We start from the raw sequence: 72,089 nt of genomic DNA, 5'->3' as shown, positions 1-72,089 counted from the left end.
CAGGCTTCCTCATGGTCCGGAGTTTGACAGCCGCGAGCTGTCAGTGGTGGCGCCTGCGCTGTGCGGGGAACTTTGACAGCTGTCAAAGTTCCCGCGTGTTTTCCTGTCAGCTGGCTTTATGTTTATACACTTTGATGATGCAGTATTATTTGTATTGTTAACATATATACACATTAATTAAAGGATTGTTTACATATATAACACAGTGCACGCGCACCTCTCCGAACGGGTGGAGAGCTGCGCGCGCACCTCTCCAAATGGAAAGTTTCAGCGACCCGTTACTAAACTTTACATATTGCAGAGCACACATAACTTGCCAGTTTCTAAGGAAACTGGGCAATTTTTCCACTCAAAATGTGGTGCTGAACTAAGTGATGGCAACGGAAATGCTATGGACTTGCACTTCTGTATTTCATTGTGTTTAAGAGGCCGGAGAAGAAAGGCTGGTTTGCTTTTTAACAAGCGCCAAGCAGTTCCTGATGAGACTCGGCTCTCAGAGGCTCCAGAAAAAACAAACCCGTCGGCTGTTTAGCTGGGAAAATTAAGTCCCGGGAGTTCTTTTTATAGCCACAAAGCAGCAGGAAAGTTCAGAGTAGGCGTGGTTGGGCCTCTCAGCGCTACCCTTCACATAGTTGCGCACAGAGGTCCCCTTTTTCTGCTTGGTAGAATGCAAGGCTTCAGTGACCGAGGCCGCGATCGCGATCACGGCGGGTAAGGAAAAGGGAATCGGGCTTCTTTAAAGGGTTTGTCGTATCTCTGCCACCCCCCTCCACCCAGTCTCACCCCTTGTGTTCTTTCTGCAGAAATACTGGGGCAGCCAGCGCTGCCTGAGGGCTGATCGTGCTAAATTTCTGCCTTTCTCGTAGTTATTAAAGCATCGAATGGCACCAAGAAGAGGGGTGGGTTTCTGCCATTTTGTCAAAATGGGAAAACATCGAAGTTGAGGAGCAAGTTCCTTGGAACTCTCCGGGACCTATTAAATTAAATCAGCACAATACTAGGCTGTGTGGAGAGCTGATGTAATGGAGGAGGGCTGCCAGGTTGTAAGGTTTGGGCTTTTATGTCGTGGGGAAAAGAGCACTTTAACAACAGGATCTTTTCTCATAAAGAAAAAAACAAAAGGCTCACGCTCTGTGTTGCTTTTCTTTCTCCCTGTATTTCTAAGATTACGGAAGCTTTGCCAGAAAATTTTATGCGGGTGGTTGAAAGATGGCGTCACAATAAGGAGGTGACTGTTTGACTGGGTGCCAGATTAATGTCGGCTCTGCAAACGGGCCGTTGCCGCCGCGCAACCGGTTCCATCACACACAAAAAAAGTGGCAAACACGTGCGCGTGTCTGCGCACACGCAAGAAACAAAACATTTTTTGCGCATGCGCATGCATGGACGCACACACGCGGCTCCCACTTTTTTTTATGTGTGATGGAACCGGTTCCCAGTGGCTCTTTTGCTTTTTTAGGTTGCCGACCCCTGCCATAGGTGTATATTACAGGCCACCCAATCAAGCAGAAGAAATACATGAACTTTTACTAACCAGTTAACAAATGCATGTAAGAAACACACCGAGGTAATATTGGAGGACTTTAACGACCCTGACATCAACTGGGATAAAAACTCTGGACCAGATGGGAGACTAACCTAACTGACAACTTTGTTACCCAAAAAAATAGAGAAAGGAGCTAGAGGGAGAACTATATTGGACCTAATTCTTACTAAAAGAGAAGAAATGATAGAGGATAGTTGAAGTTGCAAGAAGTTTGGGGGAGGGTGACCATGTGATATTAGAATTCAACATAATGCAGACACGAGCAATACAACATAATAAAACCAGTGTCTTAGACTTTAAAAGAGCTGATTTCAACAAACTTGGAGAGAACTTGGGAAGGATTCCATGAATGAAAATATTAAAGGGGAAAACAATTCAAATTTGGGAAACTCTGAAAAATACGATTATAAAAGCCCAGTCCAGCACAATATCACTAAAAAAGAAAAATAAGAAATTCTAGAAGAAATCAGCATAGTTGCACAAAAAACTCTGAGAAACTGTGTCGAAGGAAAAGTCTTCATCATGGTTCAGTCCAAGCCAGGGATAAACAACATGGCGACGGCTTTAGAAAGAAGGTTGCAGTTTATTGAAGAGGAGAGCCAGACAGAAAGATGGCTCTGGAAGAAAAAGAGTGAGCACATGTAAGAAGTGGGTTTTTATACCCTCTGGGGCTTTTGTTTGGAGTTGTTTCCTGTTCCTGTTTGAGACTTTGTATTTCTTGTGTCATGTATTCTGACCTGAGTCTGGGCATCTGTGAGTTAATCCTATTATGTCCTGTTTTAGAGTTTGGGTGGGGTATGTGGATTTTAGGTGTCTTTATCTTCTTAACCTTCTAGCTCCAACCTTCCTGGATTATTTACATCTGCATTTCTATAGAACTGGTTTCTGCTTGGGGAGGGAGACTTGGGGCTATAAAGAAAAACTGGGCATGCTTTTCTGCCTCTTTAAGATCCTTTGAGGAAATATATTTTTCTGCCCTTTTAATATTTACTTCTCTGGATGGGGCTGACTTCCCACAGTACTTAAGCTGACCAACTTTTTTACAATGAGAAAGAGGACACAAATAAATTGAAGAAGAAAAACATTGTAAATAAAAGAAACATTTTATTCATTGCAACAATAATACAGAATACACTATAATATGATAAATGCATAATAAAAAACATTTGTAACAATAACATTTATATTGTGATTATGCTTACATGCCTATTAATTATTATTTAAATGAGTACTTTTCCATTGAATCAATATTTTTTATCAATGTATCATCTTTTAACAATATATTGGAAATATCTGAACAAGAAATAACCTTCATATTGAATTTTACGGCAAGTGCTGCAGAGAGAGAATCAACATTCAATCTCGATTTCTCACTTTTCCAAAAATCATTAGCAATTGAAAAAACCCTTTCAACTGCTGCATTAGTTCCAGGGCAGCACAACATAAATTGAACAAGAATAAATAAATTTTCACATGGAATATGTTCATTTTTGAAATGGCTGAATATTTCCACCCATCTTTTATCAATTTCAATGTGTTTGAAATTGTCCCTTCCTTCCTTCCCTCCCTCTCTCCCACTGTCCCTACCTTTCTTCTTTCCTTCCTTCCCTCCCTCTTTGTCCCTTCCTTTTGCAAGCAGGAAATCTTGCACAGGAATTGCAGGTGGGGATCTCTCTCTCTCTCTCTCCTCTCTCTCTCTCTCTCTCTCTCTCTCTCTCTCTCTCTCTCTCTCTCTCTCTCTCTCTCTCTTTCCCTGGCTTGCCCCGCATCTGGGGTTTCCTTCCTGGCAGTCTGGGTCCTGTGAGAGGGCAAGTGGGGAAAGCGGCGGCAACGGTTGTGTCAAGCCCCATGGGGGGTTTTTCCAGTCTCACTTTTCCCCTTTGCAAAATGGGCTTCAATTTTACTTGCTTTTCATGCTGTGAAAGGGTGAGTTGTGCAAAGCGCGGCAGCGCAAAAAGCGAGTAAACCCCCTGTTTTTGGGGGTGGGGAGGAATGGGATCAGCATTTCTGAGCTCGACTTCTGAGCGTGGCTCAGCTGATCCCAGGCTCCTGCCCAACAAACTTGCTTGCGGAAAAGAGGCTGCTTGCTAAGTGAGCTGTGCAGCGCTCAGAAATCCTGCCCATTCACGCTCAGAAACGCTGATCCCGGGCTCATGCCCAGCTCACTTAGCAAGCAGCCTATTTTCCGCAAGCAAGTGAGCTGGGCAGCAGCCCGGGATCAGCTCAGCCACACTCAGAAGTCGTGCTCAGAAATGCTGATCCCGGGCCCCTGCCCAGTTCACTTGCTTGCAGAAAATAGGCTGCTTGCTAAGTGAGGCCCCAGGATCAGCGGGCTACCCAGCGCTGATCCTGGGGCTTCACTTAGCAAGCAGTATGTTTTCCACAAGCAAGCTGGGCAGGAGCTGTTTGCTTGCTAGTCCTTCCCCCCCAAACACACCACTTGCTCACTCATCCTTCCTCGCTCGCTGCTCCACTCGCTGTTCCTCTGAAAACAGGCTGGTCTGCTCCTTTTATACTTTTTCTTCTCTCCACCCTCCGCCTTTTCTCTTCCGGGTGCACCGGAAGCTCCAATTAGCATGTCACCACAGATCCTGGGGATTCTGGGAAGCTCTGCAGCTCCAGATGATCTCCAGGTCTGTGTGACTCCATTTTGTCTTGTTCCCCACTGTAATTAGCTAGGTTGGGCTCACCTACCACCAGCCAGGGGCTTGCGTACCACTGGTGGTACGCGTACCACCGGTTGAAAAGTCCTGTATTAGTCTTCAGATATTGAAAAGGAGGACATGTAGGAGGACACTTTTAAAGAGAGGACAGAACTTACAAAAGGAGGACTGCCCTCCCTAAAGGAGGACGATTGGTCACCTTACACAGTACAGATACAGATTACATGAAACTTAACTCATTAGCAGTAAATGTGAGAGGGATCTTGGATCCTAGTGGACAGTCACTTAAATATGAGCCAGCAGTATGCTGCAGCCACCAAAAAAGCCTATGCAATCCTAGGTGGCATTAACAGAGGGATAGAATCAAGATCACATGAAGTATTAGTAGCTGTTTATAAGGCCTTGATAAGACCGTACGTGGAATACTGCATCCAGTTTTGGTCACCATAATATAAAAAAATATGCCGAGACTCTGGAAAGGGTATAGAGAAGAGCAACAAAAATGATTTGGGGGCTGGGGGATAAAACATATAAAGAACGGTTGTTGTAATTGGGTATGTCTAATCTACTGAAAAGAAGGCCTAGGAATGACATGAGAGCAGTGTTCCAATATCTGAGGGCCTGCCACAAAGAAGAGAGGGTCAACCTATTTTCAATAACACCAGACAGCAAGACCAGAAGCAATGACTGGAAACTAATCAAGAAGAGAAGCCACCTTCAACTAAGGAGAAATTTCCTGATAACAATAAACCATTGGACTGCTTGCATTCAGAAGTTGTGGGTGCTCCATCACTGGAGGTTTTTAAAAAGAGACCGAGCAGTCATTTGTCTGAAATGGTATAGCAGGGGGTTGGACTAGAAGACCTCCAACTCTTTTATTCTATGTTCTACTTCCAAAGTCCCTTACAATTCTGTTATTCCATCTGTTCTGGGAATGCAGACTGCACCTGTGCAATGCCACTAAGCATATAAAATGGGCAGAGCATGCCACAAGCTTCTTCTTTCATCATTTGCCCCACCTGTTATCTCCCCTCTGCAGAATGTCAGCTATTATAACAATAATGTAATTAATGTGACGCTTGTTCAGTGAAGCTAGAAAATGATATAAGTCATTATAGTTGTTCACCATCCAGATAATATGGTGAATATAGGCTATATTCCTTTACATTCTATGCTAGTGTATTGCCTTGTATTTCAGGGGTGACTTTAGCTTAAAGCCATTTTAATTACTCTTCATTCCAAAATCCTTCTGAATTCTTAATAACTGTATATATTTTACATATTAATATATAAAGAACTACTTTAGTATTGTTAGTAAAAATTAGTAAGTGTATATTTGTTTATTGTACAGTATCATTTGTGCTTGATTTTTCATTGAATTGACATAATATGCTAATAGCTGCTACAAATGGTTTTGTTTTATTAGGTCATTATAGAACACAGGTGAAAAACCTATGGCTCTCTAGATTAGGGGTCTCCTGTTCCTGATACCGGTCTGTGGCCTGTTAGGAAATGAGCAGCCTAGCTGGAGGTGAGCCATGGTTGAGCCATTCCCCTGACCTGGATCAGTGGGAAATACTATCTCCTGCGAATATTTGGTGCCTGGTGCCAAAAAGGTTAGGGACTGCTGCTCTAGACATTACAAGGCCTCCCTGCCTCATTATTTCCAATCAATTTGCCAAAAAACACCAAAAGATTATGGCAATCACTATTTATTTATATATTTATTTACATACCCCTATCTCAAAGTAGCAACTGTGGGCAACATTAAAACACCGTAGCATCTAAGCTTATTATGACTTGAATGGGAGATCATGTGCCATTGGCTAGGTAGAGAGGTTGAAAAAACATCCAGTGTTACAGGAGTGTTCATCAACAACAACAACAACAACAATAAATTGGAAGGGACCTTGGAGGTCATCTAGTCCAACCCCTTGCTCAGGCAGGAAACCCTATACCATTTCACACAAATGGCTGTCCAATCTCTTCTTAAAAACTTCCAGTGTTGAAGCATTCACAGCTTCTGGAGGCAGGTTGTTCCATTGATTAATTGTTCTAACTGTCTTCTCCTTAGGTTGCTTCTCTCTTTGGTTAGTTTCCATACATTGCTGCTTGTCCTGCCTTCAGGTGCTTTGGCTAATAGCTTCACTCCCTCTTCTATGTGGCAGCCCCTGAGATATTGGAACATTGCTCTCATGTCACCCCTAGTCCTTCTCTTCATTAAACTAGACATACCCAATTCCAGCAACCGTTCCTTATATGTTTTAGCTTCCAGATCTCTAATCATCTTTGTTGTTCTTCTCTGTACTCTTTCTGGAGTCTCAACATCTTTTTTACATCATGGTGACCAAAACTGGATGCAGTATTCCAAGTGTGGCCTTACCAAGGCATTGTAAAATTGGTATTAATACTTCACGTGATCTTGATTCTATCTCTCTGTTAATGCAGCCTAGCACTGTGTTGGCTTTTTTGGCAGCTGCAGTATACTGCTGGCTCATATTTACGTGACTGTCCACTAGGACTCCAAGATCCCTCTCACAGTTACTACTATTCAGCAAGGTACCACCTATACTATACCTGTGCATTTGGTTTTTCTTCCCTAAACGTAGAACCTTACTTTTTTCACCAATGAATTTCATTTTGTTAGATAGTGCCCCGTGTTCAAGTCTGTCAAGATCCTTCTGTATCTTAAGCTATCTTCTGGAGTGTTGGCTACTCTTGCCAGCTTGGTGTCATCTGCAGATCTGAGGAGTTCCTCATCTGTCCCCTCATCCAAAGAATTGATGAAGATGTTGAAGAGCACTGGGCCCAGAACAGAGCCCTGGGGCACCCCACTACTCACTTCCCTCCATGTAGATGCAGTTCTATTGAGGACCACACTGGAAGAGATCCTTCCTTTTCCCAACAGTTAGAGTGCTACAGTTACCCACCCCAGTTGCACAGAATGGGGGTCAATGCAATAAGCTACTGATATTAAAATAATATCAATACCAAATATATTTGGGCAAGTGTTTATGATTGTTTGAGGAAAAGTCTAAAAAATGTGCTGAGGTTAGGCTTATGTGGACATGCTCATAAGCCTTTTAAAGACCAATGCCAGATTTATCCATAAGGTGAGCAAGCTGCAGCTTTGGGTCTCATAATCTGCAGGGTTCGCAAAATTTCAGAATATCAGTTTTCACATTATGCAATTTTATTATTTATATTAATAAAAACAATCCTGATTACTTATTTTGTCAGAATTGTGTTTGTGTGTATTATATTTAAGAATTGTTTCCAGGGTATACTACATTATAATTTATGAGAGAAATCAAACTAGCCAAAATCAGTATCTTTTGGGGCCTCTAAGCTTTAGGGTTTCTTCAAGTCTATATCATCCACTAAACGGAATCCACCAAAGTAACTACTGCAAAGTTCGGCAGCCTTGGATATCTTCCAAGGGACGTACTGATATGGCTCTGAGTCACCCCCTTCTTCAGAGGGAAAATAAAAGCAGGATATCTGTCTCCTCTTCCCCCCCCCCATGTATTAGAGGAAAGAAAGATTGTAAAGCACACGGGGGGGGGGCGAAGCACTTCAATTCAAGGGATCGTCTTTCTTCTTCCTCTCTATCCTAAAATCCCATGTTATTTACTTCACAGCACTTTCTTCTAACCTGCCAAATACTGGTAGTGCTTACAATTAATCCCCCAATCATGGAATGTTTTTGATGTGAAGGGGATTTTTAGAAATATAATGATTCCTTACATTTTTACATGCGGGTGTAAGAGTTCTTTTACAGATGTACAACTTGTACAGGCACCAGATTTATTGACAATTTGTATTGCTATACAATGAGATACAGGCAAGGATTACTGAAATCTGGAAATTCTATCCTTTGGTAAGGAAAGTTTCCATTATTTTATTGGGAGTTTCCCTTTAAATGTTCGAGTGCAGGATCCAAACAAAAAAAGAAAGAGGGGGGTCCCAACAACACCATTTCATGCTCATATTGTTTAGTAGTGGTTCTTTAATAAAGGAGAACACCCTTCTCTGGGAATCTGCTTCTGCTGCTTACTCAACCTCCTTCTGTTTCCTCAACTGAGGAATAACTTTTGTTAATTAATTCATACACACATTTGTTTTGCACAATACTGCAATCACAAAATAGCTCTTTTGTATGTTTCTAGGAGACAGGAGAAAGTTGCTGGTCATGGACTACATATATCAGTGAAACTGAACTAGGCAGAGCATCAGGACCCTGAGCTCAGACTGGTGTATTTCAATGCCAGATCCGTGGTGAACAAGGCTCCCCTCGTCCGGGAATTGATCGAGGAGGAACACACGGATCTGGCATGCATTACGGAGACCTGGTTGGGCCCAGAGGGCGGTGTCCCTCTGGTTGAACTTTGCCCTCCGGGTTTCTGTGTGCTACACCAGTCTCGGGCTCAGGGCAGGGGCAGTGGGGTGGCGGTGGTTATACGGGAGACCTTATGTCCGCAGGAGACCACCGTTGTCCAGATAGGCGGGAGTGAGTCCCTTCTCATGAGATGTGGCCCTCGGGCTCAGCTGGGTCTGTTACTAACATACCTGGTGCCCAGCTGTGTGGCAATGGCCCTGCCTGAGCTGCTCAACACCCTCTCAGGGTTGACGGTGGAGTTTCCCAGACTTATAGTTCTGGGCGACTTCAACCTGCCTTCCCTGGGAGAGTCGTCAGAGTTAGCTCGGGAGTTCATGGCTTCCATGACGGCCATGGACCTGACCCAAGTAATTCAGGGCCCGACTCATGGGGCGGGTCACACCCTTGACCTGATTTTTCTATCTGGACAATGGTTGGATGATTTGGGAGGGGGCTCACCATCTGTTGTCCCCGTCATGGTGCGATCATTATTTCCTGCGGCTGGTCTTCCATTGTGCCACCCCCCGCTGCCAGGCTGTGGAACCGACCAGATGGTTCCATCCCAGGCGCCTAATGGACCCAGAACGGTTCCAGACGGCGCTTGGGTCCTTACCTATCTCCCTCACTCACAGCCCGGTTGATGCCTTGGTTGATGCTTGGGAAAGGGCAGCTGCCGAGGCACTCGACCGTGTTGTACCCTTGCGACCCCAGACTCGGCACAGATCCCATTGGGCTCCATGGTTTACTGTGGAGCTCCGGGAGATAAAGCGTCGGAGACGGGGTCTAGAGAGCGGTTGGAGGTCCACCCGGTCTGAATCTGACCGATTGCAACTAAGAGCCTTCACAAGGTCTTACCTCGCTGTGATGAGGACGGTGAAGTCTAATTACTTCTCTGCCCTCATCGCGTCCGCAGATAATCGCCCAGCCGCCCTGTTTAGGGTGACTCGCTCTCTCCTTAATTGGCAGGTGAGGGAGGAACCCTTACAGGGTCGGGCTGAGGAGTTTAGTCATCATCTGGTGGACAAAATCGCTCAGATCCGGACCGGTTTGGACTCTGACTGGGCAGAGTCTGGCATGGAGGAATCAAGCGGTCTTGATCATGTTATCTGGACTGAGTTCGACCCTGTTTCTCCCGATGATGTGGACAGGATTATGAGGAGACTGAGCTCCACCACTTGTTTACTGGACCCGTGCCCCTCCTGGCTATTTTATGCGCCTCGGAAGGAGACACGAGGCTGGTTCCAGGCAGTAATAACTGCTTCCTTGAAGGAGGGTATCTTCCCCGCTGCCTTGAAGGAGGTGGTGGTGAGGCCCCTCCTCAAGAAGCCTGCCCTGGACCTGGCTGTTTTAAATAACTATCGCTTTTTGGCGAAGGTTGTTGAGAGTGTGGTGGCACATCAGCTTCCTCTGTTCCTGGAGGAAACTGATTATCTGGACCCATACCAATCGGGTTTCAGGCCGAGTTACAGCACGGAGACGGCATTGGTCGCACTGGTGAATGATCTCTAGTGGGCTCGGGACAGGGGATGTTCCTCTGTCCTAGTCCTTTTAGATCTCACAGCGGCTTTCGATACCATCGACCATGGTATCCTACTGCGGTGTCTCAGTGGGTTGGGAGTGGGAGGCACCGTTTTACGGTGGTTCTCCTCCTACCTCCTGGGCCGCTTGCAGTCAGTGTTGACGGGAGGGCAGAGGTCCGCCCCGAGGTCTCTCGTTTGTGGAGTCCCTCAGGGGTCGGTCCTCTCTCCCCTCCTGTTCAACATCTACATGAAACCGCTGGGCGAGCTCATTCATGGTTTCGGGGTGGGGTATCATCAGTACACTGATGATACCCAACTTTTTCTTTCCACACTGAACCAACCCAGTGATGCACTCAACGTGATGTCCCATTGCCTAGAAGCGGTCCGGGTTTGGATGGGGAGAAACAGGCTTCGACTCAATCCTGCCAAGACTGAGTGGCTGTGCATATTGGCATCTCGGATAAACCAGGTTGTTCCACCACTAATGATGGGGGGTGAGGTGTTACCCCCCATCGATAGGGCTCGCAACTTGGGTGTCCTCTTGGATTCACAGCTCAATTTTGAAGATCATATAGGAGCCGTGACCACGGGGGCTTTTGCCCAGCTTCGTCTGGTGCGCCAGTTGCGGCCCTATCTGGACCAAGATGCCCTACGCACAGTCACCCATGTGCTTGTGACCTCCCGGCTAGACTACTGCAACGCTCTCTACATGGGGCTGCCCTTGAGGACCACTTGGAGGCTTCAGCTGGTGCAGAATGCAGCTGCGCGAGTTGTTATGGGAGTTTCCCAATACTCCCATGTAACACCTCTTCTCCGTGAGCTGCATTGGCTTCTGGTTGCCCTCCGGGTGAGATTCAAGGTGCTGGTAATGACCTATAAAGCTCTAAATGGCTTGGGTCCGGATTATCTAAGGGAACACCTTAGAACTTCCCATCGTCCTGTGCGCTCCCACAGGGAGGGCCTTCTTAGGGTACCGCCGGATAAGGAATGCCGACGGGTTATCCCCAGGGGAAGGGCGTTCTCTGTGGGCATTCCGGCCCTTTGAAACCAGCTTCCCACGGAGCTTAGGACCGCCCCCGACCTTCACTCATTTCGTAGGGACTTGAAAACTTGGTTTTTTGAGTTGTCTGGCCCAGACTGAGGGGTTTTAATTTTTAATTAATGGGGTTTTAGTTAAGTTCAGGGATTAATTTAATCTTAGTTTTAATCGTTTTTAATTGTATATAATGTATTTTAACTTTTAATTTTCCCTGTAAACTGCCCTGAGTCCTACGGGAATAGGGCGGTATATAAATTTAAATATAAATAAATAAATAAATCATATACATTCATACTCCTCTTGTGAAAAAAGAGAGAGTGCAACTTAGCAGTCATTCCACAAAATGCAGTTTGAAAAAAGTCCAAAAGGTAGGGTTATATTTGAGTCCAGTGGGGCCCCAGAGTTCCCCAGAGTGGTGGCCCCAACCTTTTAGGCACCAGAGACTAGTTCTGTAGTTTCATGTGCTACCTTGATCCCGTGCATGCACAGGTGAAACTTTGCTTGCTTGTGCAGACCGTTTCCTAATGTGCCATAGGTTTGTGGCCCAGGGGTTGGGGACCAGTCACTTATCTGAAATGGTGTAGGGTCTCCTGACTGACCTCCAGGGTCCCTTCCAGCTCATTTCTGATTGATTGAAACACACATGGGATTCTGCTGGTGATTTGGTGTAGTTCCTGGAACTCTTCCTGCACTTTTTGGCACTGCCACATGGCACCAAGCATTTTGAAAGTCCTTTTGAACTATTAATTGTAGAAACAAATTACAGAGAAAAGCACTAAAGATTAACAATATAAAATTCATCCATAAATCATGTTCATACAATTTTTAAGAATTAAGATTTTTGTGTTAAAAAGTGTTAAATCAGGGGTGTCAAACTCAATTTCATTGAGGGCCGCATCAGCATTGCGGTTGCCCTCCGGGGGCCGGGTGGGTATGGCCAGGGTGGGCATGGCCTACTGGGTGGACGTGGCTAGAGTGCATATGGCCTGCTGGCTGGGCCTGGCCAGCTCTACATCGTTCGCATCAAGGGTGCCTATGGGGGCCTGGGCAGGAGTGGGACAGATCTGAGGGTCTCTGGCAGGAGGAAGGTCTCTGGGCCAGGGCCAAGGCAGTGGGGGCCGTTCCCTCACTGTTTCCAGGATGGCTTCGCGGGCCGCATGAAATTACTTCGCGGGCCGGATCTGGCCCCCGGGCCTTGTGTTTGACATGTCTGTGTTAAATGGTATTTTTCCATATTTTCCAGAATTGTTGATAATTATATACAGTATTCTAAGTGCTTTATCATAAGTTTAAAGAAAAAAGATTGGGCTGTGTAAAACAAAATACATATGAGAATATCCTGCTCTCTGTCATATACCTTAGTCAAGAAGCAAGAAATACTTTGGCCATTGGTCCTGGTTTTCTCTTGTTCAAAAAATAGTAATAACAAAAGAGTTGTTATACAATGCAAATATTAGAACTCAGAAATAGTGGCATAAAGAGGAGAGAGGACACTGAATCAGTTTTAATTCTACTTCCCCTATATCTAGTGTAAGAAACAGCTTCTCTAGTGACTTGGAGAAATAAAGGGGGAAGAAGAGTAATTCTATATATTGAGATCTTGATCCAGTTAATCTCTTCAACCCTCTTGCAGTCTGCTTTTTGTGAACACACACACAGAGATAGTAGATCATGTGGCACATTTAGTTTTTAATTCTGGTCCAAAAAGTCAACAATCACAAAGAATACAGGGAATCCAGAGTGTTCGATATAATAGAGCAGGGGTCTTTAAACTTGCCCCTTTTATGACTTGTGGACTTCAACTCCCAGAATTCCTCAGCCAGGCACGGTGGCTGAGGAATTCTGGGAGTTGAAGTCCACAAGTCATAAAAGGGGCAAGTTTAAAGACCCCTGTAATAGAGCCATACAGAAATAGACATATGAGCATATTAGAAACATTGTGGTAAAGTTCTTTCTGCATTAATTACTCTGCCAACGCTGGTATTAGATGACACAAGAATGGGGAAGGATCATAAAGTACTGAGGAAATAGAAAAGGAAAGGCTGTACCAAGATGTCATTGCTCTACATAAAAGAAGCCAATAGAACATTTCCAAAAAGAACTCCACAGCATTAGGGATGAAGTAATTTAGTTCTGAGAACATCTTGCTGATTCCCTGTTCAAAAGTCAAAGGTTGGCCCTGACGTGAAAAAATGGAATGAATGAGGTAGAGAAATAAATGTAGGTTTTTACAATGTACAACACCAACCAATGTTATGCTGAGTCCTTCAGGAGAAGGGCGGTATACAAATCAAATCAAATCAAATAAATAAATAAATAAATAAATAAATAAATAATGCTGGTCTGTGACCTTAATAAAAATTGATTGATTGATAAATGCATGTTAAGGATCTGACAAAAGAATAAATTTCTAAATAGAATAAATGATTGGGACATGGAAAAGATTATCACAGATATCACTAAAGTGAGGTAATCTTTAACTTTAGCCTTAATGCAGGCATGTCAAACTCGCGACATCACGTACGACATTTTGCGACTTTTTCCCCATTGCCGGCAATGGAGTGGGCATGGTTTTGGCGTGACACATCTGGCCCGTGGGCCGGCAGTTTGACATGCCTGCCTTAATGGAACTGTTTAATGGAACTGTATAAAGTTGTAGGCAATATGAAAGTTTGCTTATTATTATGTGAGTTTTTGGTTTGCATAATAAAGGAGATCACCTTATTATCATTTTCTCTTCAACTAAGATTACCATTTTTCATTTTTGTGTTTATTGAAGAATTCAATGCTTTTTTCCCCCTTTTTAGCATTCTTCCTGCATGTGCAGGACCCGTGGGGTTTTTTTGTTTTGTTTTGATTTTTGTTTTGTTTTTTGGCTCAACCTGTGTTGATCCATTGGTTGTGACAGGAATTAACAGACCAGCTTGTTCACCCCTGCCTGATTTTTTGGGCTCAGAGTGACTGGGTCAAAGTCCCCCAGCAGCTTTCATGGCTAAGACAGGATTAGAACTCACAGTCTCCTGGTTTGTAGCCAGGTACCTTAACTACTAGACCGGCATTTGAAATCCACCTATCTTAAAGCTGCCAAGGTTGAAACACCCTGCACTAGACAAACTGGCTCTCTTCTATTCAACTGCTCAAAAACAAATTCCTAAACTGGAGGAAGATGATTTCATGACTCCTGAAATAGACTTTGAAGATAATTCCCTTCTGCCATTTATAGATTTACAAAATTTGGGGTTTACAGGGTTTTTTTTAATAGCAATTTTATTAAAGAATACAATTATATTGATTAAATTAGTCTAATGAACTACAATCAGTCACTGGTTTTGTTAATGAAAAGAATGGAAAAGGTGGATACTTATCTGAGAAATAGCTGGATTTTCATTTTCAAAACTCAGAGTTCACTGACCACTTGGGATAGTCCTAAGTACAGAATCTGAACCTATCTGGCTTCTAGCATAATACTAGATTCAAATGTAATTAACTAACACTTATCTCACATTCTATTTTAAAACTGTTTTCTAAATAATTATTGCATTCAGATGGGATAGAGGACATTTGCATATATACATGTAGACCTTGACTTACAACTATTCATTTAGTGACCATTCAAAGCTACAATGTACTTTGTAACATAAATGACATGTTTTTCAGTGCCACTGTAATTTTGAATGGACATTAAATGGATGGTTCTAGGTTGAGGACTAACCACATCAGTAAAGATAGTCTAACATATCTGACTAATAAACAGCAAGAAACAAAATATTAAGAATATTGTCACAAAAGTATATATTTTAATTTATTTTATTGGGGCTGTTAATTTAATTCTTTTTAACTTTTGTATTGTTGTATTGTATTGTTGTTAGCCGCCCTGAGTCCTTCGGGAGATAGGGCGGCATATAAGTCCCAAAAATAAATAAATATTTTGACTCAGTTAAAAGAACAAATCAATTACTCCAAAGTATTATGGAGGAAGGAGGAAGACTTTTAAGTATATTTGATGCTGAAAAATAATCAAGAAGCTGATTATAATATTTGATGATAAAAGGAATGAATGATTCCTGAAAGATCAGGAGTCTGCAGCGGAATGTTTGTGTTTAGATAGAATTTTGACTATACACCTGGATTGCTTCTTTTAGGAAGAGTATTTTGGTAATTGCATCAAGAAGACTGAAAACAAAGTTTGAGATTTAACTGATAATTTTAAAATTCATATAACATATATCTAAAACTCTGAAAAGAAATCGTCGAATGTAAAACTTTTAATCTCTTAACATACATGCATTTATAAAATTAAATAATAAATTAGTCAAAATAACCACACACAACATCTGATTTTTTTTAATGGTAGCAAAAAATGACAAATCACTTGTGTAACCATTCTCCTGAAATTATTGCTGGAAAACATTATGTTGAAAACACACTTTTTATACAGAAAAATACTGTAGGTGAAGAATTAAATTGGCATCTGCAAAGCAAAATCTTACTTTTTTAACCTTTTACAGTCTTCTGAGAATGGCGAGGAATGACCTAATAGGGGTTTTAATCAAAATGCAAACAAAATACAACCCAAAGCCCATAATCTAGCAGATTTGAGATAAATGGACAAGTCTGCTTACGATCAAGTAACTAGCTAGAGAAGGAAAAGTAAAAAGTTGTAAAGCTGGACAAAGGGGAGCATGAGCCTTCAGTGATCTTCATTATAACTTGGGCTTTCTTTAATAATTGATTCATAATTGGAACCAGATGTAAACAGTACTAATAAGCTTCCACAAGCTTCAAAAGGCATCTGAGTAATAATTGTAAATGTAAACCAATTCTATAAATACCTTAATTTTACTGATGGAACAAGTTTAATAAAAATATGAATAGTGGGTGCCACCTACTGGATACCATATGCTTGCTTGTATGAGCAAATTGATCCTGCAGATTTATAAGGATACTGATTCTCTGGCAATTAAACAGCAGCTTTGAATAATTTTACTAATAAATATGGCATTGTTACAAACAAAACAACACTTATATACATGGATAAAACCTATAAACATGGAGCACACAGAAATCAAATCAACATTATTATTAATAAAGGTGGTTTTCTCAATGACCCTAATTGGGACTGAAATTTCAGCCACTAAATAAAGCAGTCATTAGGCAAAACATCACATAACTACACCAATTAGCAACAGTGGTTCTGTTAGTCCTGGTCATGTTTATTAGTTAGGACTGCACAGTTGTTACACTAGGACTTCCTGCTTCTCCTGCTACATTTACCTCCAATTTTTCCCACTACCTATTCCCCCTCCCACCCTTTCCACCACCTATTCTTGCAGCCCCTCACCATCCCTTGCTGAACTTTGTTGTCTTTTTTGTCCCACTGTTGACAAGGTGCACCAAGTTGAGATAACTGCTGGCTGCAAGCCCTTCACAAGGCTTCCTGGAGAGTCCCCCAAAGCTTCACAAGGCCTCCACATGGTGTCATGAAGCTTTGGGAAGGCTGCATGAGGGGTTTACAAAAGTCCAGCAACTCCATCAGCTGGATGTGCCTTAGCAACAGTGGGAGGAAAAAGATGACAAAGGTCAGCTGGGGATGGCTGAGTACAGCAGGGGTAGGAGGTGGACTGCAGAGTTACCAAAAGGGCAAAGATGGAGGGTGATAGGCAGGTTAGGGGAATTAAAGTCCATGCTACAGATGTAAATGCAAGTGTGGGGGCTAAGGCCTGATTTTTGATCATATGACCTTGGAACATTGCAATTATCATAATTTTGAGGGCCAGCTGTAACTACCATACATTTGGTGACATCATAACTTCGAAGCAAAGGCATCTCCACAAGAATGTAACTCACGTGTAACAAAAAAGATAAAGTGACTAAATGAATGGATAAGGGAAATGCTGTAGACATAGTATACTTGAACTTCAATAAGGCATCTGACAAAGTAGATCACAACCTACTTCTTGATAAGATAGAACAATGTGGGATACACAGTACCACCACCAGATGGAGTCACAATTGGTTGATCAACTGCACCCAGCATGTAGTTCTGGTTAGACTGGCAGGACCTTGTGATACCCCACTGCATGCTTTCCTCCATGTAGATGTAATTCCATTGAGAACATCTCTGATATTTGACTACCAAAGAAATCCTACCTTTTAAATAACCATTAGTGGTGTACATAGTTTGGTAAGCACTAAGTTTTGTAGCAATTAGCAGTTTATGTGGAAGTTTCTAAACAGAAGAGCCATATCTATTTTTTCAATAATGTTATTCTTAAAGTTAATTTGGGTTCCTGTCATTACATAAATAATAACAAACTTTGCAACTATAGGATGTTAATTTTTAAAATATGTGCTACGGTTAGTAGATAAACCTCTTTGTAATTCTGTTGCCAGCATGATATAAGGCTTATATCAAATCTTTTAAAAAAATTTTTAAAACAAAAGCAGATTTTCTATTTTCAGATAGATCAACTTCTTGGTGCGAAAACTTGTTTGGGATACATCATGGGAGACTGGGAAATAATCTCAGAAAATGAGGTTGAACACTTTTTAAATGAATAAATGATTATATAGGATCTAAAAAGAAAGTATGTCCAAATTTTAGCTGGGAAAACCCCCCATGATCGACATAATTTTTGAACTTGCCAGTAGCATGTAAAACAATGCCTAAGAACTTAAAGGGCCAAATGTGTTCTACAACTAATTGTTTCAGCATTACACGTGACCTTAGGTCCCTTGGCAACCTTAGTTTCACAGTACTTGATTTTGAGTATGTTTTGAAGTAGTATTTAGTAAGTATAGAGTACATACTCCTCAAGCAAATCTAAATAAGTAAGAGAAATAATGTACCATCAATATAGAGGACTAAAATATCTATTGCCCAATCTTGGAGAATGAGTGGCTAAATTATTCAATTTATTCAAATTATTCAATTAACAGATAAACAGAATTTCCATTGCGTAATTGTTAAGTCGCGGGATCGCAGGAATGACAAGACAGCCAAGGCGTGTGTGTAGCAGACCTTTATTTAGCTGGGTGGTTTCCACTTAGGAAGGGTTGTACCTGGCGTGTTTTTATACCTTCCCAGGTGAATGCCAGCCAATGGATTCAAACCTGGGTTTCCCGCCACTGCAGGTAACCAATCTCTTTAAACCCGCTGGTATGGTTATAGCCCGGAGCTGTCAGCCCTGTTTGAACCAGGCTTTCCCACCAATTGCGATTATAGCCTGGAGCTGTCCAGCTCCGCGCCTCCTTCTGTGCTGTCAGCTCGTGTATGTTAGCTGCATACACTACAGTAATGAAACTTACAGCAGAGTATATAGATTAGTAAAAGTAGCCACATATCTACAGAGGAGTTCTTCAATTTCTCCCATGATACAGGTATATCTGCTAGGTAAAAGATATATCTGAGATCAATAAAAACAACAGAAATGCTGAATATGCTTTGAAGGTATATTTCTGTCATCCCTATAATGTAGATCATCTAAGAAAGAGATATCAAGTGGGCCTAAAACTTTTTATTAGAACTCATATATAGAGAGAGGAAGTCTAATAATAGACTCATAGCTGCTGTAAAGATTGGAAGCTGCTTCTTTAGATCTTTTTTTCTTTTTGCTATTCTTTTCCTTTGTACTTTTAGTTATTTTTTAAAAAATAGATTTTTTTCTTTTTCAATGATTTTAGTTTGTATTAGTCTTATTTTTGCATTTAAAATTTTCAATCAAATTATACAGTGAGAGAGATTTCAAAACCTTGGTTATATTAAGCCTGAGTTATAAGCAGATCTTTTTCATAGTTTTAAATTACAGGAAAGTTTTGAAAATACTCAAGATTTGCATAGGACAACAGTAATAGACTTCAAAAATTTCAAGTAACTGGTTTTAGAGATTTCTCTTAGAAATTTTTATTTCTAAGAGAAAAAAGACTAGGGAAGGGTGGTCAGTGAAGACATGTTGCATAGGGAACACATCAGATAATGGGGGAGGAGCCCACAACAGAGTAATGAACAGAATAAGATACTTAGAAAGAAGCTGAAGAAGCCTCTTAGATGAGAAGCGAAATGTCTTCAAGGAAAAACAAAAGGTGCCATTCAAAAAAGCATCTCTGGGACTTAGAAATGATCCACCATAACTAATCAGGTGATTAAAAGGTAGTAGATTTGTTTTTCAGACTTACAAGATTTTACTAATGTAGCCTAATAATAAATTAGAATTAGCTTGTTTACTTAGAAGGCTGATACAACTCTGAACTGATAGATAACCTACATGAAGATTGATGTAGATGTAAAACAGGTGTGAGAGGATCAACCCTAGCATCCCTCAGATGCAGTCTCTCTCCTATCAACCCTGGCTGAAACCAATCACTGAGGAAGTGATAACTATAACAACATTTCAAGTCTCACAACAAATGCAGAAGGATATTATGGCTAACAAAACTGAAAGCTGCTGAGTACACAAGATGCACAAGGATAGACGCACCACTCCCTTCCTGATTCCACTACAGATCACCAACAGATGTATTATATCCTGGCCTAAAACCTGGTTGGAATTTATCCAAATTATCCATTTCCTTTAAGACTTTGCAACCTAATTACCTTCTTTCCCCACAAGCTACAGCAATGAAGCAGGCCTAACATAAATTACACTGAACCTAAATTAAATCTGTAATTTGTCCATGTAAATGACATGGATATAAGTTGTATTAGTTTAAATGCATCAACTTTGAGAAGAGTACACAGTACATAGACTGGATCCTGACAGAGAAAGAATTCTTATTCCTGAATATGGGATCAAAACAGAGCTAACTTATTTTGCAACTCTGAAGTTTCACTTTCTCAGTTATACAAAATTCTTTCATCAGACTCTTGACCAAATTATGGTCTGATCCAGAGAACAGCTAGTAAATCCTCTCCATATTATATGGTACCTTTGAACAGAAAAGATTGTACTTAGACAATTCCGCTATATCTATCTTTTTTCAACTTGTGTTTCATATTCTTAAATGCATCAAAGGAATGAATTTTCCAAAGTCACATTCTTATTCTAAGTGTTGGATTTATATGCATCCATGTAGATATTGTTTTATTTTCTGTATCATTCAAAATGAAATTTAAAATTTGACCTCAAAAACACAGAGGAAGGATGAAGGAATTGGAGGGAGAAGACTAATGAGTATACTTCGTTTAACAACTTACAACCATTTATTAAGCATTAAGGAAGTTGTTTTCTTCAAATACTTTTAAAAATATTCATTGAAATGATTCCTTGCTATAGCACTTTAAATCAATTTTTCTTGTGCTCATTTCTTTTCAGTGTTTTTACAGGCACAATGAGAAATAACTAATTTCACCCAATAGCACTGAGTAAAGGGGTATTTTCTGGCAAAAGGTAGTGACAAAAGAATATTTATCTCACTGTTCATTTGAAAAACAAATTTCTACAGGGGCTTCAATAAGATGAATAAAATCCTGACCTCATTGTAACTGGGACATTATTTCCCTTATTCCCCCATCTGAGTCATAGGGTCATCTAATGCTTTGCTCTGGTTGTCTCCCATTTTAGGGTGTGGTGGATAGATGCTCAGAAGAGGGCCTTCTCTGTGGTGGTCTCTAGCTCTGGAATACCTTGATGGTCAAGTGCATATACTACACTGCTTACCATGTTGTCGTTTCTGGCAATGGGTGAAGGCCTCTTTCCTAATTGTTTAACTCTGTAATCAGTAATTAATATATATATTTATATGTATGTATGGTCCAGTTATATATTTATGTACGTATATAGCATGTGTATATGTGTGTTATGTATGTGTTTGGGTAGATATACACTTTCTCTTGAGAGTAGACAACAGAATTTCATTTTTAATGTGGGCCATGTGCTTACAGTAAAAAAATGACAATGGAAGTTATCTTGTCTTGTCTTATCATCTTACCTTAGCTTACCTTATATATCTTAGCGTGTCCTGTCTTCTCTTCTCTTCTCATCTTCTCAACTTATCTTATCTTTTCTTATCATCATATCTTATTATATATAAAAATCACTACATCTCTACAGAAATCCATGAAACCAAGGATAAAAACCTCCTAGAGTCCATATGGGTCAATATAAAAGGAACAAAGAATGACATTGCTATAGGCATATACTATAGGACACCCAACCAAGCAGAAGAAATAGATGATCTTTTTGCTAAGCAATTAACAAATGTATGTACAAAATATACCATAGTAGTAATGGGAGTCTTTAACTACCCTGATATCAACTGGGAGACAAATTCTGCAACAAGTGGGAGATCAAAAACATTCTTAACCACCTAGCTGACAACTTTGTCTTCCAAAAGGTGGAGGACGGAACCAGAGGAAAAGTTATACTAGAGTTAGTTCTTACTAATACAGAAGAAGTGACAGAGGGAGTTGAAATTGCCAGAAGTTTGGGCAAGAGTGATCAGTCATATGTAGCCTTGGTGGAGCAGTGGGCTGATGCCTCCTTAAGTAACACCAGCTGCCTGCAATTAGTGCAGGTTCGAGTCCCACCAGGCTCAAGGTTGACTCAGCCTTCCATCCTTCCGAGGTAGGTAAAATGAGGACCCAGATTGTTGGGGGCAATTAAGCTGACTTTGTAATAATGCCGCTTGGGGGTGTGTGTGAAAGCCCTAATAAGCAGGCATATACATAGAATGAAGGCTACTGCTAAGCTTGTAAGCCGCCCTGAGTCTTCGGAGAAGGGCGGGATATAAATGGAATTAAAATAAAAAAAATAAAAAAATAAATATTGGAATTCAATACAATGCAAACACAAATAATTGAACATAATCCAGCCTGCACTGTTCCATCCTCAGTGGCCTATTTGTTAGACTGTGTTTTGTTCCTAGTTTCATTCCCAGAGGCATGGTGGCTCAGTGGCTTAAAGGCACTGGAAAAGATCTTTGCTCCCACGGTTCAAGTTTCAACACCGCGTGATGAGCTCCCATCACTTACCTCAGTTTCTGCCAACTAACTACATGCCCGTAAATAAGTAGATACCACTTTGGTATGCTGGACCTGCCTAAATGTGATGCCCAAATGCAAGGTGACATTGATGGAGGGAAAAAAAGCCCAGATAATGCTGCAAAACATTAGTTGCCCCTTATAGTGCACTTCTGCACAGTGCGCAAGTGTGAACCAAATGGAGTAGCAGTCTAAGGCAGCCAAATAACTACTCTGCGTTAACCCTTTTGTCTCCTGGCTAATGTACCATCGCCATGCGCTAAATAAATGTTTAATTCCATTAATAATTCTACGTTGCCCATTTTGGGATCCCTCTACCCTCATCTTCATCACTTCTGTTCGCTATCAATGAAAACAACTTTTTATTAAATAGTTGCACCTTAATTATAGTTGTAAATGGAATTAAACTACTTCAAATCTTCCAGAAAATAAGGCCAATAAGGCTAAAGTGGCTAGATTGGTGAATTAGTTGCAACCTTGAATTGATAGTAATGTCTTGTTCTCAATAAAAGTGCATAGAATAATGCTTTTAATACTGCCCATGTTCTTGTTGCATGGTCTCTGTGTATCTAAATAAAATAAAATAAAATTATTGCTGATAGGTCTTAAAAGATCAACTGACCCCTAAAGGCAAATTTATAATGACTTTAAGTTCTTGTATATTTCTCTTCTGGATAGTTATTAATGCAGATTAATAAAATAATGCTACTGCATAACAGTTACTTGAAAACCTTTAGGTTCTCCAGTTCTTAGATTTTCATTCATGTCTAGCCAGCCAGTGATGATACACTTGGAGTCCATCAACCATAGTATGATACAGATTCCAAACATTTTACAAAATACACAGTGAAAGCGTACTTTCAATAGTAACCAATTAAGCTATATTCTCCAATGAAGATTTGAGTGACGTGAAAGTGAGAGAGATTATACACAGTTCCAAACCCTTTTGTTTTTATTGCAGATAGACATGGCTGTAGCAGAAGAGACAAGAAATGCTGTACAAGCAGAAGAGATGGAAGCTAAAGTTCAAACTGCTCAAGCTATTGTTGATGCACAGAAGTACCTAGCAGAAGACCTCTCTGCTTTGGATGCTGCCCTGGCAAGCTGGAGGAATCTCAACAAAAATAATATAACTGAAGCAATAAGCAGAAAAGAAAGAGGATAGATTAGCACAAATTTGGTACAAGCATTTTTGAGGCATCTGTGATGTGGTCATAAGGGGGTCTGCAAAGGCTTGAAGAAATGCTATGATTTCAATCTTAAATTTTGGGGGTCCGTGGCCATGGTCCATGGAGCTACCTGATCAACACTTGGTTTCCGTCTCCTCTGGACAAGGTACTAATTCCTTCCCAGCCTTTTGAATATAGTGGCCCAGGAACTGAGTTAGTAGCTAAGATAAGTCAATCATCCCCACCCCCGAACAAAGCTAGATTTTGTACCAATTCTGAGTCAGTCTGGTATAGTCATTTGGTTCTTGAATTAGGAATGGAAAGGCCTAATTTCTGTCATGGAAGTTCACAGGTTGATTTTGGATCAATCAGCCTCTCTCTCAGCCCAATCTACTTCACAGGATTGTGGTTGAGAAAAAAATAGTTTTGTGCTGGGTTTAGCACAATAAGCCCATACCAAATATACATGCTAAATAGTATTCTAACCAAAGATTAAATGTTTATTTGCCTCTTGAATCATACATCCCATGGCATAGCAAGTAGGAATTAGATTACAAATGCTCTTCAATAGAAATCTCTGTGGGGCAATTGGATCTCTAGCCGAAGTTTATTTCATTGTCATGTTTTCTAGTCACAATCTTCTTCTGGGCTTGTATAAGATTAGAGTTTCATTTAATATTGCACACATAGACTCACAATTGAAAATGACATTCAGAACTGGCTCATGTACTAGTTTTCTCTATTAATATTGCTATTTATAGTATTACTTGTAAGATTCAGCAAGTCAGTTGTCAACCTCTGCTCTATTTTCATGAACCAGCCATCTGAACAGATTTGTTTTTGGTCTCTAAGTGGATCAGGGTGTCCCTTGCAATTAAATAAACTTCAGCTAGTGTGATGTTAAGTTGCTCCAGAGGTTCTGACATTTCCTGCAACGAAGAATAGTCAAAACAAGCATCTGAAAAGCAGCATGTGATTTGTTAAATTTGCATGGAAGGGGGCTTGCTACCCAAATTTCATTTAGAATCCCAAAGGGAGAAAAGTTAATTATGACAGGATAGACTGATGGTCTGAGTATTCTAGGATGTGTGCACATATATAACAGTAATATAGTAGAAGAACAGAATGTGACATATAAAGGACAAAGACCATTGCATACCTGAGCATGAAGCATTAACTGCTTGGAGTCATCATACATCAAAGAGTACATTGCCTTGTTCTTAAACTCTGGTTTAAGATACTGGGGATTTTGACTTTTACTGATTAGATTCATTTGTTGTTATAGAAATGGCTAGTTTATACTATTACAGAAAAGTGAAAAGTTGAGGTTAGATGTTAATGCTTTATTCTACTGCAACAGAGGACGTCAATGCCTTTTCTTTTCTTTTTCCCTTCTCCCCCCTCACTTTTCCCCCCATCTTCCTCCCCACTGTATCCTATTTACTTTTGTATTTTTGTATTTTATTCTATATTTAACACAGGTAATCCCCCAGGTACAAACATTTATTTAGTGAATATTCACAAAAATGAATTAATTTGGAAAGGGTACTTACGTTGCAAATTCAAAACTGCAAGCAAAAAGAGGTCTGTGTAGCTATGTGACTTAAATTTATTCCCTGCTGCAGCCGCGGCCATTTTGAACTCTGTGACTTGCCTGGGCATTCAGCTTACAAAGAAGGCAGGGCTTTTTGTTGTTGTTCCTGGTCACATGGCCAAACCAGAGCCCAGCCAGCGCTGAATTTTTTGTTAGTGCTGGTGGAGAATCTGCTACTGCTTGGGCTTCAGGACTAAGTACTTACTTACTATTGTATTTTTAAGTACAGTACTTGTAGAAATGCTAGCCAGCCTCCTCACAAAGCATTCTATAATGTTCTTGCTTTTATTTTGGAGATTAGCATTGTAATGTATTGGGCTTATTTTACTAAACTGTATCACGTGGGTTTGATTGCTGGAAGGTTGCTTAAGCAGGGAAGCTGGCTAATGGCTCACAGCTCCTCAGACAATCTGTCTCCAGCGCTGCCATTGGCTGCTTCTAGGGCGGCAATAGGTTTCTTTAAACCATTGGCCACCACCTAGGGGCCAGGGTATAAATAGTTGCATTCGCAGCCCTGTTCCCCAGTTCGGTTCCTGCAAGCAAATAAAGAATGTTTCTGACTGAACTCACTCGCCTCATCTCTTTGATCAAGCACAGAACTAAATACACAACAAGTATATATTACTGTAGTTTGTAGGTTTTAAATTTAAATTACTTCCAGAAGTTGTGGGTGCCCCATTACTGAAAGCTTTTAAGAAGAGACTGGATAGGCGTTTATCAGAAATATAGTACTCTCTTGTGAGAGCAGTGGGTTAGGTTAGATCAGGGGTGTGAAACTGCTGGCCCACAGGCTGGACATGTCACGACAAAACCACGCCCACCCCAGTGCCGGCAATGAGGAATACGTTCTGATATGTCGCACAATATCACGTGATATCACGAGTATGACATGTCTGGACTAGATGATCTCAAAATCCCTTCCATCTCTGCTACTGTTGCAAGGCAACAGTTCTGTAAACCCTCCCCTGAGTGCCTGGCTGGAGAGTTAAGCTAATTAGTGACAACTGCAAAAAATCTTTACAAAAGGAGATGCAACCTGCTTGCAAGCATTTAGTTCCTGAGCAGAAGCAAACAGCTGATCAGCAGCAGGCAGCAGTGGGAAGACTTCTCAGTTCAGGCAGAAATAGTAAGTCATATCTTAGTTCATTTAACAATCCATTTGATTTAATTAATGAATTTGATTTTAAAAATTTGTAAAATTGAATCTGATTCATTTCACAATTTTTTTGACTTACGAACCTAATGGGCAGGCTCCATTAGGTTTGTACCTTGAGGACTACCTTTAAAATGTTATAAACCGTTAAAAAAAAGGCAAAATGTACCAGTTTTAATTTTTTCAGTGGTGGTTCCTTTGTTGAATCACTTTCCCTTTGCACTGACAAATGTATGATGAATTTATCCTTATCCAGTGGTGAGATTCAAATATGTGAACAACCAGTTCTCTGTGTGGATGCCGCTTCCGGAAGTCCATTCTGGGCTTTCATTCTTACCTACCAGTTCTGCTGAAGTGGTACGAACTGGCTGAATCCCACCACTGTCCATAATATGCACCACAACCTTGGTGGTCAGCTAGCTGGTCAGCCCTTCTTTCTCTCTCCCTCTCCTCTCTTTTTGTACTCCCTCCCTGCTGGGCTGTCTCAGCCAACACCACTGTCTCAACAATATAGTGATTCTAATAGGAATTAGGGGGAACTGGCCCTAATAGTTGACTCATTTTAAATGGAAGAAAACATAAATCTCCAATTAAACATGCTTACTGTACCTGAATATCCATCCATTGCTGATGCTAGTGTTTCTTTCACACTTCAGTAGACAGAAAAATCAACTCGCTGAATAGTTTTGTGTACAATATCATTGTCATTTACCACAGTCCTCAGTTCAATGAGCAATCCCATCTTCTGTGCAAGGCACATTGCCCTAAGCCATTATGTAAGGTCTGCACAGAATAATATGCAAAACTATCAAGTTTGTGACACCAAATTAAGAGAAGTAGTACTTCAGTTTATTAAGTACTGGTCAGTTGAAAAATTTGCATGGCTGCAATAATACAATATATGATTGTTGGGAGGTCCTTGAAATGTGTTCAGATTATAACTTTCAACCCAACATTGAATGGGAATTCTGAGAGTTCCAATCCCACTTAATAAACAACACAGTACTATAGGATGTTTTCAGCTAATTTATGGAGGGAGCCACGTATTTCTAACTTTCTGTACGCAATTTTTTCTTCACCACACTCTTTCAATAACCCTACTTTCAGAAGAAATATACATATGAAGCAGGACAAAATGACATTTTTGTATGTATGTACCAACCTTAACTGAATTGTGTTAAAGATACATATTACTGCAACAGTTTTATTAATAATTGTGAAGATGCATTGTGTAAACATATCTAAATCAATATGATAAAATGTATGAAATTTTTCCAACTACATTTGTTCTTTGGACAGTCAAAATTCAGGATCAAATACTTTTTCCCTTGACATATCACAATCTTTCTCTTAGCATGAGAAATGCTGATGGTGCAGTAGCTGCAGGAATAGGAGGATACATGTTCGATCAGCAAAGGAGCTTATTATTGCTTCTTCTGAAAGAGGCCAACTGAAACCTCATTGGTAGGCTCAGGCATGATCTGGATCTTTTGGTTCTTCAGAGCTGCCTCTCTCATGTTGTAATACATAAATTCATTCTGCTGGAACATGCGCAGCTCCATCTCAGACTGAATACGCATGGCCTAAATGAATGTAAAGAAACTGCAAGTTACAGGAAATTTTCGATGTATCATCCTAACTGTAATCCTTACTTTCAAATCCTTACTTCTCCGCTATTTACAAGCGGTGAGGCGCTCCGACCCTCTTTCTTCGACCCAAGGTTCTGGGAGAGGGGATGTGCAGCCACCTGAGCTCCGGCTGGTGTACCTGAATGCCAGGTCCGTTGCTAACAAGGCTCCTCTCGTCCGGGATCTGGTCGAGGGTGAGCATGCGGACCTGGCCTGCATCACGGAAACCTGGTTGGGCCCAGAGGGCGGTATCCCCCTGGTTGATCTTTGCCCACCAGGCTTCCGGGTGCTACACCGGCCTTGGACTCAGGGTAGGGGTGGGGGAGTGGCTGTGGTTATGAGGGAGACCTTATGTCCACAGGAGGCCACCGTTCCTCAGATAGTCGGGTGTGAATCTCTCTTATTGAGGTTTGGTCCTAGGGCGCAGTTGGGCTTGCTGCTGGTGTACCACCAGGCTTCCGGGTGCTACACCGGCCTCGGACTCAGGGTAGGGGTGGGGGAGTGGCTGTGGTTATGAGGGAGACCTTATGTCCGCAGGAGGCCACCGTTCCTCAGATAGTCGGGTGTGAATCTCTCTTATTGAGGTTTGGTCCTAGGGCGCAGTTGGGCTTGCTGCTGGTGTACCTTTCACCTAGTCGCGCAGCAGCAGCCCTGCCTGAGCTTCTCGATATCCTCTCAGGGCTGGTGATTGAGTTTCCCAAACTTATGGTTTTGGGAGACTTCAATCTACCATCCCTGGGAGGAGCATCTGAGTTAGCTCGGGAGTTCATGGCTTCCATGACGGCCATGGACCTGACGCAAGTAATTCATGGACCGACTCATGAGGGAGGCCACACCCTTGACTTGGTTTTCTTATCTGGTCGGTGGTTAGATGATCTTGGTGGGGGCTCCCCAATTGTTATGCCCCTGTCATGGACCGATCATCATCTCCTGCGGCTGGTCTTCCGTTTTGCCACTCCCCACCATGGGGTTGTTGAGCCAACCAGATGGTTCCGCCCCAGGCGCTTAATGGACCCTGAGAGGTTCCAGGCAGCACTGGGGTCCCCACCTGCCTCCTCAGCTCACAGCTCGGCAGATGCCTTAGTGGAAGCCTGGGAAAGGACGGCCACGGAGGCACTTGACCGAGTTGTACCCTTGCGGCCCCTGACCCGGCGCAGATCCCAATGGGCTCCATGGTTCTCCGCGGAGCTCCGGGAGATGAAGCGTCGGAGACGGGGCCTAGAGAGCGTTTGGAGGTCCAGCCGATCTGAATCCGACCGATTGCGACTAAGAACCCATATTAGGTCTTATCTCGCAGCGATGAGGGTGGCGAGGTCTAACTACTTTGCTGCCCTCATCGTGTCCGCAGATAACCGCCCGGCCGCCCTGTTTAGGGTGACCCGCTCCCTCCTTAATCAGGAGGTGAGTGAGGAACCCTTGCAGGGGCGTGCCGAGGAATTTAGTCAACATCTGTTAGACAAAATCACTTGGATTCGGACCGGTCTGGACTCCGACTGGGCAGTATCGGACGATCAGGACACGAGCGGTCTTGTCAATGCTACCTGGGAGGAGTTCGATCCTGTAACTCCGGAGGAAGTGGACAGGATTATGGGGAGGCTGAGCTCCACCACATGTTTATTGGACCCGTGCCCTTCCTGGCTGGTTTATGCAGCCCGGGAGGAGACACGAGGCTGGTTCCAGGCGGTTATATCTGCCTCTTTGAGTGAGGGTAGTTTTCCCGCCGCCTTGAAAGAGGCGGTGGTAAGACCTCTCCTCAAGAATCCTGCCTTGGACCCGGCTGTGTTGAATAACTTTCATCCGGTCTCCAACCTTCGCTTTCTTGCGAAGGTTGTTGAGAGTGTGGTGGCGCATCAGCTCCCTCTGGTCCTGGATGAAGCGGATTATCTAGACCCGTACCAATCTGGCTTCAGGCCCGGGTACAGCACGGAGACGGCATTGGTCGCGCTGGTGAATGATCTCTGGAGGGCTCGGGACAAGGGATATTCCTCTGTCCTAGTCCTATTAGACCTCTCAGCGGCTTTCGATACCATTGACCATGGTATCCTGCTGCGGCGTCTCAGGGGATTGGGAGTGGGAGGCACGGTTCTTCAGTGGTTCTCCTCCTATCTCCTGGGACGCTTGCAGTCGGTGTTGGCAGGGGGGCAGAGGTCGACCGCGAGGCCTCTCATTTGTGGAGTCCCTCAGGGGTCGGTCCTCTCGCCTCTCCTGTTCAACATCTACATGAAACCGCTGGGTGAGATCATTCGTGGTTTTGGAGTTGGGTATCATCAGTATCATCAGTATGCTGATGATACCCAACTTTTCATTTCGACCCCAAACCACCCCAGTGATGCCCTCGACGTGATGTCCCGGTGCCTGGAGGCGGTCCGGGTCTGGATGGGGAGGAACAAGCTTCGACTCAACCCTGACAAGACTGAGTGGCTGTGCGTACCGGCATCTCGGGATATTCAGGATATCCCACCCCTCACTATGGGGGGTGAGTTATTACCTCCTGTAGATAGGGCTCGCAACTTGGGAGTCCTCCTAGATTCACAGCTCTCCCTAGAAGACCATATAGTAGCTGTGACTAGGGGGGCCTTCGCCCAGGTTCGCCTGGTGCGCCAGTTGCGGCCCTATCTAGACCGGGATGCCTTACGTACGGTCACTCATGCGCTCGTGACCTCTCGTCTTGATTACTGCAATGCTCTCTACATGGGGCTACCCTTGAAGACCACTCGGAGGCTCCAACTGGTACAGAATGCAGCCGCGAGAGTTGTATTGGGAGTTTCCCGATACTCCCATGTCACACCTTTGCTCCGCGAGCTGCATTGGCTACCAGTTGTCTTCCGGGTGAGGTTCAAGGTGTTAGTAATGACCTACAAAGCCCTTCATGGCATGGGTCTGGAATACCTTGGGGAGCACCTGCAGCCGGCGTCAACTTCCCTCCGCCCAGTACGCTCCCACAGAGAGGGCCTCCTCAGGGTGCCACCGGTCAAAGAATGCCGACTGGTGGCCCCCAGGGGGAGGGCGTTCTCTGTGGGTGCACCGGATTTATGGAACCATCTTCCGGTCGAGCTCCGGATGGCGCCCGATCTCCGCTCCTTCCGGCGCGATCTTAAAACCCATCTCTTTAAACAAGCTGGCCTGGCCTGATGGGATGGGGTGGGATTTTTATAAATGAACTTCTATTTTTAATCTGTATTAATTTATTATGGGCATTGTTTAATCACGTTTTAATAATTTTTAATTTTTTTATCTAGTTTTTATGTATTGCCCTGTTCACCGCCCTGAGTCCTCCGGGAGAAGGGTGGTATATAAATTAAATTAATAAATAATAAATAAAATAAATAATAATAAAGTTAAGTCTATCACAGGCAGCTATTCTTATCACAGTACTCTGTGCAAATCAATAAACATTCCCCACATTCTTCTAATGCTATTAATTATGTTTTTATATCATTTCAATAAATGCTAGTCATGTAGAACAGCAGGAAATTATAGATAATTCTTGACATAGACAAATTGCTACATAGATTTGCTTCCAACAAAATCAACAGTAAGTATCAAAAATAAAAAAATATTAATTACGTGATAATCTCTGAATCTAAAAGATATTTCGTCACACTTGAAAAACTTACTTCCAGATCTTTGGTAATTGGATGAGTGGGTCCGTGTGTCACCAAAAGAATAGCATAAGCTTTGCAAAGCATCCCATGGCCTGCTTCAATAAGCCCAGCATGCCAGTGGGTGACCCCAGCTCTCATGAGGGCCATCCCAAGCTGGGCATTTTTGGGATGGTAAAGTTTTCTGAGGGCAAAAGAGAAGAAGCACGTTGTACTACATGGTGCAAGATTTTTTGGGGGGGAAAAAAAGAACCACTATTTTAAAGCTTCTCATAGAATAAAAGATAAAGCAAAAAAGGGAGGGAGGGAGGGAGGGAGGGAGGGAGGAAGGAAGGAAGGAAGGAAGGAAGGAAGGAAGGAAGGAAGGAAGGAAGGAAGGAAGGAAGGAAGGAAGAAAAGAAAGAGGGAAAGAAGGAAAGTTAAGAAATACAATAACTTCCAACCATCTTTTCAACCAAGAGTTCCAATCTTATAATCCCTCTTAGATAATATTCAAGTCCCTTCAGCCATTCATGTAATAATCTATAAGTGCAAGTTTTAAGTAAGTGTGTCTGCATCTCCAAGGAGCAGGTTAAAGAGTGAGGAAGCAGTAAAAAAAAGGGAGGCTTTTGCTGAGTGAATTTTACTGTTTTAAAAATGATATTATGAATAGCTAGTAATATACAGAACACAAATATGCAAAGAAAGGGGACGTTAGTCACATACAGGTAACCATCCACCATCTGTTTTGAATAACCAGAAGCCTCATTGAAGAGCTGGAGGTAAGAGAGAACTTCAGACAAGATGCTAAGAATTCGCAGCAGATAAATATTGGTTTCTCCCAGCACTGGTTCCTGCTTTGCTAGACACTCTCGGCACAATTTCACCACCTGTCATCACAAAGAACAAAATAATCAAAAAGAGGAACTGAATAGAACAAAGAGGTCTGCCTCTGGAAGGCATAGCTCTAATGACAGGTTGGTCTCGAGTGTGGATACGAGTTGTTTCTGAACCAGTTTCCCACCCCCCAACCCCCTTAATTTCAATGCTGGAATAAATGTAAAGAAATGGTTCCATGCTGGTGAAATAATAATGCAATAGCACTGGATACAGTTCTATATTTTTATAAATTCTAAGTGTGGCTCCAAGTTATCTAAAGCCTTTGAAACTGAGTTCTTCAAGGTGTGGGATGTTCAAGTTGCATTGATATTGAGATTGTTATCTTTTATTTGTGTAAGAACAGTTAAACTATTATTAAGATAGTTGGATTGCTTGGGTGTTGATATAGGCTTTTCTTTTTTTCTTTTTCTGGTTTTGTTTTTACTATTTCTAATCTTATTAATTACCTAACACCAGGGGTGTCAAACTCAATATCATTGAGGGCCGCATCAGCATTGCGGTTGCCCTCAGGGGGCCGGGTGGGTATGGCCTGGGTGGCTTGGCCTACTGTTTGGGTGTGGCTAGACTGCGTATGGCCTACTGGGTGGGCGTGGCCAGCTCTACATGGTTCGCATCAAGGGTGCCTTTGGGGGCCTGGGCAGGAGTGGGACAGATCTGAGGGTCTCTGGCAGGAGGAGGGTCTCTGGGCCAGGGCCAAGGCTGTGGGGGCCGTTCCCTCACTGTTTCCAGGATGGCTTCGTGGGCCGCATGAAACCACTTCGCGGGCCGGATCCGGCCCCCGGGCCTTGTGTTTGACATGTCTGCCTAACACCAACTAAAACTGAAGCCAATGTTTTCTCCAACTATAAAACTGTAATACAGCAGATTTGTCCCAGGAATTTTAGTCTCTTTATGAGATGGTGGACATGAGCATCAGAACTGCCTCTTTCATTACTTCATCTGCTTTACTTTCTCATTTTGAAGGAACAGGTACCGTAGTTGCCTCAACTGTCTTTGCAGGCCTGTGCATTCTGGACCTCTCTGGTAGTAAGGGCACCATCTCTTGGATTCCCCCAATTGTGCATCAAACTGGAAGGACTAGAAAGAAGCTATTATAGTCAAATTCTTTCACACCACCAGTGAGTTTTTTATGCATATGAACACTTAACTAAAATACCCCTGTAATTATTAAATTCAGTTAAATTGAATTAGATCTGGTTGAAATGTTCTCTCAATATTATGTCAGTTTCAAAATACCCTCTGTTTTTCTGTGGGCTTGAAGCAGGTAAAACTCTGCAAGCAGAAATTTATCAGTCTTCATCTTTGCAGTCAATATTGGAGAAGGTAGAAAATTAGATTATACAGGAAAGATAATTCCATATAAAATCCCACAAGATTTATTTTAGGACTTATTTAAATAAATGTTCTAAATTATAAACTTCATGAACAATTCCTTAAAATACAGTAAAATAAATCTAATGGATTTTAAGTCAATCCATTATTTATACTCTCATCACTTTCAAAATAATATGAAATAAGGCTTCAGCTTGCAATATTTTGCTATTTTGTTTACAGTGAGGAATACAATAAGATGATAATCTGTGTTAATGGTATTATGTGTGTTTTCTTTAATATTTTGTGCTGAATATTTTGTAGTATTTTTGGCTGATCTTTGGCGGTAATAAATTGAAACACTTGTATAAATGTGCATATATTTTCATAGATTTAAAACCAATAATGGGACAGAACCAGAACAAAACTGCATGCTTTATAGCTTAGATCATCTGGTGGTTAATCCCATGAACAAAAGTCATATTCATTTTGTCTAGATTAGCACCATCCTTTCAACCAGCATTTCCACAAAAGGCAGCTCCAATTTTTTAATCTCCCACAGAAGCATCTGAAATGTAATAGTTGAAGACTAAACCAATATACATTTTGGTTTTGAGACAAGCAGTTTTAATTGATCCTCTGCACAAATTAATTTAAGAGGATGGTGTTGAGATTGAACAAAAGGGGAAATTCATTCATATATTTATACAGTATATCTGTCTATCTCTGTCTCTGTCTCTATCTCTATCTACAGTAATTACAATACAATACAAAGAGGCAGCTATTCATGAAGGATGATCATGGTTGCTAAAATCCAAATGCATCAATACAAACCAAAACTAATGGCACCAAAAAAAACCACCCAGATAATGCTGGCCTATCATAATGGCTTCTATGAGAGTGACATCCTAACCCTAGATTGGTAGGGGTGGGGAATAGCAGAAAAGGCTATCTCTCATACTCCATATAATGCATTTTTCTCAAAAGTGGGGTGCCACCACACACACAATCTTGTTGGAATTGAGCTGGCAAATTTTTGGCAGGGAGAGGATACACCTTTAAGCAGGATAGGATCCCTAGAAGTAACAAGACTGAGCTTTTTGTACCATTTTAACTATTATGGAAAGGTCATTTTCCTAAGCACTTTCATTTCCTTATTTTCAAAAAATGGCAGACAGTTGCCATTATTAGGCTGTTTATTGCTGAATTTTGAGGTTCACAGAAAAGGGGTTCAGATGGCCCACACTGGAGTCCTAGGGAGATGGAAAAAGATTGCCCTGTACCACTTAAATTACTGTGAAGGTTGTCACTGCAGAAAACCCAGTGTCCCAATAACTTACTTCATGGTATACTCCATCAGAACGAGCTTTATCAACTTTTTTCATGGTTTCCTTGGTGAACTGAATGACCTCTTTCACCACTTCTTGGGATGGCTGTGAGAAATAAGGGAAAATTATTCGTCTGTGCTTCTTCATTTTTCCTGTCATCACATAACAAACCAAATCTTTTTATTATCAAGATCATGTCTTGGAACAAACTTTGCAAGAGTCACCTTAGCTCTTTTTTTTCTATTGGGAGAAATTCAAAGAATGGTAATGAAGACAAACAGGGCACTAAGTCCTATAAATAAGAATGAAAAAAGAGGATATATTGAGTTTTGAGAAGAGACACTGAGAGATTTTGATGGCACTCTTCAAATAAATGAAAGGATGTCACATAGAGGAAAACTAAAATTTATTCCCTTTTTTCCACAGGGTACAGGATAATATTAATAAAAGTAAGTTACAGAAAGCTCATTCCATTTAAATGTTAAAAAACTTCCAAACAATAAGAGAAATTGGACAGTACCACCAATTACCTAGAGCAGGGGTCTGCAATCTTGACAACTTTAAGACTTGTGGCTGGCTGAGGAATTCTGGAAGCTGAAGTCCACAAGTCTTAAAGTTGTCAAGGTTGCAGACCCCTGACCTAGAGACAGACAGTACCACCAATTTAATGTACCTAGAGGCCACATTAAATTACCTTTAATATACCCAGTTCTTTTCACTAAACAATAATCTGTTCAAGACGTTTTAATCTGGATTAAATTAAAATTAAATTAAATCCTGAGTAGAGAGTTGGACTTGCTATGAGAAGTCGGGCAGCTGAAATAAAATCAGCATTAGTAAGAACTATGCTTATTCCCATCATCTATAGGGTCAGCTATGGCCCCAAAGCAACCACAGCTTTCTCCAGAGGGTCTATGGTGACTCAATGCTGCTAGCTTGGTGCAGTCAGCTGGAGGTAGCCTTCTCGCCACCGGCAAGTCCCCTCTCCTAACTCACTGCCACCATTTCTTCACAGGATATCTCAATAACAGAAATTCACTGTGGGGATAACTTGCTGTGGGTGCTGGATGGAGAGCTGGATGAGTGGTTGAGTGAGTGAGTGGGCTATTGGAGGGCAGCAGTGATGGGTGGGGAGCTGGATCGAGAGTTGGAGTAGTTGGGCAAGCAAGTGTGATGTCAGAGGGTGACAGGGATAGGTTGGTTCCACCCTGAATGCCGAACCAGGAGTTTGGCTGCAGTGGGAGATGGGGCGGGGGGCAGGGAGGCAGTATCAGACAGGGGCTTCCTATTTTGACACTCACACACCAGCCATTGCCTCTGTGCCTTGGAGTTCTGCCAGATGGAAAGCAAGAGAAAACAGGCTGTCAGAGGAAAGCGTGGTGGCGGTACTGGGCAGGACATATCCCATTTTGACCTCCTCATCACTGCCATTGCCTCTGCATCTTGGCTCTGGCCTGAACCGGCAATTTTGCTGTGGCGATGTGCTAGGCACGTTTTTCTAAAGAGCCGATGCTGCAACCTTGAAAGTTTTTTTTAAAGTGCTGCTGCTTTGCAACTGTCTTCCCTGCTGTAGCCGAACTTCTGGTTCAGCATTCGGGATGGAGCGAATCTACTGCAGCCATCCTCTGACATCCCGCTACCTTGCCCACCCGCCCAGCTCTCTGTCCAGTGCTCTGCCCATCACTGCTCTCCTCTGACAGCTCACTTGCTTGCTCACCTGCTTGCTTGCCCCCCTCTCCATCTGGCACCTGCAGGGAGTTATCCCCGCAGTAAATTTCTGGTGTTGAGATGTCCTGCGAAGAAATGGCTGCAGCAAGTTGGCAGAGGGGACATGGCAGCTGAAGGCCACCTCCAGGTGGCCACACCAAGCTAGCAGCATCGAGTTATCCCATTTCGTTCTCCAGGATGGTTCTGTATGCTGTCAATGCCATGGTTCCGACAGATGAAACTCTTCAGAGAACTTCGAGGCATTGTTTACCTCTGATGTTTTTGTTTTGACAGTCAAAATGGCAATATATTCTCAATGTTCAACAGAAATTTGCCTTATAGGCTATATGGCAATGTTCCATAAGTGATAAATCTAGTGATAAATCTAGACACAATGCCACATGCAAAAGCAAAGCTACTTCCAAAAAAAATCCTTGAAATTCCATATTTGGAAGTCAATGCCAATCAATTTCTCAGGTCAGGCACTGCAAACTAAATGAGCAAAACTACATGAATTTCAACAAGGTGTCCCTAATAAGCAAAACTACATGAATTTCAACAAGGTGTCCCTGAGTAGAAACAGCATTTTGAAAAGTTTAAAAGTACTTTCTCAGCCAGACTTACAGTGAGTAATTAAACATAAAGGTAAAGGTAAAGGTTCCCCCGCACATGCGTGCTAGTCGTTTCCAACTCTAGGGACCGGTGCTCATCTCTGTTTCAAAGCCGAAGAGCCAGCGCTTGTCTGAGAACATCTCCGTGGTCATGTAGACTAGATGCCAAAGGCGCATGGAACGCTGTTACCTTCCCACCGTAGTGGTCCCTATTTTTCTACTTCAATTTTTACGTGCTTTCGAACTGCTAGGTTGGCAGAAGCTGGGACAAGTAACAGGCGCTCACTCTGTTACGCGGCACTCGGGATTCGACCTGCCAAACTGCCAACCTTCTGATCGACAAGCTCAGCGTCCTAACCCACTGAGCCACCGCGTTCCTTTGAATTAAACATAGGAAAATGTATTTGGTGTAATGCTTTAAGACTAAATTGCAGGAGACAATTCTAGTCCTGTTCCGGGCAAGAAGCCAGCTAGGTAACTTTGAGCCAGGGATTTGTCCAGACAGTCACCAGAATCTCTTTGAAATATTTTAAAATAGAATAGAGCTGGAAGGGACCTTAGAGGTCTTCTAGTCCAGCCCCCTTCTCAGGCAGGAGAACATACATCATCTCAGAAAAGTGATTGTCTAGTTATATAAAATGAATAGAATAGAATAGAATAGAATAGAATAGAATAGAATAGAATAGAATAGAATAGAATAGAATAATAGAATAGAATAGAATAGAATAGAATAGAATAGAATAGAATAGAATAGAATAGAATAGAATAGAATAGAATAGAATAGAATAGAATAGAATATGGAAGGGACCTTGGAGGTCTTCTAGTCCAGCCCCCTGCTCAAGCAGGAGGACCTATACCATCTCAGACATAGTGACTGTCTAACCTCTTCTTAAAAATCTCCAGTGATGGAGCATCCACAATGTCTGGAGGCAAGCTGTTCCACTGATTAATTGTCCTCACTGTCAGGAAGTTTCTCCTTAATTCCAGGTTGCTTCTCTCTTTGATTAGTTTCTGACTATTGTTTCTCGTCCCTCTGTCTCTGGTGAATAACGTGACCCTCTCTTCTCTGTGGCAGCCCCTCAAATACTGGAATGCTGCTATGATGCCTCCCCTATTTCTTCTTTTCTTTAGACTAGCCAGACCCAAGTCCCACAGCCGTTCTTTATATGTTTTAGTCTCCAGGCCTTTGATCATCTTACTTGCTCTTCTCTGAATTTTTTCTAAACTCTCAACATCTTTTTTGTGATATGGTGACTAAAATTGGCTGCAGTATTCTATGTGTGGTCTTACTAGGATTTTATAAAGTGGTACTAATACTTTGTGTGATCTTGATTCTATGCCTCTGTTTATATAACCCCAGGATTGCATTAGCTTTTTTGGTTGTTGCTGCACACTGCTGGCTCACAGTCAAGTGATCGTCCACTAGATCCCTCTCACAGTTATTGGTTTGAGCCAAGTCTCACCAAATCTGTACTTGTACCTTTGATTTTTCCTGCCTAAATGTAAAACTTTGCTTTTCTCCACATTGAAACTCATTTTGTTGGATAGGGCCCATTGTTTGTCAAGATCTTTTTGCATCTTGAATTTGTCTTCTGGGTATTGGCTACTCTTGTCAGTTTGGTGTCATCTGTAAATTTGATGAGTTCCCCTTCTTTTCTCTCATCTAAGTCATTTATGAAGATATTGATATTTTCTTCCTGTGGTTCTCATATTTGGTCTGTGTCGTCTCTTCTGCACCTAAACTGCACTCCTTCACTTCCTTCCCATAGTTTCTCACATGGAATCCAATACTTGCAAAGTTTTAATGAAACTGACTAACAGTGATATACACATAAATAATTACCTTAGATGATAATGGTTCATGCTATAGTGAGAGCCAGAGTCAGAGCAATTTCAGATATACCTGGCAATTATTTCTTGACAAATAAGGAATCAAGCAAGTAAGCAATGAAGATACAAATATTCGCTGCTTCTTATTCAACCATAGGCAGAAGAGAGCAGAGCCCTTGTATTTGTAGAAGACCAAGGAAACTAAAGATTTGTCAACAAAATGATAGCAGAACAAATACTTCATTGTAAAACAGCTTACATCACAATACTGATTTTCTTCCACAGGTTCAACTACAGTATCTGTGCTGTATATTCACTTTCCCCAGATATCCTTGGTACCCCAAGAGATAGGTGAACCAACAGGCCTGAGCTGGCCTGCTGGATCATTTGATACTACCCCATAGTATACTCTCTCTGCTAATCTTCTTGCAACACACATTAATCTTATAGGTAAATCAACTTGTTAAAGAATTCAGTGAGGGTAGATATATTGTGTTTCACCAAACGCTGAAACCCAGAATTGCAGAACTTCCAGAATTGCAGAAAACCCAAACTGCATCTTAGTATTTCTTTGTAAGGTTCTTGACTGAAACAAGATATATGCTACTGTTTACATTTATTTATTAATTTGTCAGATTGGTATTCTGCTTCTTTGCCAACTTTATCCTCATAACAAAAAAAACTTGTAAAGTAGGTTGGGATGCAAGGCAGTAATTAGCCTGAAATTATTCAGTAAGCTTCCATAGCTGAAACCATATTTGAGCCCAAATCTTTCTGTTTCCAATTCAATATCTTATTCATTTATGTTCCTGGAGATATTTGAAATTTGTCAAAGTCATACCTTTTCATTCCCCTCTTTCACAGCCAACATCAGGTCATCTTTGATTCCTTTCTGGCAATGCTCACAGGTACAATCAAAATAATACTGTTTTCTCAGTTGCTGCTTTCTGTCTTCACTGACATTGAGAAAGTCTATATAGGAAACAGTCAGCTCTTCTCCTTCAGAGATCTTAGTCAATACACGTAGTTCTATCCTGGTTTTAAATAAGGCAAGAGGCATTAGATCAATTGCAGCAATTATCTGATTCTATAGATAAGATTCTTAGGAAAGAAACTCTTTAAGGATATATCTTCCCAAGCAACGCCAGGGATTATTTTGTGGAATTTTCTGTCTTCTGAATTAAATATTGTACAAGGGTGAACAAAATTCTGTAATAAGAAAATATCAAATTAATACTGCATACATTTATGGAAATCAAAACCATTTTAATTTTCTTTTACTTTGCATAATTTATTGAGGAGGATTTTTCTTCATATTCTGGAATTTTCTCTGGCTTTTGCTAATTATTGATAGGGCAAAGAGGCCTTGTTTTCTGACTAAGGAGAAAGTCTCACTCAACAACCTCTACAATTTCAGCATGCAGTTTCCAGTTTTGAACAAATTCTCAAAAATTCAAAAGTCACATATATAATGTTCACTGTCCTTCAATTAAAATTAAAGTTTTTAGACAATTGAATTTTTTATAAAATTAGAATCTATAGCATACTCAAGTGTAGCTTAGAGTATGATTTTGAAATCATCATTATAAATTTTTGGATAAGTGTTCTCTCATTTTATTTTATTATACAAATTATCTTTTAATTGACATTTCCCTTCTTACCTTCGGCACACTCACTTAATATTCCACTTTGTAGTTGCTATTTAAAATTACATTCCATATACTGTACTGCTTCATATAGCCACAGTTAACCAATAGATAACCTTCAATAAGTGGGTCAGCCAGAATGCATGCTAAAGGGGTGGGCTTCTGTGCACTTATTTGTGAGGCTGAGGAACAGGTTCACTTGCAGATATTTTTCATCTATTATACTTGCCACCAGCAAGATAGCTTCTGGGTGGCATCTGCCAGGTTTGGGCAGGGTGGAACTTCTTAGCATTAGAATTTTAACCTGGGGGATTCAGCACAATCACATCTGAAATCATGTACACGAAATGCATTGTACAGAAATAGAGCTGTTATGAAAAATAAGCAAAAGCACACTTACATGCTCATCTACAGATACATTAACCAAGCCATTTCTAAACATTCAGCTTTTGAGCACATGAATATGTTCTTGCCATGCACCCTCGTCATGCCTACTTTCTTCCTTTCTGACAGTAAGTCACTGGAGATCCTTAAACTGAGGGGCAATTAAATTATGTCTATCCGAACACAAAAGGCAATGCTTCCAAATGTGTAAAATAAAGAATTAGTTTCTCTTACATTCTCAATCTTTCTCTTTTTATTCTTTCATTTTAAAAAAATGGTATGGTCTACATAAACCTCACACACCGAACTGGAATTGATTTGGTTCATTCCAGTTTCATTTTTAAATGTTAGCCCAGAAGCATTAAGAAATATAATGGTGATTATCTTTAAGTTCCCCTTTATCAGATCAGAGTAATACATCTGTTAGCCAAGAGTTTAGCCACAACTTCCCAGTTCATGTGTTCACTTATTTTTTTAGAAAGAATGTTTCTTTATGTTCCACATTAACTACAGTTACATTCACACACATACAAAGACAATTATGCTTTCTTACATCAGCTGTGGTTTCAAAATGTGCAGTACCTTCCACTAAGGCAGAGGTGTCAAACTGTCGGCCCACAGGCCGGACGCGTCGTGACGAAACTGCACCCATCCCATTGCCAGCAATGGGGAAAAAGTTCTGATATTTTTATTTTTTTTATTTTTTTATTTTAATTCCATTTATATCCCGCCCTTCTCCGAAGACTCAGGGCGGCTTACAAGCTTAGCAATAGCCTTCATTCTATGTATATGCCTGCTTATTAGGGCTTTCACACACACCCAAGCGGCATTATTACAAAGTCAGCTTAATTGCCCCCAACAATCTGGGTCCTCATTTTACCTACCTCAGAAGGATGGAAGGCTGAGTCAACCTTGAGCCTGGTGGGATGCGAACCTGCACTAATTGCAGGCAGCTGGTGTTACTTAAGGAGGCATTAGCCCACTGCTCCACCAAGGCTCCTGATATGTCGTGCAATGTCACGTGACGTCACAAGTTTGACATGTCTGCACTAAGGGCTTTGTTTATAATCAGCTGAATCTAGGAATAGGTTTCTTTAATTTATACAAGAGAGATCCAAATAACTCTTTTTTAATTTAAAAGATTCTTTTGAGAATTCCTGGAAAGTACGCAGAATAAATCTCCAAGGATTGTAGAAAGATTTGGCAAGAAGGCTCAAAAAACACTTGAGGTCTTCTTTTTCCCTGTGAGGCCCTCCTGAGATTACAATCAAAAACTTGTCATAAGGGTGGAAAATGGGATGGAAGGGATGGCATGCCCAGCCCCTCTCCCAGGCTGGAATTAGTTGTAATCAATGCAACCAAAATTAGGGAAAGGGGGCTCAGGCAATTGGACATCTGTAAATAAGATGAAAGATTGACAGGATTTATTACCACCAATACAGGCTCTCATGCTGTCACTGCTATGGAAAGGAAAGAGGGGAAAAAGAAAATAGCAGTGATGTTAAGAAGGATGGGCAAGTTGATCTGATAAGAACAGAGGTGACAATCACAATTAATATTATAGTACTTATTATTATAATACAGTACAAAATGCAGGAAGTATTAAATTAAGAGCTGGGTTTAATGGAGTGTAGCTTAGGGATTACAGAAACTGTGGAATTATGTGCCAAACATTTCCAAAGTTGGGTTATTATTGTCTGTGATTCTTCTATACTGATGCAGGAAGAGAGAGAAGTAATGAGAGAAGGGAGTATATTATGCTTTCAAGACCGACCCACCTCATCTGGGTGTGGAACAATGATCTTACAGCCTCATGACTGAAAAAAAGAACAAACACCTGCAGTTTGACAAAGATAGAAACACTGGAAAAGCAGTCTGAGGCCAGACATTTAGTAGATTGAATGCTTGGAGGCAGCTATACATTGACATGCATGAACCAAAGACAACAGTAAAAGATGCATCTGAAATTGTAAACTATAATTTACACAGGGTAGATTATTTCCTCTCTCAAACAGGCTTTGGCTCTAGCGTAGGAATACTTGTATTTCGCCGCAATTGATTAACTGACTGGCTAGTTCTTCTTGTCTCAGGGGAGCCAGAGTTGAAGGCAGTCACAAAGCTTGGATATTCCATCTCCTGGCCCTCTTGGGCTCTCTGCTGCCCCGTCCAAGTTTAGTTTTACGAATAAGAATTTGGTGAAACTAAGCCGCAAGGTTTAATAGAACCTTCCCTTGGCATAGATAGATCAGCTTCAGCATTATAGCATTAGTAGCAGTAAGCGCAACTCTTTTTGTAAGTCTACTCACTATCAGTTAAAAATATACCACATGTACTCCTTACTGAGTTCACTGCGATTATACTATAAAGCATCAGTATGTTTTGTCTTTAACTATTTCCACTATCTGATTTCAAATTTTCCTCTAGCACGTAATGTTTGCTCATCCGGGCCTTCTGATAGGGTGCATAACCACTAAAAGTTACTAGAAAGGACAGCAGATAGATATTGGACCAGAATAATTTACTTTACTTTTATGTTTTGATCCACCCCAAACCTTAAAGTGGAGACTAAACATTACAAGTTTAAAAGCAAGTTTCACTGATTTCACTGATTCACTGAGTGACAAATAGTAACATAACAGTCTAAAAGGCAGTCTCTACAGCTGAACCAGAGAAAGAAGGATCTTTCCACTCAGTAGCTTCTTTGTATTGCTGGGAATGATTTCCACATGGGTTTTCTCTCCCAGTATCAGTCAATCCATCTCAAAATCTGTATGGGTTGGTTTTTTTTCCTGGTCACAGCAGAAGACATAACTAGCTAGGTAGGAACCTTCCCTTGCTGCTTTCTTTACGTTCTCTTGTGAATTAAACCAATTTCACATAGCCCTTTTCAAAAGGGATAGCAAAAATAGCAAAGAGCAGCTGCTAGTGCCAGCTCTTCTCACCTCCCCCCCCACTCTTTAACTTATGGCCCCCTCAATCAAGAAATTGCCAGGAAAACAGCCCCCAGCAATAGGGGGAAAAATTGCTAAAGCATAACAGAAGTTTTTCAACAGCATCCTGTCTGTTGCTTTAATTTTTGACATTTCATGCCTTGAGTTCCCTCTTGCCCAAAGTTCCATTCAGGCATACTCAGAAATAATACCCCATCCAATCAAATATGACAAATACATCATCCTCTCCCACCATGGCAGAGAGGTTCTACATAATCCTTTTCCCATTCAAGGTAGATGGCATAATTACAGAGGGAGGCAAAGCCACCAGGGATGTTAAAAATACCAGTCTGATATTCTGATAATCTGACTTATGCTATAGTCTGGCCTTTCTGCATTGTGGTGGTGTTTGTTTTTAATCAGCCTCTAGGGACTGTAGAGAGATGTAACAATGCACTGAGATCACCCAAGGAAGTGGAGTGACAGTATATAGTAATTCCTGGAAGGGCCCTGGAAGTGGGCAGGTGTTGTGGCATGTTTTAATAAAGTAAATGTCTTAAGCCTATTAAAGTTTAACATATCTATTTAGTTTCTAATTTCTAAAAAAAGGTGTCACAAGTAGTTCCCTGAATGCTGGTGTTTTGCTACTGAATATTGCTAGTATGATTTAAGGATTTCAGGAGTTGCCAACAAGCATGTGGGAGCCATTAAAAAAACCCTCTGTATTATGAGCTGCTCATCCCTGAGCAATAGCAACATTAACTTAAGTTTTGGTTCTTGTTCAGAATTCACACGCTTCTACTATTCACAGTTTGTTTTATGAGGTAGCTAAAATGTATGTATAGCAACATTCAAGAGCAATCACATTTGGTCCTCCAATTCTTATCCCATGATCTTTTAAAGTAGACTTCTTACATTTATTGCAATCAAACAGATTATTTATGGAGCAAATTTAGGGAAAAATATAGTTGTCACTATTCTTTCTCCAAGAAGATGACATGCTGCTTGTCTTTTCATATAGACCTAGATGAGCCTTCCCTATTTTATTGAGTAACATTGTTGGATAGTACAGATTTAAGAAAGACTGATTCTGTCTGTTTTTAGAAATATCATCATGACTCTTAGTGACTTCCATCAATAGATTGATTACATCTTAGTGAATCAGATCATCACTGACAATACTAAGTCATGCTAGGAATTTACTCAGTGAAAAAAATTATAATAGTTAAAGTATTACCTCCTTCAACCATTTTCCTAATTTATTTATCTAGATCCATTCTCGACAATACACACTGAGTATAAGCCACTGAACCACTTAGTGGCATGGTCTTCACTGAATAATTTTCAACTTTCCAAGAACATAGTAAAAATCTCCTCCATTTCCCATTCATTGAAATGGGACTTCTACAAGATAATGTTCCAATGGGTTCCCCATTTTTCTAGATGAGTTCAGCAGTGGCCTTCATATTATGTATTTTCTGGAAGTGGAAGTTGATGCATTAGAGTTAGGCTACCTTTCCTCTGAAAAGCAGATTGTTTTCTGAAAGACTTTGTTTTAATCTCTGAACAGAAAAGAATGTTGCAGAGAATGAATACTTACTTGCCATTGTTAAAGATGACAGTACAATTGGGCCAACAATCATGATTCACCAAGCAAAGATTGGGGAAGATGCCTACGCCAACTGCCTGAAGTCCCCTTTGGTCACTCAAGGTGAAACCATTGCAATTGATCTGCTCCCACAAAAACAAAAAACAAAAAGTAAGATGCATCAGGAAAAACAATTTTTTTAGATCTGAGAGAGCCAGTTTCTGTGCCTACAGAGGGATCCATTTCTCAGAGAGAATTTGGGAACAGAAATACGAATGAGTTCAACTCATTCCATCTATTAAGATCTATATTAAAATCATCACAAATTACTAGCCAGGATATATAATATATGTAAATCTACAAAAAATATGTACAGCAGTCATCTCTCTTTTTTCTTATCTCTCTAACTGCATCTCTTGCATTTTCTTAATTTTCCTAATTCTTAAAATCCTGCAATACACAGAAGGGTCAGAATTTGGTCATGCAGTTGCAACTTCTATCTTGCCTTTTTTGACAAACTGGATATCAGGGGAGAGTATGACTGTTTATCTTCCAATCTCACAAAATTTTGTGAAGGATTCAGATGTGTTTTATCAAGGGCTGTTCTTTTTTCTATTGCTTGGAGGGGAGGGAAATAGCACCATTTGGACAAAGTAGTTTAAGAACTTATTGAAGTTGCTGCCCACTCAGTGGATTCCTGATGTGTAATTCTAAAGACCTCAGATTTGCCCCATAAGCCTCCAGCATTTCATCTTTAGACACTCAGTTAATTACCATCTTCCTGCTGTAAAGGATACCCACAGTGTGTATCAGTGGACCAAGAACTCCATAAGGAAGGAAAAGGAATGAGAGAAAGAACTTGTCTTTAAAAAATAAACAGCCATGGGTATTTCAGGAAGCAATAAAAAACAGTAATGTAATGGCAACCTAGCATGTATCTTATCATTTTGGCATCATCTTGGTTTGTTACACATTATGCTATAAACAGCAAAAATAACCCAAACCCCATCCTTTACCTAAAAGAGTAGAGCTTTTTGTAAGAGTTTTATGAAATTCACCAAACATTGTTCCACTGCTCTCTAATTGTGTTCTCACAACTGTGTGCTAAATAATGAATCATAACTTTATTGAATATAATTGACTGCATTTGCCCAATATGCTCACTATATAGGTAGTCTTTGACTTACAACCATAACTGAGACTGGCAATTACAGTTAAAAGTTGTGATGGTTATAAAGTGGGTCATTGCATGAGCATAGTTGATTTTGACTTTTTTTGTGATGGACATTAAATGAACACAATGGTTATAAAGCGAACAGCGTGGTTACTAAGTGAATACCGCAGTTGTTAAGCAAAACCATTGTTTGTTGTGGGGCTTTTCCTCCAAAAAAGAGAAATAAAACATTGGTTTCAGGAAAAACTGTTGTAATCATCCAAACTGTTGTGGTCGCATGACCATGGGCACTGCAAACCACCATAGATGTGGGCTGGTTGCAGGATACATTTGCTTTACAGTAGTTGTCCATGTTCCCTCCCACAATTCCTTCCAGACTTCAACAATGTATACATACCACACCCAATATGTGGGAGATGTATTGCATGCCAAACTGTTTGCTCTCAGGTGGCCAGAACTCCAGAAAACTCTCCAGATCCATCCGCAACTCCTTCTTTTCCTCCTCCCCGAAATGTTCCACGTGATTTTGTAGGCTGTCAGTGGAAACCAGACACCCCTCAGTAAGGCCACCTCCTTCTCTTTCAATTCTCCAAAGGATTCGGGCAGCCAGCCTAGTAGGAGAAGAGTATATAACACTATATAAGAATAGAAACCTTTTCCCCCACCCCCCCCACCCCGCCCGTTTTGTTCTGGGAGACTGCCTCAAATGTTCCTGCAGTTTTCTAAGCAAGATTTTTTTTTGGCATTTTTTGGCATTCTAGGCAAGATTGATTTGGCATTGCTTCTTTTCTAGGAATGAGAAAAAAGTGACCATTCCAAAGTCACCCAGCTGGCTTTGTGCCTAAGGTAGAATTAAAATTCACGGGCTTCTGGTTTCTAGCCTGGTGCCTTCATCTCTATACCAAACTGCAAAACTTGCTTATTTTGCTTAATACTTTGTGAAATGGAATTGTGACACTCTCAGCATAGGTAGATTGTAATCAAAATTAAATAGGTCATTCCTGCATACACAAAGACTCTTAGGGCAGCTAAGAGGATTCCGGTTTATGTGTCAGAATTGGTACAATTTGCAGAATCAAGCAGACTCTTCTTTCTAAATTGAGATTCATGTTTAAGTACCCAAAAATAATCTGCAGTCTCTTTTTTTCTGTTAGCAAGAGAAACTTTATAGGTTGTTGGCTCTTCTAAGAAGCAACATCCATTTTGGCTATGTACACATTTGTTTTATAAACCCTTCTCCTTTAAAGAGACATGGAACAGAATTCAAAGATTACGAATTATGCATGTACATTGAACAGTAAACCATTATGTCTGGCTTCAGGGATAGTATCCAACATCATTCAGTTCTCCTGCACATGTCTGACTTGAGGGCTACAAGATATGGGCTGCATCAGCCATCCTAGACTGCAAATATAAAAGGATATCACTGATTGAAAGGCTATGTCCCTGTGATTCTGCTCTTTTTACAGAGACATTCGAACAAAATTTATCTTCCTGATAATTAATAAGTATCCTGCCTGTTCTGACTCCATTTATCTTTAATGGTTGCTTGAAGACAAATGGATTGTAGTCACAGCTCAGGTAACTAGATTCTGCACAGCAGCACTAAAGATTCTTTGGAACCTGATGAACAATCCATTATAATTATATTACACAATTAATGCATTGAATCTTTTGGTATTATCACCTTGTTGCATTTTAGTAGCTAATGACTATGTTGTTGTTGTTAGTTGCAAAGTTGTGTCTCACCCATTGTGACCCCATGGACAACATTCTTCCAGGTCTTCCTGTCCTCTACCATCTTCTGGAGTCCATTTAAGCTCATGCCTACTGCTTCAGTGATTCCATCCAGCCACCTCATTCTCCTCTAGGACTGACCGGTTTGAACGCCTTGCAGTCCAAGGGACTCACAGGAGTCTTCCCAGCACCATAGTTCAAAAGCCTCAATTCTTTGGTGCTCAGCCTTTCTTATGGTCCAACTTTCACAGCCATTGCAACTGGGAAATCCATGGCCTTGACTATACACACTTTTGTTGACAGGGTGATGTCTCTGCTTTTTAGTATGCTGTCTAGATTTGCCATAGCTTTCCTCCCCAGGAGCAAGCGTCTTTTAATTTCTTGGCTGCAGTTCCCATCTACAGTGATCTTGGAGCCCAGGAAAATAAAATCTGTCACTACCTCCATTTCTTCCCCATCTATTTGCCAGGAATTCTGAGGGCTGGATGCCATGATCTTTTCTTAATGTTGAGTTTCAAGCCCACTTTTGGACTCTCCTTCTTCACCTGCATCAAGAGGCTCTCTAGTTCCTCTTCACTTTCTGCCATTAGAGTGGTATCATCTGCATACCTTAGGTTGTTGGTATTTCTCCCGGCAATCTTAATTCCAACTTTTGATTCATCTAGCCCCGCCTTTCTCATCATGTGCTCTGCATATAAGTTAAATAGGCAGGGTGACAGTATACAGCCTGTTGCCTGTCACTGTTGCTTCTTGACCCACATATAGGTTTCTCAAGAGACAAATAAGATGGTCTGGTACTCCCATCTCTTTAAGAACTTGCCACAGTTTGCTGTGATTAATCAAAGGCTTTAGCATAGTCAATGAAGCAGAAGTAGATGTTTTTCTGGAACTCCCTAGCTTTCTCCATGATCTAGCATATGTTGGCAATTTGATCTCTAGTTCCTCTGCTGCTTTGAAATCCTGTCTGTACTTCTGGTAGTTCTCGATCCACATACTGCTGGAGTCTAGTTTGTAGGATTTTAAGCATAACTTTACTAGCATGTGAAATGAGAGCAATGGTGCGATAGTTTGAACATTCTTTGGCATTGCCTTTCTTTGGAATTGGAATGTAAACTGACCTTTTCCAATCCTGTGGCCACTGTTGAGTTTTCCAAATTTGCTGGCAAATTGAGTGTAGCACTTTTATTGCATCGTCTTTTAAGATTTTAAATAGCTCAACTGGAGTGCTGTCACTTCCACTAGCTTTGTTGTTGCTCAAATTTCCTAAGGCCCATTTCACTTCACATTCTAGGATGTCTGGCTTGAGGTCAGTGACCACCCAATCGTGGTTATCTGGGATATTAAGCTCATTCTTGTATAGTTCTTCTGTGTAGTTTTGCCACCTCTTCTTAATCTCTTCTGCCTCTGTTAGGTCCCTGCCATTTTGGTTCTTTATCATGCCCATTTTTGCATGAAACCTTCCCTTCATCTCTCCAATTTTCTTGAAGAGGTCTCTGGGCCTCCCTATTCTATTGTTTTCTTCTATTTCTTTGCATTGTTCATTTAAGAAGGCATTCTTATCTCTTCTAGCTATTCTCTGGAATGCTGCATTCAATTGGGCATATCTTTCTCTTTCTCCCTTGCCTTTCGCTTCCCTTCTTTCCTCAGCTATTTGCAAGCTTCCTCAGACAGCCATTTTGCTTTCTTGCATTTATTTTTCTTTGGGATGGTTTTAGTTGCTACCTCTTGTACAATGTTGCGAACCTCCGTCCATAATTCTTCAGGCACTCTGTCTATCAGATCTAATTCCTTAAATCTATTTGTCACCTCTACTGTGTATTCATCAGGGATATGATTTAGTTCATATCTGAATGGCCTAGTGCTTTTCCCTACTTTCTTCAATTTAAGCCTAAATTTTGCAATGAGAAGCTGATGATCTGAGCCAGTCAGCTCCTGGTCTTGTTTTTACTGACTGTATAGAGCTTCTCCATCTTTGGCTGCAGAGCACATAGTCAATCTGATTTCTGTGTTGACCGTCTGGTGATGTCCATGTGTAGAGCCGTCTCTTGGGCTGTTGGAAAAGATTGTTTGCTATGACCATCGTATTCTCTTGACAAAATTCTATTAGCCTGTGCCCTGCTTCATTTTGTACTCCAAGGCCAAACTTGCCTGTTATTCCGGTTATCTTTTGGCTTCCTACTTTAGCATTCCAATCCCCCATGATGATGAGGACATCATTTTTTGGTGTTAATTCTATAAGGTGCTATAGGGCTTCATAGAACTGGTCAATTTCATCCTCTTCAGTACCAGTGGTTGGGGCGTAGATTTGGACTACTGTGATTTTGAATGGTTTGTCTTGGATTCGCACTGAGATCATTCTGTCATTTTGAGGATTGTATCCCAGTATTGCTTTTCCTACTCTTTTATTGACTATGAAGACTACTCCATTTCTTCTGAGGGATTCTTGCCCGCAGTAGTATACCAGATGGTCATCTGAATTAAATTCACCCATTCCTCTTCATTTTAGTTCGCTGATTCCTAAGATGTCGATGTTCAGTCTTATCATCTCATGTTTGACCATGTCCCGCTTTCCTTGATTCATGGATCTTACATTCCAGGTTCCTATGGAGAAAAAAATCTTTATAGAATCAGACTTTCCTTTCACCACCAGATGCATCCACAGCTGAGTGTCCTTTCGGCTTTGGCCCAGTCGCTTCATTCTTTCTGGCGCTACTAGTACTAGCCCTCTGCTCTTCCCCAGTAGCATACTGAACGCCTTCCGACCTGAGCGGCTCATCTTCCAGCGTCATGTCTTTTTGCCTTTTGGTACTGTCCATGGGGTTTTCATGGCAAAGATACTGGAGTGGGTTGCCATTTCCTTCTCCAGTGGATCACATTTTGTCAGAACTCTCTGCTATGACCTGTCCGTCTTGGGTGGCCCTGCACGGCATAGCTCATAGCTTCATTGAGTTACACAAGCCCCTTTGTTGCAACAAGGCAGTAATCCATAAACAGGAGCTAATAAGTAAGCCTTATGGTTAACACAAGTTCTGTGCCACGCCTGTGAACAATAGTTTACCTGTATGCAAGAATGGAAAAATCAATCTGAATTTTTCTTCAAATATACTCACAGTTGGAAACCTTTCAGAAGAACTAACTCTCTAGCTAGAAGTATAGTTTCCATTGAAGTTCACAATGCCTTCCTGCCTCATATATCATAATGGTGTATTTTTACCGAGATCCTATAAATAGGATGCCTGACAAGTGTGGAGTTCCACTGTAGTTAAACCTGAGAGTGCATAAATAGCCATTTCAAACATTCTCTCAAGCTGTCTTCCTTTAATAGAATATTAACACGCTCATATAATATTTGGAATGCCTACCTGTCTTTTTAAAAATAACTTTCTCAGTTTTGTGGTAAGCAATGAAAAAGTCAGAGATATACTCCAAATAATTTGCCTTGGCTAACCAATCACCTAATGAGCAACTGCAACAGAATTGAGAATCAAATCCAACAATGATTATAAGATATTATATAGGTGGCCCTTGTTATTTACAATGGTTCTGTTGTAGTGTGAAAGCATGGAAATAAAAAGGCCAAGTCAATGGAATTTGGAGGTTAAATTCCAGAGCCTATGGTTGCCCTTTTTTCAAGTACCCCCTTTCTTTTTCTTCTATTGAAGTCATAGATGTCATATATTTGCTCCTCCTTCTCCTTACTTAATCCCAGCAGATCCTACTGAATCAGTCCAGGTGTGAGGCTCCATATGACTTGAGCACAGGTGTCAAACTTAATCACGTCATGTGATATATGGTATTGTGACTTTTTTGCCTTTGCAGAGTTGGACTGGGCATGGCCTGCACATGACACATCTGGCCCGTGGGCCACCAGTTTGATACCCCTGGACTTGAGGAATCCATGGTGCTCTCTGCACTTGGTTGTTTTCTTGCAGACATTTCATTACCCAAACTTGGTAAAATCATCAGTGCTAGTCATCACCATCACTGATGATGTTACCTAGCTTGGGTAATGAAACATCTGAAAGGAAACAACCAAGCTCAGAGAGCACCAAGGGCCCCTCATCTCAACTCTGAGCTACAAATATTCTCCTTTATTGGTTCGATATGACTGGTCAATTGACTGCAGAAACTAGTCAATCTCTTCGTTATGGAAGAAGTTACATTGTTCCTACCACTTGGTTTATAATGACCTCCCTGCTCGGCATGGTTTTTCCAAATCTCAACAGAGAGGCCTCTTGATCATGCTGTGGAAATCAGTAATCTTCACAGCCTCTAGATCCACACAGCTCACTGTAACAACAACTAGTGGTTGAGATAGTCCTGTGTCCTCTAAATCCTGCAGCCGCAACACTGATGTTTCCTACCATTCTCCAGAAGCAGTGCCAGCTGTAATCACCAGCACTCTGAGCAGGGACTTTAGAGGAAAAATAACTATACAGTCACTGAACCATAAGCATCCTGTGAATAGAAGCAGCATCCAAACAATCTCATATGAATCTCTCTCAATGTCATCTTCCAAAAGACCTTTTCCTGATCCTTCCACCTTCTAAATGTTGCTGGACCAGAAAAAGGCCTTTAGAATATTTTTGCCCATTCACTATAAAATTCTCATACATCAACCACTGAAATTGTCCCAAATTTTGCAGTTATTTATGGTTTCAGAAAGATAGAAGCCTTATACAACTGAACCTACTGTATGTTGATTTCTGTATGAGCCAGCAGCCTTTTTTAATAGGAGAAAAACACCAATTGTATATTGTGAGGAAACAATGTTGAATTTGATGTGGGGACCTCATTTTTTATGTTGGAATGGGAGTAATGGTGAAACTATATATGTGTGACATAAAACCCCATGGGTTTTTTTTAAAAAAATCTGCTTTATATACTATAATTTATCTTCTAGATGCATTTTACATCTTTTTTCATTTTAACTTGTTTTATTTCTCTTTGTTATTTTAAATGATTTTTTTAACATTAAAAGAACTCTTTAAAAAATGAAGCTGTAGACTGAAATGAGACCAAGAAATATTTTAGATAAAATAAGTTGAACAGATGGAAATGTGACAGCAATAAAAGAATTCATGAGCATCAACAGCAAAGTAAATGACAAAATAATTTTGATACTCTATCTCAAAATGTTGACACTTTTTCATTTGTGTTGGACTGCAAATATGTAATTGTAATGTTTCTATAATTTCACTGCACATATATTGTCAGTTTCACATCATGATACTTTGATTTGGATGCAAGCATAAGTTTCATCATTTCATCACCATCATTTGGACCATAATATTTCAGAGAAATGGGTCTTCTCCATGAGCACTATAATGGGTGAAATTGTGAGGATTGAGCAATCACTACAACTATAAAAATATTAAAACACTATCTTCCATTTTAATAATGGAATTCAATGCCTCCTTTCATTTCATGCACACAGAAAAAAAGAAGCAAATTAGAATAAAACATTCAAGAGGATAAATGGTAATTTTTGCCAATTAGACTTTCCTTCCAGAGGAAAGGGATTAAAAATTGCCCTGCATTTCAACTTGCCTGAACCTTGAACAAAGCTTTTTAAAGCCATAAATATTTCATTACAAACTCATTAGTTCTTTTCTCACTGCTGATCCTTTCACCTGATGTTTTCATTTGGGGCTGCCCCACGCTTTTTGATAGCAGAACATTCACTCTTGTGATTCAACCAGGCATCCTTCTGGCAGGTACGATCACAATAGTGGGCAAACTTGCACTGGCCACAACGATGGAGTTTCTCATGCCTCTTGAAGCAAGTATGGCAGACTAGGTGCGTGAGGCTGAAAGGAGGAAAACAATGTCTTAATCATCACTTGGAAATTGCAGTTCAATTCTTAATTAATAAGATTCCACAGCATGCTCCCAGACTTTCCAGTGCCCATTTTCAAAGACATTATGCGCACACTCTCTCTCACACACACACATACACACACTAATTTCCTTTTTTCATTTATTTCCTATCTTTCTCAAGAGCTCAAAGCAGTCTCCTGTAATTTTATTCTCATTAAAAAAGTCAAAATGGTCAATACTCCTGCTTATTATAACAGTGAGCAAGAAAACTGTGCATTGGTTGGGCTGAAACATAATGACTGGCCCAAAGTTACCCATGGTTGAGGGTAAACATGAGCCTTGGTTAATCTAATCATAGTATGAAATCACATCCACTTCACTGACAAAATATTTGCTTTGGGCAGATAATTTTGTGTCCAAGGCATAACATTATTTCATCAGCAAATGCAGCCTAGGATTACATTGGCTTTTTTGGCAGCTGCCAACTGATACTTATGTGGTGGTCCACTAGGACACTTAGATATCTCTCACAGTTACTACTGTTGAATCAGATATTGCCTATTCTATTCTTATGCATTTGGGGTTTTTTGCCTGAACTGCATCTTATTGGATAGGGCTCAATGCTGTCAAGATCTTTTTGAATCTTGACTCTATCTTCCAAAGTGTTAGCAATTACCCCAGCTTGGTGTCATCTGCAAATTTCCTGAGTTTTCCTTCTATCCCCACGTCTAGGTCATTTATGAAGATGTTGAAGAATACTGGGGCCAAGACCAAACATTGATGTATCCCAGTGCATGCTTCTCTCCATATAGATTTAGTTCCAAGTATCCCTTCCAAGTATACTACATACACAGCATTTTGTTGATTCACTAATTTAATTACTTTATCAAAAAAAGGCAAAGTTTGTCTGGCATGATCTGTTTTTAACAAAACCATTCTGGCTTCCACTAATCACTTGTTTGTTTCTAGGTGCTCAGAGGTCCTCTACTTGATTTTCCCATGTAGTGATGTCAGACTGATTGGCTTCTAATTTCCTGATTCCATTATTCCTCCTTTTTGTAGACTGCTATTGCATCAACTCTTTTCCAGTACTTTGGTATTTCCATGTGCTACATGAGTTTTGAAAGATTACATTCAGTTGCTCCAAGATGATACCTGTCAGCTCCTTCAAAATTCTAGGATAAACTATCTGGCCCAAGTGATTTGTACTCATCCAAAGTGGATAAGTATTCTCTTACTAATTCCTTATCTATTTTGAATTATATACCTGTTCAATCTCCCTCTAATAGGTTGGGCTTTTTCTTCCTTTTGCATAAAAAACAGATGTAAAGAAGAAATTAAGCAGTTCTGCTTTCTCCCTGCTGCCTATCACCTTCTTCCATCTGCTCCCATGAGTGGACTTATTGTAATAATAATAATAATAATAATAATAATAATAATAATAATAATAATAATAATAATAATAATAATAATAATAATAACAACAACAACAACAACAACAACAACAACAACAACAATAGTGTTGGAAGGGACCTTGGAGGTCATCTAGTCTAACCCCCTGCTCAGGCAGGAAACCTTATACCATTTCAGGCAAGTGGCTGTCCAGTCTCTTCTTAAAAACCTCCAGTGTTGCAGCATTCACCACCTCTGGAGGCAGGTTGTTCCACTGGTTAATTGTTCTAACTGTCAAGAAGTTTCTCCTTAGTTCTAGGTTGCTTCTCTCCTTGACTAGTTTCCATACATTGCTTCTTGTCCTGCTTTCAGGTGCTTTGGAGAATAGCTTGACTCCCTCTTCTTTGTGGTAGCCCCTGAGATATTGGAACACTGCTATCATGTCACCCCTCACTCTTCTCTTCGTTAAACTACACATATCCAATTCCAGCAACCGTTCCCTATATGTTTTGGCCTCCAGCCCCCTAATCATCTTTGTTGCTCTTCTCTGTACCCTTTCTAGAGTCTCGACATCTTTTTTACATCGTGGTGACCAAAACTGGATGCAGTATTCCAGGTGTGGCCTTACCAAAGCATTGTAAAGTGGTATTAGTACTTCACTTGATCTTGATTCTATCCCTCTGTTAATGCAGCCTAGCACTGTGTTGGCTTTTTTGGCAGCTGCAGCACACTGCTGGCTCATATTTAAGTGATTGTCTACTAGGACTCCGAGATCCCTCTCACAGTTACTACTATTGAGCAAGGTACCACCTATACTATACCTGTGCATTTGATTTTTCCTGCCTAAATGTAGAACCTTACTTTTTTCACCATTGAATTTCATTTTGTTAGATAGTGCCCAGTGTTCGAGTCTGTCCAGATCCTTCTGTATCTTAAGCCTATCTTCTGGAGTATTGGCTATTCCTGCCAGCTTGGTGTCGTCTGCAAATTTGATGAGTTCCCCATCTATCCCCTCATCCAAGTCATTAATGAAGATATTGAAGAGCACTGGGCCCAGAACAGAGCCCTGGGGCACCCCACTACACACTTCCTTCCATGTAGATGCAGTTCCATTGAGGACCACACGCTGAGTATGGCCTGTCAGCTACGAATCCATCTGGTGGTGATGCTGTCTAACCCACATTTTTCTAGCTTATCAAGTAGTAGGTTGTGATCTACTTTATCAAATGCCTTACTGAAGTCCAAGTAAATTATATCTACAGCATTCCTCTGGTCCACTAATTTTGTCACTTGGTCAAAGAATGTAATAAGATTTGTCTGGCATGATCTGTTTTTGACAAACCCATGTTGACTTTTAGTGATGACTTTGTTTGCATCAAGTTGCTCGCTGATTTGTTGTTTGATTATCTTTTCCAGAATCTTCCCAGGTATTGAGGTCAGGCTGATAGGTCTGTAGTTTCCTGGATCTATTTTTTTCCCTTTTTTGAATATGGGAACTACATCAGCTCTCTTCCAGTCCTCTGGTAGTTCCCCAGTGCTCCAGGATCTTTGAAAAATATAGTTCAGTGGTTCTGAGATCACGTCTGCCAGTTCCTTGAGAACTTTGGGGTGTAATCCATCTGGTCCTGGTGATTTGAACTCGTCTAGGCTGGACAGGTGTTCACTTACCATTTTTTTTGCCTATCTTAACTTGCGTTTCTATTCTGTTTTTTATGGCACTGGTTTTGGTAGGTTGGACTGTTTTTTCCCTTTGTGTAAAGACAGATGCAAAAAACGAGTTGAATAGTTCTGCTTTCTCCCTATTGCTTGTCACCTTCTTGCCACTTTCCTCCACTAATGGACCAATTATTTCCTTAACTTTTTTCTTGTTTTTTATATGTTGAAAGAAGCATTTTTTGTTATTTTTGACTTTGGTTGCAAGCCTTAGTTCATTTTGAGCCTTAGCTTTCCTCACTTCATCTTTGCAGGCTCGGGCTATTTGCTGATATTCTGACTTAGTTATGTGCCCCTTTTTCCAATTCTTGTCCTTTTTATCTTTCAATTTATCAGAGAGTTCTTTATGCAGCCATGCTGGTTTCTTTTGAGAGCTGTTATTTTTTTTCTTTTTGGTATTGTACTAGACTGGACCTTTATTATCTCACTTTTCAAAATTTCCCAAGCTTCTTGAGTTGTTTTCCCCTTTAGGATTCTCATCCATGGAATTCTTCCCATGGTCTCTCTAAGTTTATTGAAATTAGCTCTTTTAAAGTCCAAGACTCTACTTTGGCTGTGTTCTATTGCTTGTGCCTCTAGAATGTTGAATTCCAATATTGCATGATCACTTCCCCCCAAGGTTCCTGTGGCTTCGACACCTTCTATCATTTCATCTCTGTTTGTGAGAATTAAATCCAATATGGCTAATCCCCTAGTTCCCTTCTCTACTTTTTGGGAGAGAAAGTTGTCTGCTAGGTTTGACAGGAATCTGTTTGATCTTCCACTTGGTGCAGAGTTTGTCTCCCAGTTGATATCAGGGTAATTAAAGTCCTCCATTACTATTGTGATGTGCTTCTTACATACCTTAGTTAGCTGACTAGCAAAAAGTTCATCTATTTCCTCTGCTTGGTTGGGCGGCCTATAGTACACACCTATGGCAATGTCATTTTTTCCCCTTTTATATTGACCCAAATGCATTCAGGTTTACAGTTTTCATCATTGTTGTGCTCTATTTCTGTAGAGATAAAGTTATTTCTTATATATAGAGCAACTCCACCTCCTCTTTTGTTTAGTCTGTTTCTTTTAAATAGTTTAAATCCCTCTAGCTCTGTGTTCCATTGGTAGGTTTCGTCCCACCATGTTTCTGTAATGGCAACAATATCATATCCGCCCTTATTTACCTGAATTTCTAGTTCACCCTGCTTACTGTTCATACTCTGTGCATTAGTGTATAGACATTTGAGTCCTTTATGACTGACCCTGTGTTTACTTGCTGCATAACTTGTGTGGTGCCTGGCTTCACCTATTTTCTTAGATTGCCGGGGACAGTGATGTTCTGTATCAATTAACTCACTATCCCCATTATTTAGTTTAAATGTTCCTCCAAAAAAGTTGTGATTTTATTGTTTCTTTGACTTTCTTCTTGTTCCTTACATATTGAAAGAAACATTTTTTAAAATTATTTTTGGCACTGGTTGGTAGTTTTAACTTATTCTGAGCCTAAGCTTTTCTGAGTCCCTCCTGGCAGATTCGGCCTGTTTGTTGGTATTCTGCTTTATGTGCCCCATCTTTCCATTTCCTGTATTTGACCTTTTTTGTCCCTCAGTTTGTCAGAAAGCTCTTTATGCAACCATACTGTTCTCATCTGGTGTCCAGAGGTAAAATCAGCACCTAAACCTTTGGCTTTCCAAAAGGGCCTTGAAATCTGACTCTGCCAATTGGCCAGGGTCCCAATGGGGACATGTCATACTGGAGGTGGTTAATGGATTGACATAAAACTCCACCTCTACTCCATTTGTGCATCTTGCTCCCTTTCTTGGAGTCTTTATTAATTTTAGGTAAATATTTGATATTTATTATTTTAATATTTTATCTTGTTTTATTTGGTTATAAGCCACCTAGAGTTAGCAAGTTGGCAAGATGGGCAGTATATACATTTAATAAGCCACTCAGTATATACATTTAATAAGCCAGTATATACATTTAATAAGCCACTCGGAGGCTTCAACTGGTGCAGAATGCGGCTGCGCGAGTTGTAATGGGGGTTTCCCGATACTCCCATGTAACACCTCTACTCCGTGAGCTGCATTGGCTTCCGGTTGCCCTCCGGGTGAAATTCAAGGTGCTGGTTATTACCTATAAAGCCCTACATGGCCTGGGTCCGGGTTATTTGAGGGAACACCTGCTGCCGGCATCAAACGCCCTTCGCCCAGTGCGCTCCCACAGGGAGGGTCTGCTCAGGGTTCCGCCGGTGAGAGATTGCCGGCGGGTGACACCCAGGGATAGGGCCTTCTCAGTGGGAGCGCCTGCCCTCTGGAACCAGCTGCCGGTGGAGCTGAGAACTGCCCCCGACCTCCGATCATTCCGCCGGGGCCTGAAGACCTGGCTCTTTGAGCTCTCGGGCCCAGGCTGAGGAGTAATTTTTTAATTGGGGTTTTAATTGTGTACAGGGTTAATTTAATATTTTTTAATATGGTTTTAACTTTTGTATATTGGATTTTTTAATTCCCTGTAAACCGCCCTGAGTCCTCAGGGAAAGGGCGGTATACAAATGCAACTAAATAAATAAATAATAAATAAATAAATAAATAAATAAATAAATAAATAAATAAAATCAAACAACTTTCCTTTCAGAATAGATATTTTGTTGTTGTTTTTATCTCTTGATGGTACATGGTTCATTAGTTTGATCCAAATTACCTTTAAGTCTGTATTTTTTTGCTGTGATGAGAAAGTTGAGACGCTACTTTCATGATCTCATTTTGTGGTGAACTAATCTCCAGCCCTCTTTCTGAAAGTTTGCTGTAGTAGCCTTAGGGTCAGAATCAAATAAAAAAACAAACTCATTGAATTGCTTTCTATAAGCAGGGTTGCTAATGGTGGGATTCCCACAGCATTCCTACAGCAGAGATAGTGGTCTCGTGCATAAATTCTAACAATCCACTTAAAATGGGCATTCTGCCATTTCTTGACCTTGGTTATCTGTCTTAACAGCTCTCTGTAAGCCATTTAATGAAAGGAACAAATACAGAAGAATAAAAGACACTTTCTCTATGATTTTCTTCCTATGGTTCAAATACGATAAGGTCATTGTGTTAAGACAAGTTTGATGACAACTGAAGTGTATACCAGACTCTCAGCTTAAAATGGCTTTTCCAATTGCTCTGGAGAAACCACATAAACCAGGCAGAATCCTTATGGCATGCACTATGCAAGGCTGACATCAGTCTGAAGTACCTGACTGGATTCTATCAATTGTCAAGTCAGTGCTGTGAAAAGATGCTGCAGAGTTTGTTCTCCTTATAAGGAAACAAGGAGACAGAAGTCTGATTAAAACAGCTTTAACTCCCTTGTGTTCAAAATAGGAAAAAAATGGAACTTTGATTTTAGGTTTTAATGATTAGATTAGATTAGGTTATGTTGTTACTGAAACGGCTTGTATTTATTAGAAATGTAAAACAAAACGTTGAGGCTGCTTTCTGGTGTACTGAAAAGAGTTGGAAGTCATTCTTTTCTTTTTTCTTTTTTTTACCATACACTCCTTTCACCTTTCCTTTTTGATCTGTATTTCCATTTGTATTTTACAGTATAATAAACTCTAATAAAAACAGTTATAGCTGAATTAATCTGTCATAGGGAAGTGAGGAGACCGTGAAGGAGGGCAAGTAGCAACATTGTCCAGGAAATAAATTTTAATTTAATTTAATTTAATAATATTTGTATACCGCCCTTCTCCCTGAGGACTCAGGGCGGTTCACAGGGCAGAATAAAATACTAAATACAAACATTAAAAAAAAGATTAAATGATTGCCCAAGTTAAAACAATTGGAATAAAGTTAAAATTAAGACACCAAAAATAAAAAACCCCACCAATCCCCATCAGGCTAGGCCGGCTTGAACAAACAGAAACGTCTTAAGATCGCGACGAAAGGAGCGAAGATCGGGCGCCATCCGGAGCTCTACCGGTAGCTGATTCCACAGCTCCGGGGCGCCCACAGAGAAGGATCTCCCCCTGGGGGCCACCAATCGACATTCTCTGATCGGTGGCACCCTGAGGAGGCCCTCTCTCATCAGGCTCATAGAAATTGCAAATCTATCTACCTGAGGATAAATCCCATTGAACTTACTGGGTAGCTACAGTCTTGTGAAAAAGAAAGTACACCCACTTTCAGTTCTATGATTTTATATATCAGGACATAGTAAAAATCATCTGGTCCTTAGCAGTTCTTAAAAGTAGGTAAATATAATCTCAGATGAACAACACATGATACATTACAGCATGTCATCATTTATTTTACAAAAAAGAAAACCAAGATGTATTTACCTACTTACCTAAGACCATAATTTCCTGGCAGGGCCAAAATGAGAAAATACAGTAAATTAAGTAAACAAAAATAAGCTCACTGTACTAATACAGTATTCTGAATCTCATAGGAACCAATCAACTTTCAGGAAAAAGGACAAAACAGTTATAGCCAAAATGATGGTTGTCAGTAGCTGGCATGTTGCCTGTGATTCAGGATATGATATACTGCCATCAGGACTGTGGCCATTGCTAGACTGGACTACCTTGAATTTGTCCATACTCTGTCTCTGCCTCAAAAATGATTCAGAAAGGTATTTTGGAACATGGAGGACTGCAAGGGCAGCACCTCTTTAAAGCAGTATCTTTTAAAAGTCTTCCTCAAGAAGCTGAAGAATATAGCCTTGCGGGGGTTGTTTTGTTTTTTTGTTTGTTTTTTTACTGGCTCTAAATTGGTGACTATCATCCCATCTGCTAGCCACAGTTAAGGTATGCATTGTACGGGTAGTCCTTGACTTACAATCATTAGTTTAGTGACCATTCAAAATTACAATAGCACTGAAAAAAGTGACTTACAACTGATCCTCACACTTACATCCATTGTGACATCTCCATTGTCACATGATCAGAATATCAGTGCCTGGCAACCGGCATTTATTTACAATGGTTGCAGCATCCCAGAGTCATGTGATCACCATTTGGGAGCTTCCCCAGCTGGTTTCCACCAAGCAAAGTCAATGGGGGGAAGCCAGATGTGCTTAATGACCATGTGATCCACTTAACCATTGCAGTGATTCCCTTAACAACCATGGCAAAAAAGGTCATAAAATTGAGTGTGACTTATTTAACAATGCCTTGCTTAACAATAGAAATTTTGGTCTCAGTTATTATCATAAGTTGAGGACTACCTATATAAAGATGTGCTTTTTTTAATTGGTCCTAAACTTCTCTGACCATGCCCTGTAACATTTTATAAGAGGAGTACATTTTTCACACATGGTAATATTTTATACAATTGTAAAACAAATAGTGTAAAGTTTTACAGCATAGGGTTGCTGTTTTTCCCCTCATTCCTTTTTCCCCAACTCCTTGCCAAAAATTGTCTCTAATAACTTTTACTTTCCAAAGCGAACCATCACCCCACCACCAGTCTGGTTTGTAAAGGGTGTTTCCCAGCAGAGGACCCTATGACAAGAAAGGAGGAAAGGATGTATTTTCTCTTTCTCTTCCTCCTATTCATTGCCCTGGGAAAAAAGAGATCCAGGCACGCTGCCATTGTCTGCCAGGTTCTTCCAGGCTTGCTAGAATTATCATTGCTGCAGAACAATGACAACAGATGCTGTAATGTAAAAGAGCCTAGCACATTAAATGACAGAGGGAATGGTGAGGGTGACCTTGCTTTTCCTTCTACTTCTTAGATGCATACACATATTAGATGGACACTATTTTCTCTCAGATACATAAACACAATTATATTGTGGTTTTTCGCACAGGAGCATTGTTAATCTTTACTGTATTATTTCAATTTTAATAAATGCATTGCCAAAAGGATCACATCGACCCACAAACAATTCCCAATACAGCTAATCTGAGATGGAATTTGCTTTTGAGAATTGAAATATGGGGGCGAGGATGTTAATGTTAAATTCTATCAATCATCAAAGAGTATAATGGGCTAATTTCCCCAATTGTTCTCCAGCTGTGTTGGCATGACAGAATCAGTGTTCTCACACCTCCAGAGTGTTGCTATTGAAGCTTCTAGGACTGGATCCCCAAAATACCTGGATATACAAAATTTATAACATTTGCCTTCTCCAACTGGAAAAAGCTACTATGTCTGCAGACATTTTCCTCAATGAGAAAACTGAAGCTCTGTCTTCTAGCTCAACTGTGTAAAGACTTCTTAAATGTCTGAAATGAAATCCACCATAATCACACATGCCCTTTTCCAGGACTTAGTTGCAAGACTCAAGAGGGATAAAAATAACAATGGACTGCAAAAATGCACAATTGTAATGGCAGTCCTGGAAGTAAAAGTATTACTTATCAAAATATTTTTAATAAAGCTAAAGATAATTGTTTTGAAGACAAGTGAACAGCAACCAGAAAATTGATGTTATATAACAGTAACAACTTCCACTCAACAATAACCTAGCAGCTACAGTTTCAAAGTTATCTGTTTTATTGTCATGTATAGTGTATTAGCCCCTTCATGGATTACTGCCTTGTCGTGGCGAAGGGGCTTGCGTAATTCAATGAAGCTATGAGCTATGCCGTGCAGGGCCACTCAAGACGGACAGGTCATAGCAGAGAGTTCTGACAAAACGTGATCCACTGGAGAAGGAAATGGCAAACCACTCCAGTATCTTTGCCATGAAAACCCTATGGACAGTACCAAAAGGCAAAACGATATGACGCTGGAAGATGAGCCCCTCAGGTCGGAAGGCGTCCAATATGCTACTGGGGAAGAGCAGAGGGCTAGTACTAGTAGCGCCAGAAAGAATGAAGCGACTGGGCCAAAGCCGAAAGGACGCTCAGCTGTGGATGTGTCTGGTGGTGAAAGGAAAGTCCGATGCTGTAAAGATTTTTTCTCCATAGGAACCTGGAATGTAAGATCCATGAATCAAGGAAAGCTGGACGTGGTCAAACAAGAGATGACAAGACTGAACATCGACATCTTAGGTATCAGCGAACTAAAATGGACAGGAATGGGTGAATTTAATTCAGATGACCATCAGGTATACTACTGTGGGCAAGAATCCTTCAGAAGAAATGGAGTAGCCTTCATAGTCAATAAAAGAGTAGGAAAAGCAATACTGGGATACAATCCTCAAAATGACAGAATGATCTCAGTTCGAATCCAAGGCAAACCATTCAATATCACAGTAGTCCAAGTCTATGCCCCAACCACCAGTGCTGAAGAGGATGAAATTGACCAGTTCTATGAAGCACTACAGCACCTTATAGAACTAACACCAAAAAATGATGTTCTTATCATCATGGGGGATTGGAATGCTAAAGTAGGAAGCCAAAAGATAACTGGAATAACAGGCAAGTTTGGCCTTGGAGTGCAAAATGAAGCAGGGCACAGGCTGATAGAATTCTGTCAAGAGAATACGATGGTCATAGCAAACACTCTTTTCCAACAACCCAAGAGACGGCTCTACACATGGACATCACCAGATGGTCAACACAGAAATCAGATTGACTATATGCTCTGCAGCCAAAGATGGAGAAGCTCTATACAGTCAGTAAAAACAAGACCAGGAGCTGACTGTGGCTCAGACCATGAGCTTCTCCTTGCAAAGTTTAGGCTTAAACTGAAGAAAGTAGGGAAAAGCACTAGGCCAGTCAGGTATGAATTAAATCATATCCCTGTTGAATATACAGTAGAGGTGACAAATAGATTTAAGGAATTAGATCTGATAGACAGAGTGCCTGAAGAACTATGGACAGAGGTTTGTGACATTGTACAACAGGTAGCAACCAAAACCATCCCAAAGAAAAAGAAATGCAAGAAAGCAAAATGGCTGTCTGAGGAAGCTTTGCAAATAGCTGAGGAAAGGAGGGAAGCGAAAGGCAAGGGAGAAAAAGAAAGATACACCCAATTGAATGCAGAATTCCAGAGAATAGCTAGAAGAGATAAGAATGCCTTCTTAAATGAACAGTGCAAAGAAATAGAAGAAAACAATAGAATAGGGAGGACCAGAGATCTTTTCAAGAAAATTAGAGAAATGAAGGGAACGTTTAATGCAAAAATGGGCATGATAAAGGACCAAAATGGCAGGGACCTAACAGAGGCAGAAGAGATTAAGAAGAGGTGGCAAAATTACACAGAAGAACTATACAAGAATGAGCTTAACGTCCCTGATAATCACAATGAGGTGGTCACTGACCTCGAGCCAGACATCCTAGAATGTGAAGTGAAGTGGGCCTTAGAAAAGCTGAGCAACAACAAAGCTAGTGGAGGTGACAGTATTCCAGCTGAGCTATTCAAAATCTTAAAAGACAATGCAGTAAAAGTGCTACACTCAATTTGCCAGCAAATTTGGAAAACTCAACAGTGGCCACAGGATTGGAAAAGATCAGTTTACATTCCAATTCCTAAGAAAGGCAGTGCCAAAGAATGTTCAAACTATCGCACCATTGCACTCATTTCTCATGCTAGTAAAGTCATGCTTAAAATCCTACAAGCTAGACTTCAGCAGTTTGTGGATCGAGAACTACCAGAAGTGCAGGCAGGATTTCGAAGAGGCAGAGGAACTAGAGATCAAATTGCCAACATACGCTGGATCATGGAGAAAGCTAGGGAGTTCCAGAAAAACATCTACTTCTGCTTCATTGACTATGCTAAAGCCTTTGATTGTGTGGATCATAACAAACTGTGGCAAGTTCTTAAAGAGATGGGAGTACCAGACCATCTTATTGGGCTCTTGAGAAACCTATATGCGGGTCAAGAAGCAACAGTGAGAACTGGACACGGAACCACTGATTGGTTCAAAATTGGGAAAGGAGTCCGGCAAGGCTGTATACTGTCGCCCTGCCTATTTAACTTATATGCAGAGCACATCATGAGAAAGGCAGGGCTAGATGAATCAAAAGTTGGAATTAAGATTGCCGGAAGAAATATCAACAATCTAAGATACGCAGATGATACCACTCTAATGGCAGAAAGTGAAGAAGAACTAAAGAGCCTCTTGTTGCAGGTGAAGAAGGAGAGTGCAAAACTTGGGTTGAAACTTAACATTAAGAAAACCAAGATCATGGCATCTGGCCCTCTCAATTCCTGGCAAATAGATGGGGAAGAAATGGAGGTAGTGACAGATTTTATTTTCCTGGGCTCCAAGATCACTGCAGATGGGGACTGTAGCCAAGAAATTAAAAGACGCTTGCTCCTGGGGAGGAAAGCCATGGCAAATCTAGACAGCACACTAAAAAGCAGAGACATCACCCTGTCAACAAAAGTGCGTATAGTCAAGGCTATGGTCTTTCCAGTTGCAATGTATGGTAGTGAAAGTTGGACCATAAGAAAGGCTGAGCGCCAAAGAATTGAGGCCTTTGAACTGTGGTGCTGGAGAAGACTCCTGCGAGTCCCTTGGACTGCAAGGCGATCAAACCGGTCAGTCCTAGAGGAGATCAATCCTGACTGCTCTTTAGAAGGCCAGATCCTGAAGCTAAAACTCAAGTACTTTGGCCACCTAATGAGAAGGAAGGACTCCCTGGAGAAGAGCCTAATGCTGGGGAAGATCGAGGGCAATAGAAGAAGGGGACGACAGAGAATGAGGTGGCTGGATGGAGTCACTGAAGCAGTAGGCGTGAGCTTAAATGGACTCCAGAAGATGGTAGAGGACAGGAAGGCCTGGAGGAATGTTGTCCATAGGGTCGCGATGGGTCGGACACGACTTCGCAGCTAACAACAACAACAAATAGTGTATTAGAATGATCTAGATGTATAATAATGAAGACCTGAGTCTCTGTAATCAGGGCTTCATGGTTCAGGGTTATGTTTGCAATTGATGCAGCAGCATAGCTGGGTGAAGGGCCCCTGGTTTCCACTTACTCTTCAAGTCATTGCCTTGAGTCCAAGTTGTGACCATTTCCTTCAAATGGGAGATGACCCCATTCAGAACAATCATTTTAACAAGCCAAGCTATTTCTGGAGAAACATAAATCCATTTCTGCTGGTTTCAGACATAGCTTCTGTTTGCTCTAACCTGCGGACACTAGATTACTACAGATTGTTTTGCAAGATTTAAGGTATCCATTTTGTCAATTAAATTGCTCCCTGTTGCCCTCCTCAAAACAATAATTCTAGGATTCTGCCCTTCTCCACTCAAGCAATTTAGTGGCATGTCTTCTGCAGTTCCTCTGAAGTCTGTAGACCAAATCATTATTTTCTTAAGGAAAGAAAGCCACATAAAAGGTGAGTTTAGCTTCTGGCAATCAATTAAAATCATAAAATAATAGGGCTGGAAGGGACCCCAGAGGTCTTCTAATCCAAACCCTGGCAAGAGCCTTATACCATCCCAGTCCAATGGTTGTCCAGTCTATTCCTGAAAACCTCCAGTGATGGAGCACCCACAACTCTAAGATGCAAGCAATTCCATTAATTGCTCTCACTGTCAGAAAAAAATGTCCTTATAGGTTAGATCTCTCTTTGACAAGGTTTCACCCATTACTTCTTGTCCTGCCCTTAGTGCCCTATAGAATAAATCAAACCCCTCTTCTTTGTGTTAGCTCCTCAAGTACTGGAAGACAGCTACCATGTCCCCCCTAATCCTTTTCTCCAACAAGCTAGACATGCTTAGCAACCTCAACTGTTCATTGTACGATTTAGCCTTCAGACCCTGTCATTTTTGTTTCTCTTTTCTGCATCCTTTTGAGAGTCTCAACAATTTTTTTGTATTGTGATGACCAGAAATGGATGCAGTGTTTCAGGTGTGGTCTCACCAATGCAGTGTAAAGCAGTAATGCCACTTCTCATTGTCTTGACGCTATCTCTCACTGCAGTACTTCACTGGGTTATATATTTGAAGAAAATGTTCCAATGTTCATCCAAAGGTTTCATGTCTAGGAAAAGTAGCAACATTGGATAGTGATGGTGGTGGACGAAGCTAGCTTAGCTACAAGCAATGATTCCAAAGCTGAAGAATTCATGTACACTGCTCTTTTTCCTCCCAGCCAAAGAGAAAAGGCTCAAGGAGATTCAAGAGGTTGAACTAAAGAGGTAAAATAGCATGCCTAAATATAGCACCAGGACCCAAGGAGAGCACTGAGAGAGCCTTTATTACTATTCATATTTGGAGGAAAGGGGCTAAAGGAAAATTTAGTGCTTTACTATATAGTGGCCTGAGTTGATGGCAAAGCCAATGTTGTTGGTTCTACATCATTTTTGCAGTTCAGCATATGTTCCCTATGAAAAACCAATTACCTCTTTTAGATTTGTTAGTAAGAAGATGCAATATGGATATACTAGGAGTGGAATCCCTACTGTCATTTCAGGGACACGACTTGTCCAGCACTGGCCACATCCAAAAGCAGGTAAGGCAAGACTAGCATATTCCTCCAGATTGCTGATTAAGCAGTGCTCCAGGTCCTACAGAAATCTGTGAACAAAGTAATCTAGCTAAACAGGCTTCCCTATTTCATATATCCATAATCACTTATGGATTATAAAACAAGGGAACCCACCAAGGTACAGTCCTACAACTAAGGCACTTTCCACCCACATTGTCTGTGCATTCATGATAAATTAAGAAGTGACAGTCATCCAGTAATTCTTGGAGAATGTACGAGATCTTATACAAATCTAAATTCATATTCTGATTTTTTTTAAAAAGGCCAGGAATTTAAAGCATCCTTTTTAAACTGTAGAGAAGAAGGGATCTGGAGGGAAGCCAATAGGGAAAATATTTTATGAATCTTATTCTTATCATTTTATATTAATAATATCTGAGTAATAGCTATTATCAATGAAATTCCCAGTAAGAGCTTCTGGATATACCAGACTGCACAATCTCAGTTCATTGTTGATATATGTACTCATATAGCACCAATAAGGTGTTAAATGTTCTTTTGTACCCTGAGCATATTATGCTGACATTGCATGGTTGTGGGGAAGGGTTATCTGAGCCTGATAAGCAGTGATTTTCTAAAGGTACACTACAACTTCCAAGTCAGAGATGAAAAGAGGAATCTCCTGTCTCATCATTGTTCCAGAAAACTAACTCTGTCTGAGAAGTTACTCTTATTGTCTCATCTGTGAGTTGGACAAGGAGTTCTAACTTTCTCCCTGATTACAACATGATGAATAATATCTCTCTTGTACCATCTCTCTCTTTTCACTTCCCACTTGCTTCCTAACAATGCACACATTAGTTTTCCCTGCTTACCTGTCAAATTCCACCACAGCAGTTTTCCCTGCTTACCTGTCAAATACCACTGCAGAATAGGCTCGCTCTGCAAAAATTACATCTCCAGCCCAAAATTCTTTTGTTGCTTTCAGCCCCCTGCCTTTGCCTTCTGGATTGAAAACTTCAACTGTTTCCATGCCTCCTTTTTCTATATCAGGACATCTAAGCTTTTCACACAGGAAGGTTCCAAATGACTCAGACTTTGTGTCACTCCTGCTCTTTAAAGACTTCCCAACTTTCAGAGAACCAATCCTATAAATGGGCAGTCTTAGGACCTCCCAAATAGTACCCTTCCTCTAAGGGGAACAGGAAAGCCTTATTTTTAAGTTCATCAAATGCCTTTGCAGACAGAAAAGAAAGATTGGCAACACGCTATCAGGGTTATCTTCATGAAACCGTGAGTAAAATTCTATTACTCTTGGGAAAAATGGTCATGCAATAGCTATAACATTCAGTTTACTGTCTCCTGTTGGGAAGTTAATGTGTGTTCTGGCAAGTATTTTTGGAAGCCAGATGCTTCTGCCTGTCAGAGATCAACAGCTGAGTATCTGCTAAGTGGCATGACTGGTATGCAGTGTCTATTAACATTTAATATTATCTACTCTCTTTTTTAAAAAAAATAAACAATGATGCATTTATTTCATATGCAATCAGAGCTATGTTAGGTTGAAATTTAAAACCAGGAACTGAAAATATACCCTGGTAGACAATGTAGTTAGGTCCCCATCTGAGAAATGTGTGAAAGTAAAGTATACAGAAGCCAGAAGACCTTGCAGGATTCACTTTCTAAAATGATAGTAACAGCTTGGCCTACCAAAACATAAAAAAGTGTTACTTGTGTTGCAGTGAATACTAAACTACACTAAATATAATACTATTCTATACTAAATAAAAGTAACATTTTGTGCTGAACGTCTGTACTAAGGGAAGTCAAATTTAATCACACTATAAGGTAAATTCCATTGCCTGGGAATAGAAATTAAAGTTACTGTTGAAACTTGTAACTTTTATTGCTTTTTTAATTTATTTTATACCTAATAATAAAGAGAGGAAAGAATAAAGGATTATTTCAATCATCCACCATTAATAAAAGTCTTATTTTTATAATTCCTGTTATTTTGATTATTTCTCTGGGCATTTTTGCAATTGTAAAATCTGGAATATGTCATTAATTCATTCAGTGGTCATTTCTAAGAAAGCAAGCTTTTTAAGATGTTTTAAATTGGCACACATACAGTATGTAATTAATCTCTAAATTAATCCATTTTATCTCTGGTAAAGAAGGCAATTTCCCTCCCCTTGAAAGGATTCACCATCCAGGAGAGACTTTTATCTTTAAATTTTTAGCAGGTGGTTGAACAAAAGGAAATAATTTAGACATTTCCCAGATTGTAGGGTGAAATTTTCTAGGGTTCAGGAAAGAATCCAGCATATCCAGATTTCTAGATGCAATAAGTATTAGGAGGGAACTGTAGAGCTTCAAAAAAAGATGCTTCAAAGAGCTAACATAGCACTTACTAGTAACTCTCTTAATACAGCTACCTGTTTTCCCAAAAGTAAGACCCAGCCTGATAGTAAGCCCTAGCTTGATTTGGGGGGGGGGTCAAATATAAACCCTACTCCAAAACTAAGCCATAGTTTTGGGGTGAGTTGCACCCCAAAAATCAAGCTAGGGTGGGGCTAGGAGGGGAAGCTGCCCCACACACCCTGCACCCATTTACTGGTAGGACCACCACAGCCAGGACTCCCACACCCTGATACCTGTTGCACTCCTGCTTGACTTCTTCTGCAGCCGTTTGCTGTCACTTGCTGCCGGACGCCATGTTGCATATTGCACTGTTTCTGCTGCTTGCAACAGGATGCCACAAGGTGCTTTGGGCCACTTCCACTCCTCGTACACTTTGGGCCGCTTCTGCTTACTCACGCAGTGCTTCGGGCAGCTTCTGCTTGCTCGCGCAGCACTTCAGGCTGCTTCTGCTTGCTCATGCAATGCTTCAGGCTGCTTGTGCTTGCTTGTGCAGCACTTTGGGCCGAAGCTCCATGTGTCCTCCTGCTGTGAGCAGTGGACCCAGCCCAAAGCACTGCGGGAGCAAGCACAAGCAGCTTAAAGCACTGCATGAGCAAGCAGAAGTGGCCCGAAGTGTTCAAGGAGCAGAACGGCCCGAAACAGCATGCGGTGTCCTGCCGCAAACAAGTGGCAGGAAGCAGCCGCGGAAGAAATCAAGCAGCGACGCAACAGGTGTCAGGGTGTGGGAGGCCTGGCTGTGGTGGTCCTAAGGTAAGACACTCCCCAAAAATAAAACCTGGTGCTTCCTTGGGAGGCAAAAAAAAAATAAGACTGGGTCTTACTTTCAGGGAAACATGGTACATCTTTAATTCTTTAAATAGCTGCATCTTCTATCAGGATTGCATGCTTGTCTCTGTATAAACCTGGGAAAATGTGTTTGTTTTAAGGAGGTGCCAGCACTTGTTATATATGTCCAGGTACACACTAAAGCACTTTCTTCCATTTAATCAGAAGTCCATCTTGGTACTGTTGTGTTTTTTTAACAAGAGCAAGAGCACTTAGACTTA

The 72,089-nt window shown here is 40.8% G+C and overlaps 2 protein-coding genes across 2 annotated transcripts; both read right to left on the bottom strand.

Annotated features, from left to right (window-relative positions):
* Positions 1-19,945: 19,945 nt before the first annotated feature.
* Positions 19,946-26,869, bottom strand: THNSL2 (threonine synthase like 2; the record flags this gene model as incomplete). Its single annotated transcript, XM_083378991.1, is given in 3 exon segments — positions 19,946-20,041; positions 20,045-20,071; positions 26,714-26,869. Coding segments are annotated over 3 exon segments (210 nt in total). The 5' UTR covers positions 26,801-26,869.
* A 43-nt stretch (positions 26,870-26,912) lies between these two features.
* On the bottom strand, positions 26,913-69,869 carry SMYD1 (SET and MYND domain containing 1). The gene is made up of 9 exons (XM_083377937.1): positions 69,531-69,869; positions 54,029-54,205; positions 47,056-47,269; positions 45,497-45,627; positions 39,778-39,970; positions 34,801-34,893; positions 31,976-32,139; positions 31,286-31,454; positions 26,913-27,623 (listed from the first exon to the last, which is right to left on the bottom strand). The coding sequence occupies exons 1-9, from the start codon at positions 69,650-69,652 to the stop codon at positions 27,465-27,467; spliced, it is 1,422 nt and encodes a 473-aa protein (XP_083234063.1). The 5' UTR covers positions 69,653-69,869; the 3' UTR covers positions 26,913-27,464.
* Between the last annotated feature and the right edge of the window lie 2,220 nt (positions 69,870-72,089).

Source organism: Vipera ursinii, assembly GCF_947247035.1.
Source record: "Vipera ursinii genome assembly, chromosome: Z".
Lineage (NCBI taxonomy): Eukaryota > Metazoa > Chordata > Lepidosauria > Squamata > Viperidae > Vipera > Vipera ursinii.
This window is presented reverse-complemented; position numbering and strand designations above follow the sequence as displayed.

Excerpts from the sequence above, each read along its gene's own strand:
- SMYD1 (XM_083377937.1), bottom strand. The coding sequence starts at position 69,652 with ATGGAAACAGTTGAAGTTTTCAATCCAGAAGGCAAAGGCAGGGGGCTG. Across the intron at positions 47,270-54,028 it reads GCCCCAAATGAAAACATCAG|GCTGGCTGCCCGAATCCTTT; the intron begins GTGAAAGGATCA and ends TTCTCCTACTAG. Across the intron at positions 31,455-31,975 it reads CAGATGGTGGATGGTTACCT|AAAACTTTACCATCCCAAAA; the intron begins GTATGTGACTAA and ends TTTTGCCCTCAG.